The following is a 72,089-nucleotide window of genomic DNA, read 5'->3' as shown; positions in this document are numbered from 1 at the left end:
TCCTTCTGGAGCTCCTAGTTAGGAAGGAAGACAAATGCAAAGTACTAAATGATATGATAAGAGGTATTTGAACAAACTGAAGGAAGGAGCTATGAGAACACAAAAGAGAATTTCTGAGGCTGGGTTTCTTAAAAGCAGAGCCTAAGAGACAAGGATTTTTGTGCAAGTGAGTTATTGAGAGAGGGTGTTCAAGTGAAACCTAAACTAAAGTGACGGAAGCAAGAAGCCAGGCAAAGACCTAAGTGCAGTAGAAGCTCAGCTTCGGCCTCATTCTTCAAGAAGCTCTGGGTCATGAACGGCACCATGAAGCTGTCCTACCTTGAGGTAGAGGTCCAGACCTTGAATCAATAAGTCACAGTCTCCAGGCTGGCCCTGGGGACAGGGCATAAGGTCACAGGCATTTCAAAACCAGGAGGCTTCTTTTGGCCAGGGACAACTCTCAGGAAAATTGCTGTAGGCTGTTAGCTGTCATCACTCGCAGCAGCTGGGGGATGGGTGCACTAGCCCAGTAAATAGGATCTGTGTCTACTGCATTCCACCATTTACCCTTCTCAGACCCACTTGCTTCTCACATTAAGTTCGCATCATCATGGCACAACTTCTCCAGGATTCGGATGGTCAGAATTTCTGGAAAAACTTATATGAGGAGGGTTATTGAGACAAACGACAGTCCCCACTGCACTAGTACTTATCATCTCCCTTCTCTGCCTGCCCATTCTAGATTCCTCTCTACCTTGGCTAGCACTTTTGTTGATCCAGGTGGCTTGCCTGGTAAGGTGGCCAGACCTTCATCCCTGACAGATCTGAAGCCCCGGTTATGTTGACTGTACTAGGTCGTGGTTGCTGTATTTACCCATTTACCAATTCACTCATTTACTATTAAAATGGAGCAAGGGAATGCCCAGAGATAGCTCATGGGGTCACTCACGTGCCCAAAATCTTCCTCCCTACCCCAAGATGCAACATCTTCCTTCCTCGTGTTATCAGAGATCAATTACCCCGCCAGTAGGGTACTTTCCTTTTTTGTCCTGCTGGTCTATCAGCCCAAAGTGACCAATGGCAGCTGTAGCTTTAATTTCAGTGAAAACCTTAAGGAGCATTCCTCCTCTTTGAGACCACTAGTCTAAATATGTGGGGTTGGGAAGCACGAATTCTGCAAGTGGGTCACTGTCAGTTATGGGAGTGAGGTGACCCCCACTTGCACTCCTTGATTACCGGATCCATGTATTCTACCTGATGGGGACACAGTAATGTGCAATCACTAATGTCCTCACAGGGTGTCATCTTCAAGCCTTAGCTGCATCTTCAAGAGGCCATTCCAGCACTCCGTCAGGTTCTGAATGGTGTACTATGTGGTAGGAGCAATACATCTCATTTGCCGTAAAGTGGGTGTTGGTTCACAGCAATGTTAGACAGGATTTCATGCTGGCAGGTCAGACCTTTGAAGTGCAGTGCTGGCTGAGGCACTATGAATAGGAGACGCAAGCTCACACCCAGAATACAAGCGAATCACAGTCAGATTAAATGGCTTCTCTTTCCAGGGCAGAAGGGGTCCAATTTAACCAATTTGCCACCAAGTGACTGGTTAGTCTGGGGGATAGTACCATATTGGGAGTTCAGTGCTGGTCTTTGTGGCTGGCAGGTCAGTCAGCCATGGTAGTAGCCAGGTGAACTCTATTATGAGGGAGCCCATTCTACGGGGCCCATCCCTATCACGGCTCTGACGGGTATAACAGACTGCCTAGGCTATGAATTCAACCTTCTTTGAATTTCTGCCACTCTTACGTTAAATCCTGTGCCTGGTTGTCAGCTCTGTCTGCACTTCGGCAACAAGACATGTGGCTTTTTAACTGCCAAGGTTAGCATGGTTTACTTTAAACTGGAGATGGAGTCTGAGTCTGTCATTTTCTCTCTCTAAGGCATTAAAGGCACTTAGTAACAGCTACCAAATACTACAATCCTTATAGTTATTATTTACGCTGAAACTCTTAAGCATCAGGAACATCACACGAGCTACGTCCATGTGTACTCCATCCAAGATCACCGGAAGTAAAAGTCTCAGCAGGTGCATTGCTACAGCAGGTCCGGGAAGATCAATACGCTACCAACCAACGGTAATGGAGGCTTTGTTGCCATCTGGCGGGCGAGTGACCTAACTCCAGTCTCCCATTCTTAGAGACTACTTTCTAGGATCGTTCCTGGTACCAACAATCTTAGGCTGGGTTTTCTAAAAGCAGAGTCAGAGACAGGGATTCTTCTGCAAATGATTTAATGAGGGAGTTCTCTCAGGAGAAACCTCAAGTTAGTGAGGAAAGCAGAAGCGGGTGGGGAGGAATGAAGCTGGGCAGAGAGGGAGCAGAAGTCTAGCCTCAGGGATCCCGTGGCGAACTCCAAGCATGAATGACACACCGAGCTGCCCCATCTTGGCCTTCTGTCTCCCGTATCAGCCAGCTCCCAGGACAGAGAACAACATTTCAGACATTTCTGAGTGAGGAGGCTCCTGTGGGTGGGAGGTGACCCTCAGGTAAAGAGTGAGGCTGTACGTGAGCTATTAGCAGCCAACACACGTAGCAGCGGGCCTGCTGAAAGGGAGGTGGGCCAGGCACCAACAGCTCTACTATGGGAGGAATGAGAAACTCTTTGCTGAGGAATTCGAAAAGATTTTATCATGAAGATGACAGTTGGCTTGTAAGGAAGAGAAAAGAGGTCATTAGACTGAGAATGGGGTAGCCATGGTAGGGAGCAAAGAGTAATTCAGGTAACAAGTTCACTGAGTTCAACTTTGGAGGAGATTTGTGGTCAGAATCAAACATACCTGATTTCAGCATTCTTCTGAACCCAGTGGAAGCTCATCTACCAGGTGTTAATTTTTATTTAATTTCTTTTCTTTTCCCTCTTTCTTTTTTTGGATTATTTTCTTTAAGCTACTAGCCTGCCAATTCTTCCTGGCAGTGGTATTGCTCCATATAGCTAATTAATGAGGTATACTGGGGTTAGTTTACAACATTTGCACTAATTAAGGTATTTAAACATCTCACTAGAGTAATAATAGACACCTTATAGAACGGCTGTATACTTTGGCAGATGTTAAAAAAAAAATCGTGTAAGTAAGGTAGTTGTGTTATGGGCTCCAGAATTTCTGAAACAATGTAGCATAGAACGGTTTACATTTAAAGTAAAATAGGTAGGAAAATGGCCAAAATGAGTTAGAAAAAGAGGAGTCTGAATAATTTTGGATTATCCTAACTTATTATTTGCAAGATATAAGATGTGAGAAAAAATACAAAATTGACATTTGATCTATAGCATTACCTTTTGAAATCTCTATGTTTGAGACTGATCATTTGAGTAAAATTGTTCCTTTCACATCAATGTTCAGATAATCACCATCACTCAGCTGGGTCACAATCTACTAAAAAGGGGGTCAGAGAAGGAAAGACCCAAGGCTAAGGATTCCGGGGTGAGTTTGGGTGAGTGTGCATATTTGTACGTGTGTGTGTGTGACAGAGAAAGAGAGAAAGAGTTTTTGTGTGTGAGTGCCATTTCAAAACCAAATTTAAATTACATAAATTTTGAATTGTACATCGCTGTGTATCTCTGGTGTAGTGTGTAGGTAATCAAGAATTGACACCACAGTAAGGCCAGCATTTGAAGTTAGAAGAGGAGCAAAGACCTCCTTTAGAATCTCCCAACCAGGATCTAGTGTCATGCAGTCAGGAGCTTTGGGTTATTAAAATGAAATCAAAAGCACATCAGGGCGATCAGTGTCTTAAAAACCATTAGTGTTTCATTTAAAGAGAGTGTCTTGTTTCTGAAATATTCATAGCTGGAATCCACCACCACTGCTGAGATTTACATCTCCTCTCTCCCCATTATGCTCGCTGAATCTCTTTACTTGCTATTGTAGGAAAAATATTCAAAGATTTATAGGCAGCAAAGAGAAGGCAGCAAATTATGACATCCATTATTGGCATCTGCTCTTGTCTGTATCCCCAGGAAATGCAAATACAAACGACTTCCAATTTTCTACTACAACTGAGTTGCAAAGGGAACTGTTATATGCAGATGAGACCACTTCTATTTGGACAGAGATAAAATAGAAGAAATTTCAGTCTACTACACTTGGCATACCATTTGCATAACTCTGAGAAAACTGTCACAAAGAGATAATAAAAAATCATAAGTCTCTTAAAGAACCACGTACAATGCCTGTAGCTAAGGTGCTTATAAGAGAAACAGACACAGCTTTAAGCTGTATGAGCTGGTGCACGATCCAAAAACAAAAGGGTGACTAAATATAGACGCTTCTACATTCCCTGGTGAAAGTGATCCCTCTTCTTATGTTTGGCAAAAGGATTGCACTAGGTTTGAAAATAATTTATAATCCAGTGTGCGGTGAAGACAAACCTCACCTGACCAATTTAAAAAGTTTCTTCGGGCATAAGTTGTTGCTTCTCCTGGAGGAATGACTATGATAAAATTTCCCATAATATTGTAAGTTCTTTCAAAGCAGGGAACTCTTGTATCCACTGCTGTCCTGTATCCTCAGTGTCTAAAATAGAGTTTTGAATATAATACAATCCCAAAATAAAATATTCAATGGTGGGAACTGAAGGAGTCTCGGTAGTACAACAGTGGGACTGAGGAGACAAGCGTTCTGTCTAGCCTTCGTCTCTCTGTGAGAACTTGGCCAGGTTTCCCTGTCTCTCTGGGCCTCGGCTCCCACCTCCGAAAAAGGAGATAATAATACCCATCTTATTTGGCTTGAGGAAGAATTCAATGAAGTATCATGATTAGTGCCCAGTATAACATCTGGCATAGAATTGTCTCTGGAGACAGGGGTCCTTTCTTTCCTGCCTCCTACAACTCCCACGTGGCTCAGCTTCAAGATCAGGAGGGTCAGCAGTTTCTGACAGCTTAGACCCCAGGCACATGGTTCACGTTTTCTGGATATTCTCTCTGTTTGCTCTTATCTCTAAGGCTCTACCCATCTCAAAACTGCTTCCCAACATTTATTAGAGCTTTGGCCCTTTGCTCTTAATTTTCCTCTTACCCGAGTCCTGACCATGCTGGGCAACATCAATATCAAGGAGAACAACACACCCAACTGTTTTAATCACCTCATATTCACCCTGTTGGTGAGGGAGGGAGTCCCGCCCTACAGTTATGAAGACAGCCAACATGTGACACCCAAAGCTCACGTGATATTCATGATACTCACAGCCCAGGAGACGAGGACGCCACACGCCATGCAGGGCCACATCGGCTTGTGCTTGGGAACACAATGAACAACCAGGGGCAGTGGGAGGCAGTCTTTATAGTACCAAGAAGCTGGTCCCCCCTGGTTCACAGGGGAGGATGATTGGCTTGTTTGGATAATTCTGTGGGATGGCAGGAAACTGAAACCCGCTACTGGGGGATAAGCAGGAACTGTACCTAGTCCCCATGATAAGGAGGATTGATGGCTAGGGGGTCTTACCTCTGAAAGCAGAGTAGGGAGGGGAGCTTGTGATTGGGCCATTTGAGGCCCTTCCCATTTCATCAGATGTCAAGGCAGCACATCATACTCAGCCTTTATTTTAGGCCTTACATCACACAAACTCACGTCTCACCTCCCAGTTCCTTTAACTCCTAAACTCCAAGGACTTTCACCACTGTTCTCCCTTGATACGACTTACACTTCCAGTCTAATGCTCAGAATCATAATTTCCAACCTTCTACCTTTTCACCATCCTTCTAGTTCTTATTGTTTTGTCTTATCCTCCTTGAAAAAACCAACTCTGAATCTATTGTGTCTACTCTGCTGAGAACTATGAGGGAAAATCACACAGTGTATGAGATCTGTGTTGTTGCATTTTCAGAGTCTTTAATTGCAAGTGGTTTATTAATGTGGCCTAGAATCTCATGACCTTGTTCCCTCAATTTGCAGAGAAATTTCGCTGCTGTTCTCAAGGCCCCACGCAACCTTCTCCCAGTCATCCTTACCAAACCACCCGAGATAAAAATGCCATCTACACCACTAGCCTCCCTTGAGCCTCAGAGGAAGGACATTTCTCTTGCTTTCTATCACCAAATACATACCTGTGCTCTGAATCCCCTCTCTCTCATCTCCTTGACAACCTCATTTCATCAGTTTTCTCTTCTCCTCTTTATCCTCAATCCTCCCCTCTCAGTTGCTCTTTTTCCTTAGCACATAAACATGCTCAAATCTCTTCCACCTTAAAAATCACACCTTTGGACCTTTAACTACTACTACATTCCTTTCTTCCCCTCACAACCAAGCTGCTTTAAAGAGAAGATTAGAATTTAAATTTCCTCCAGCCCCATTCACTCCCAGAGTGTTGTAGCAACATATCTGCCAACACACATCAATAAACTGGCTTCCATCAAACCCAGTGTAGGCTTTTCAGTTCTCATCCTCCTTGGGCCCTCTAGGACACAGGACATTGTCAACTCCACCCCCAAGCTTCTGGGGTAGCTCTCTTCTAACTCTCTAACCACTTGTTTTTAGTCATCTCTTCCTCCACTCCCCGTCCCCTGGCTGCCCTTAATGTTAGAGTTCCTCAAAGTTCAGTTCTCAGGTATCTGCGTCCCTTGGGGCATCTTATCCATGCCCGTGACTGCCCACTCCCAAAGCAATAACTCTTACCTAGACTTACCCAATAACTCTTTCCCTGAGCTTCAGATTTGTAATTCCTACCAACTATTAATTATTGCCAGCTGCTTCTTTTGTATACACCCCAAACTCAGCGCACATTGAACTCATCACTTTCCCCATACATTCACACTCTAGTACACCCCTCAAATAGGTCTGTACTTCATTGTACACCCCCTACTTTGGTTTTTATCCCTCTAGCGCCTAATCCAAAATCTGGAGTAACAGCCAGCCCTCCCCCTATCTGCTTTGTCCCAGATATTTTTGCATTTCTGTGTTCTTCTCGCTCAGCCGGACTCTTGGAATAGTTTCCCAGCTTCCTCCAGTGAAAGATCTTTGGTTCCCCAAAGAGTTTAGGAAGTTTACAGCAGCCAATGGCTTCCAAACCTGATCTACCCAGACAGCCTGAGGAAGATTATTTAAAAATATAGATTTGGGGCTGGCCCAATGGCGCAGTGGTTAAGTTCACACATTCTTCTTTGGCGGCCCGGGGTTTGCCGGTTCAGATCCTGGGTGTGGACCTACACACTGCTTATCAAGCCATGCTGTGGCAGGCGTCCCACATATAAAGTAGAGGAAGATGAGCACGGATGTTAGCTCAGGGCCAGTCTTCCTCAGCAAAAAGAGGAGGATTGGCAGTAGTTAGCTCAGGGATAATCTTCCTCAAAAAAATAATAAAAAATAAAGTGTATTTTAAAAATATGTATATATTTTTTTCCCCCCCCCCTTCCTGCCCCCCCCCCCCCCCCCCACCTCACACATCACACTGAATCAGAAGGGGAGCAGGAATCACATTCTGCATTTTTAAATTTCCCCGGGTGGTTATCAAGTAAACCATCTTCCGATAAACACCGGGCATTGGTGAGGTATTACAGTAGTGACGTTGTATAATATTGTGCCTCACAAAGATAGCTCCAGCAGCAGGTGCAAGATGGACTGGTGGCCGATTAAATGCTGCCAATATGTTTTCTTGCATATAAAAATCTAAAAGGCACCAGTTATAGACACAACTGCATGTACAGACAGCGGTTCCTGTCAATAGTAACTCTCACTGTATTCCCATATATCTATCATTATCACCTACCAATCTCTTCGAGATATAACATAGATGATGGACACCTGTGCTGACCGCCGACAGTGACCATGAAACTCAGAAATATTGATTAACTTTCATAAAATCACACAGTAACTCAGACATAAACAAAGATCAGATTCTTAGGATCGTCTGTCTCCTTGTCCTGTATAGCTCTCCCTGAGCCAGTTCACTGTCTAGAGATGGGTTATCACTGTATCTTCTTTAAATAAATCTTGCCGGTGGCTTATGGGATTAACCAACACCTCGTTTCCTCATTATGAAAGTGTTCAGGCTATCTACTCTGGAGCCCATGCCTTCCAAATCCTCTGAAGCAGGCTCAAATCGGAGAAGTGAATACATTTTATCTAAGCAGAGCCTGTCAGAACATTTTTAATAAAGACCTGGCCCAATTTCAGAGCTTTCTTTTCATTAGGGCAGGTCTGAAAGCAAAGGCCTTGAAAGTGGTTAGAAAAACATAGTGTAATCACTATGGTACCATTATCCTGTCCCTGGGTAATCATTAAGCATCAGCTTGCCAAAGCGAAGGGCGGCAAATTACTCATTTATTGTTACCTGAGCTGTGCAGAAGATTGAAATCTGGACTACTAATGATTTTTTTTTCACCTTGTTTGGGAGATTCTGTAGAAAGTTCACATGCAGCACAGATGCTAGCTGGCTGGCAAAGGTGATATGAGAGGGAAGCAAAGCGTCACTTTCGTCCCAAAGTAAAGCTGAAAAGCACCACATCATTTCGCGAAAGCAGCTCAAAGGGAGAAACCCTACACGGCATCCAGATCTATAACTGGAGAAGAAACTAGTTAGGTAGCTTTGAGTAGATTTTTATCTGCTCTAAAAGAGATTAGACACTCAGAGTACAAGTTGGATTTAACACAAATCAAGTTTAAGGTAAATATGTACCAACAATTTGTAGGAACAAATTCTTACTTAGTGACATCGTCTAATGAATTGGATTTGTGTGTGTGTGTTGCGGGGGTGGGGGGGTTGCTTTAGCAAATTTCAAATGTTGAAAATTTCAAGTTGTTAGCACAAAAGAATGTTTGTACCTTTCCCTCCCCGGCCTGATGAATATGCAAGTGTGAGGAAATTTGGCGAAAGAGAAATGGAGCATGTAAAGACATACCCAAGAAAGGCTCCAAGTCTAGGTGTGGTGAAAGAGGACCAAACCATTCTTAATCTTGTCAAAGTTAAAGCATTTACAAGATCTAGTACACGCAGGCATGATTGGGAACGTGAAACGTCGGCATTACAACATTTGTATTTACACCTAAAATAAACATCTGAAGTGAATCTCCAAGAAGTTTCTGATACTGGGGATAACTGATGTGGACAAGGAGGAGAGTTCTAGATAGTTTTAAATAGTTTCGGGAATGCAAAATGTTACATTAAAGAGTAAAGATCGAATGCCTCTTGCTTCCATAGGAAAAGATACAGTGTCTGGAATGGGGACATGAGAATCAAAAAGCATTGATTTCTCCTGCCGGCTCAGCTGGTGCTGCTTCTGTAGTCTGAGGCAATTTTCCTAGCCTATTTGTGACTAAATCTCAGCATCTACAAAATGAGGTTAGGAATCTTTTCTGTTTGAGACCCAGCTAGTATTATTAGGGCTTTTGTTCACGTTATTAATGTTTATGATGCCTTCAAGGATTTTCAGATAAAAAATATTATGTAACCCAAAGTGTTACGAATATTATTTTTCATGTTATTTCAAAAGGGTATTGTGGAGGCTGATGAATTAACATTTGCAATATTCTTCAGAAAGATTTGGAATAAACAGTGTCATTATTGTTTAATGCACAGATTAGCCCTTAAAGAATATGTAGAAAACCTAAAAGTGATACCTTCCAGATCAACCTGCTATTTGGCTCATACCAGACTGTTAGTCACCTAAAGCACTTGCCAAAAGATCATATATATAAGTGTATATGGACATATATTTTGCCATCTAAACTCAGGATACCAGTCCATCTACACCATCTAGAAAGGCAAAATAATGTGTCATGAAGTTTATTTGTTCAAAATTTGAAAGACCTAGTAATTTGTAAATTGTAATTTTTCCTTTGTTTCACTGCTGATTTCTTAGATTGTACTTGATGCATTGTAATTCCGATTTATAACAGATGGGGTTTTAACATGATGGCATCCTTTGGGGTTTTGGATTTTTGTCAGAGGTTTGCTTAATGTTTAATGCCTTAAGGGTGCTGAACATATTTTTCCAGTGCCTGGCTTCTAATGGCTATTAAAGTGTGTATTACAGGCATAAGGCACCTTCAATTTACAGTATTTTACCTACTTATATCATTTCCGGGGCTCTCTGTTGCAACATTATCATTAAGGTTGCTGGCCCTTTGCTGTCAACAACATGATTAAATCCCATTACAATTATTCTTGTTATAAAATCTTCTCATGCTTCTTGGCACTAAAGGTGCATGGAGCCATGCAGGCGGTAACATAAAAAGGAGCAATGTACTCTGAACTGAAATGTTAGGAGAGCTCTAGCCTAGAGAAGGCAAATAGACCCCCAAAGTAAGATGTTACTTATTACTGTACTCTCTGGGGATGGGTTTTCCTTTGAAGTTGAGTTTATAAAACTACAGAGGGGTTTGCGCTTATTTTGTTTTTCTCTCTAGGGGTGTAAAGGAGGGGATGTAATCTGGAGAAATTCTTGCCAAAGAAAGGCTCAGAATAAGGCCCAGTGATGACCAGAAAAATGACAGGCTGTTCTGAGACAAAAAGGGGAGAATCTAGTCAATGAAATAATGTCTCATATTTCATTGACAATAAGGGTGCTTCTTACTCCTGGAAATGATGAAATGTGAGTTGAGATTTTTTCCTGTAGTGGTGAGGCATTCAGCAGTCCTTCTCACAAACAAATGCGGCAACTTGTAACCCAGGTGACAAAAGGACAACCTGCTCAGTTTGTGAAACCGACTTGTAGTCAAAACGATTTAACCCGACCTCATTAGTGTCTTAGTCTAAGCATGCACATTTGGAGCAAACAGCCAGGTCCCCAAGGGGTGTGTGCCTGTGCAGGACTGTAGGGGGCAGTGTAGAGCGCTGGTCAAAACCACCACTGCGTTGCCCAACTGCCTGTGTTTACTTTGTCTCTGTCACTGGTTAGCGCGCTTTCCAGTGAAACGCTTGTGCCTAGGTTTCAGTTTCTTCATCTGTCTCCTCATCCTCATAAGGTTGTTGGGAGGATTGAATTAGTCGATATTTGCAAAACACTTAGCGTAGTGTGTGGCCCACAGAAATGCCTTATATTAGCAACAGTGGTGTACTGTACCAAGGTACCCCGCGGAGTTAGCATGCATGTAGATGCCCAAGTGTGAGTCTGATGGCGCGGAGGAACGTTTGTACCTTTCCCTCCTCCGCCTGATGAATATGCAACCGTCAGGAAATTTGGCAAAAGAGAAATGGAGCGTATAAAAACAACCAATTCACTGCAATAAAAGGGTATTTCATGTAACAATAGCTAATGATTATTGGACAGGGACTTATGCTAGATGAAGCCCTTGTGCATCGTTTCAGTGAATTCTCCAGGAACTCTATGAGGCAGGCACTGCTAGTATCCTCAGTTTGCTGCTGAGGAAAATGAGGCACCGAGAGGTGACAATGACACAACATATATGAGGAGCTAGGACTAGTTTATCCAACTCCTATCTTTCTACTTATCTCCCTCCTTCCCCCTCTCAAGTCTATATGGGGATAAGAATTGTTAACTGTGGACTAAACCATGTAAGTCTGTGTGGTTACAGATATAAGATATGTATTTGTCCTTACACTACATATTTTCTCAGAAGCAAACCAGAAGGTTACAATTAAAAAAGAATTCAACTATAGGCATACGGCTCTAGATCCTATATCAATATAACTATCTTTTCTTTCTTATTGGCACCCGAGCTAACAACTGTTGCCAATCTTCTTTTAGTTTTTTCCTTCTTCTTCTCCCCAAAGCCCCCAGTATATAGTTGTATATTCTAGTTGTAGGTCCTTCTGGTTGTGCTACGTGGGACGCCACCTCAGTATGCCTGATGCGCGGTGCCATGTCCTCGCCCAGGATCCAAACTGGTGAAACGTTGGGCTGCCAAAGCGGAGCACGCAAACTTAACCACTCGGCCACAGGGCTGGCCCCTAACTATCTTTCTGTGTCTGCATATGTATTCATTTGTATAGAGGTGTATAAAGTGTCTACTTTCTTGGGGTCAATATGCTTGTCCTGTCTATTCTCCTAAATGCCAGTGGCAGAGCAAAGCTAGGGTGGAACAGAGCCATGGTCTGCCCCGAGGGTCGGTTGTAAGGAATCACACTGACTATAGAGAATTGAAAAACAATAATAAAGCCAACTAAAACTCTGCCAACTTTTTCCTAGCACTATGCCATTCTAAGTCATGCTGGTGACAAAGACTGCTCCTCAGCAGGGCAGGCCTTCCCCGCCCGGCTGCCCTTTGGTCTGTCAGTGTGTATCTGCCTTAGGGTAGGAAATTAAAGTGTGATACAAAGGAAAGCATATATTCTCAATAAGAAAGACAGCTGTTAACTATTAGTTAGGTATCTTTAGCATGTAGATATTTTTAATGACTTCTGTTAGGATACTTTCACAGCACAGAGAAAAACAAAACTTTTATGGAAACAAATGCACACACCCAGAAACAAAGGCAAAAACTGCCCCAAAATCAGCTTTCCTCAACCCAGCCCTCCATACCCAGAGAGGCGCAGGGACACAGATCCGCTTCACTTTGTTGCTGTTGTGTGGGAGGGAGGGAGGGTGTGGGTTCTTGGGTGATGAGAGGAGAATAGAAGTAGTTACGGATAAACTCTTTCCTATTTAACTGTTCCATTATTTTCTTCTCCCCGAGGTGATGGATGATGTATGGAAAGGAATAAGAATTCAGAACAGTGTGACTAAATCACACTTGTTAAAGTTAGAAAAGCCCTGAATAGGTCAATTTTACTGACTTCATAGAGGGAAAAAAGTGCAAGAACCTTTTCATGAGGGGTGAGAGGTATTGTGACCCCCTACCTGAGCTTACAATCACTGTTTACTCACCTGCCTACTGCCATTATTGTCATCATACTTTATTGATAAGGTCATCCCAGCAAAACTACAAAATATGAGATTTTCTTTGGCTTGCCCTTCTTTTGGAAGACTCCCACAGCTTTTTAGGGCTTCCAGCTCATCACGTCCTGCTGCACCCAGGCCACCACTGCCACCACCATCACCACCATCTTCCACACGTCCATCACCAGACATAAGATTGTGACTCGTGTTCCCAATCTTTCCCATTCACTTTCTCCCATCAACGTTTTCCCCTCCTGTGTCCCCGTTCCTCAGAACCTGCTATGAGAAAAGGGCTGGTGATAAATCGATCAGATAGGCCAATTCCTGAAGATGGCTTGGCTGGTTATCTTTTTATAAGTAAATTGGTTAGTGCCTCTAGGCTGAGAACTAAGAATGTGGACCGAGAATCTTTAATATAGATACTCCGAGAATAAGGTCAGGATTAAAAGATAACAAGCAACACACATAGTTATCCAACTGCCTGCTAGGAGTGGTGTTACAGAAAACAAAGTAGCCTTAACTGTCAGTTTTAGAAAATAAAGCGAGGCCCATCCATGAGATTGATGTGAGGTAAGTCCAGAATGTAAAACTGGGCCTACTGATTTAAGCAGCAAATAAATATTTGAAGCCAAAAGAGCAAAGGGGTGAGGATGCTTCGAAGGATTCTAATAAAGGGTCTCTTCTCTGATTCATCTTCTATACTCCATAGAAAATGGTGGAAAGGATCACAGTCAATGGAGAGGCAAATATAACCCTCCTCTGACCATGTCACCCAAATGTCAGGAAAAGGACTAATTATGTCCCTCAGATCCTACTGTATATCAGGAATTCAGGAGTCTATTTAATTATGTCACATTTTCCCCAACTAAACCTATTCAAACCCCAAATCTATCGCTGATATCTTCTCAAGTGATATAATCTTTTAACTGGTCTGAGATGCACTTCTTAAATACAGGTTAGGGCAGTAGTGGAGATGTTTTTTTGGGGGGAGGTCTCTAATTCACAGGATTCAAGGTTCTATTTACTCTGGTTGGTGTGTTTGACTTAACTCTCATAATAATAGGTTACAAAGGATGGAGTACCCAAGACAAGCGACACCTTGTCACTTCATCTTCTCGTCAACTCTGTATTTCTTTCTGGGTCTTCCTGGTTTTTGTGGTGGTGGTGATTGGTTTGTTTTTGTCTATTTCAATCTTCTTTATGTCTTTGCCTCCCTTTGCCTTTCTTGTCTGTTTTTCATCTCTATCTTTGGCAATAATTTTCTCAGTTAAAATGTTCCGCTGTGAATAGACTAGCTTGTAAGTATTTTGGAAATGAGTGAAAAACATGGTTAAATTCAGATCACAGAGAGCCTGTCTGATAGACTAAAAAAGTTCTACGGGAAACCATGGAAAGCTTTCAAACCGGGGAAAGAACTGCTGAAAACTATTGCTGTGTGTTGATGTAAGAATGAGCTATTTTTAAGTGGAAACTACCACAGACGGCTACGGAAAAAATCCCCACTCACCTTGATTTCTAGGGAACTACCTCAAACTCAATCAGCCGTGTACCGATGATACTGTCTCAGTCCCAGAGGTGTGAGAAGCGGACTTAGATTCACACTGTTGCCAAAGATTTAGAGGTGAAACCTCAACCATCTTCGAGGTTTTTTTATCATCCTTACCAAATCATAGGTGAAAAAGAATGTAATTGTAATTCCAATTGCCTCTACACATGTTGAGCAACAAGCGAAGCTCTCTCTGAAATATTTTCCAAAACAAAATGTGTAAAATACTGCATGTATAATACATATAAAACTATTATATACATATTAAATACATATATACATAAAAACTATTTGTATGTTTTCCTGTCTTCTGAGTGTTGTTTTCTCTCAGTTAACGGGTGCTTTTAAGCACACTACAAACTGCAATGAAGACTCCCAGGCGATGAGGTTCCATTGTATTCTTTTAAACTGAGTGTGTTTGGCATCATTTGTTCTTGTTTTATATATAATCTTATGTTTTTTAAAGACAGTAACTGAAGAAAAAAGAAAAAATATTTTATGATCTTCTATATTTACCCACATCTATTGTCTCTGATGATAAATCTGTTATTAATCATACTGTTTCCCCTACATATAATAAATTATTTTCCTCTGGCTTCTTTCAAAAAATTTCTGTTTATTTGCCTTTTCTGTTGATCTATCCTCATGTTCTCTGGTTATTTCTTCTGTCATGTGAAATCTGCTGTGGAATTCCTCTAGTGAATTTTTTGTTTTGTTTGTTTTACTTTTCATCGCTAGAGTTTCTCCTTGCTTCTTTTTAGTAGTTTCTGTTTCTTTGCTGAGATCCCTGATTTATCACTGTCACCATATTTTCTTTTAACCATTTATATTTACCTTACGTGTACATGGTTTCCTTCAATCTTTGAACATATTCATAATAGCTAATTTGAAGTCTTTGTCTGGTAAGTTGGAAATATAAGCCCACTCAAAGTCAGTTTCTATTTTCTCTTTTTCTCCCCTAAATATGCATCACATTTACCTGGGGTTTTCTTTGCATGTATTGCACGTTTTTTTTGTTAAACATTGGGTGTTTTAGATAGTATATTGTAGCAACTCTGGATTCTGATTTTTCTGATTTTCTTCATTGAGTTCTTTTTTTTTTCTTTCTCTCTCCCTCCCTTCTTCAGTCTCTCTCCCTCACTTTCTCACTCCCTCCTTCTGTCCTTCCTTCTCTCTCTCCCCTCCTCCCTCCCTTCCTTTCTTTCTACTTTAATAACTTGATTGGATTTATCCTTTAGAAGCTGTCTCCTCTGCAATGTGCCACCACCAATGTCTCTGCTGAGATTTTTTTAATTCTTCCTTTTATTTGTTAGTCTGGCTTCCTAGCAATCACCTTGCATAGCTTAGTGGTCAGTCAATGACCTGTCAGAGATTGTGCTCAAACACCTTGAGCCCATAACACTTACCTTCTGCCAATGGATTTGTGTGTGATTTGAAGAGGACACTCAAAGTTCAGACAGTTTTCCTGTCTGTCTCAGAATTTATTTTCCTCTGAGCCCTCTAGGGTCTCTCCATGTGTGCACACAGTCCCCGGTCAGTCGGGGAGTGTGGAGAACATATATAGGCCCACTGTGGCTCTCTCCCTTGCAGGATCCCCCTGTTACATTTCTGGCTGGTCTGTAAGCCTGCCCCTTCATCACAACCAGGGGTGGAAGAGAGATGGAAACAGCCCCAGGCAAGAAGCCCACTGCCTCCCGCTGTTTTCACCTGAAATTTGAACAGCTTTTCATAAATAAATGGTTACCTCTTTGTTGTTTGCTTTGGTTGATTTCTAGAGCCTTGAAAAGGTTGGCGGATTTGCTTTGACAATTTTGTACAGTTTTATAGTTGGCTTTTGAGACTACGATTTGCTGACCTCTTCCTTCCTCCCTGGTCAAAAGTCCTACCTTCAATCATGCATTCTTTATTCCACAGTCAGCCCTTTTTCCATCATTTGGTTTCTGTTCTAGGGAATAATTTTGACACACAATGCTTGACTAAAGTTACACAATATATAGAGTTGAGCTTGTCCCAAATAAACAAAGAAAATCAGGATAGATTTGAAAATGCAAATTTTACAGTTGTTTAAGTCCCCTTACTAGGGGTCTAGGATTACTAAATGATCCGTAAAGGAAGGTAAAGATTAGAAAGCAGTCAGCAAATTACTAAATGGGATTCACAATATCTTTGTTACGTGAAAGGTACCATAATATTATGGGAACCTAGTATCATAGCGACCTCGCGGCACTGACCAATAATTGTGTGAAACAGTGGCTAAAAGAAATAATGCACATAAAAATATCATGATTTTCAAGAGTTTTAAGAGAAAGGAAGGATTATTTATTGCTGTTGTTCGAGGTTGGGAATGCATCTTCATCACACAATAGTCTTCATTCAGTCCCACGTCTATTTCCAGAAACATATCTCCTTCATAAAATACGGGATGCCAGCCTATTGTCTGCAAGAATGTGTCTTTGATTTGAAGGTGGATCAGTAGAGGAGTTTGGTTTAAGAATTAATAGACAATTTCATGAGAATTTAAGAATGGGAAACAATAACACCAGGATTCACGAAACGGGTTTTGAAAGCCAGGGCAAGGCTCTCCACTCTGGCTTTAATGGAGGCTCATGCCAGTGGGTCTCTGCCTCTTGCAGCTCATTTGTTCTCCTACTTTCCTCTAGAAACCAGCATTCTTTGTTTGCCTATAGTCTCTCTGCTCCCACAAAATGCCACATGGCCTTGGCTGGGCATGAACTGACTTTTACCTGTCTTTACGGACATTACAGCTCTTCTTCCACAACTGACTTAGTGATTTAGTGCTCACCTTAAGAGTCTTAAATGAAAGAATCATCTATTTTGGTTCAATCATCTCTGGCCAGTGGGTTGGGCTTACTGGAGTAGTTATGATTTTCTATGGCCATTCTTTCCGCAAGAGCCATGCACAGAGATTTCCTTAGGAAGGGGCATAGAAAGAATGAGGGCAATGACTGACATCTATAATACAATTGGTTTATTCCTAAGCAAGTTTCTCTATTCCTCAAGTGCTAAAAACTTTGTTGTATTTTCTCGGAGGCAGATACATTCAGAATTTGCTTGGGGTGAGCTCTTGAAATTATTTTGATGACAAATACTATAGATTCTTTTATTCTTTTTATTTTATTTATTTCAACTTGCCGTAGCCTACTTTTCCTTCTCTGCTTTGTTATGGATCTCAATTTTTGGTGAAAGATCATTTGACATAAATGCTTTCAATATATAATTTTAATTAATGTGTGTAAATACATATGAAGAATTGAATCAAGGAAAGGAAAAGGCATTTCATGTGAGGGAAAGAGCGTAGCAAAATTATGGAGGTGGGAATGATCATGATTGTGTGCTTTCCTATGGCTAATGTAGCAAATTACTATAAATTGAGTGCCTTAAAACAAGAGAAATTTATTCTCTCATAGTTCTCTAGGCTAGAAGTCTGAAAACAAGATGTCACCAGGGCCACGCTCCCTCATGTTCAATCATTCCTTGCCTCTACCTAGCTTCAGGTAGTTGGTAGTTCTTGGTGTTCCTTGATTTACAGCTACCTCACTCCAATTTCTGCCTCTGTCTTCAAACGGCTGTGGGTCTGTCTGTCCAAATCTCTTTCTCCTTGTAAGGATATCAGTCATTGGATTTAAGGTCCTAACCCAGTATGACCTCATACATACATTTGCAAAGACTCTATTTCCAAACAAAGTCATATTTGCAGATATCAAGGGTTAGGATGTCAACAAATCTTCCTGGGGGACATAATTCAACCAAGAACAGTCTAGTTGGGAAACTAGCCCAAGTGGAATGGAGGACATGTACTATGAAAAAATGAGCATAATCATGAAAATGGAATTCATGAGAGCTGGGTCATAAATATTCATGGTGCAGATGCAACACCATATTAATCAATTTCAAAGATATCTTTCCCAAAATAGCCTACATAAATTCAAAGTATTAGAAGTATCTCTTCTAGAACTCTTAAATAATGTTGTTTTGTTTGCTTATTCTTTTATGCTTTTGTTCCTTCTTCCTACTTTGCTGAGAATTTCCAGAGATTTTCCTGCATCTTCTCCCACATTTTCTGATTCCTGACTGTTACCATAGATATATTATCCATGCACTTATCTAAAGCCTATCCATAACTTCGTACCCTAGATCCTATTGCCTCTTGACTAGTTAATGCACTACTTCAGCAAATCCCCTCCCCCACTTTCCTATTTTCACTCCCAACCAGATGGTTCCCATCAACGTATATATAGATACTGTTATTTGGCACATCTCAAAAGAACTTTTTTCTTGAGTTCACTTTATCTGCTAGATGCTGAAAAAATGATTTGTTCCCTTTGCAGCAAAACTCTTTGACTTATCTACGTTCCCTTCCCCAAGTCCTCTCCTACAATCCAGCTTCCACCTCACTATGACTCCACTCAAAATGTTCTTGTCATGGTTACCAATAGCCTCCACATTGTTAAATCCAATGGGTAATTGTCAATCCACATCTTTCTTGACCTATCAATTGCATTTGGCACAATTGGCTACTCTTGTCTCCTAGATACATTTGCCTTCCAGGACACTACGTTAGTCTCAATTTCCTTTCACTTCACCAGTTGCCTCTTCTAGTCTTCTTTGCTGGTAATTCTTCTTTAACTTCCTAATATTCGAGCATCCTAGAGCATCCTTGGGCCTCTTTTCCTTTGATATCTCATTGAATCTCTTGGCTTTAAATACCACCTATATACTAGTGACTCCCAAATTTATATCACCAGTGCAGACCTCTCTCCTGTACTTCAGACTCACATGTCTAACTGCCAATTCAATAAACTTGGGTGTATAACAGATTTTCAACCTCATCATGTCCAAAGCTGAAGTCATGCTGCCACCAAACTTGCCCTACTTTTAGCCATCTCCATCTCTGATGATGGCAACCCCATTCTTTGTCACTTGTGCCAAAAATCTTAGTCTTTCTTGACTTCTCCCTTCTTCTCACAGCCATACCTGATCCACAAAGAAGGTTTTTTGTTCAAAACATAAAGAAGGTTCAAAACATAAGCAGAATCTAACCACTTTCTCCATCTCCACTGACATATCCTCATAAATCCACTATCATCTTGCACCTTAATTATTAATGTTCTTCTAACTGGTCCGTTTTCTTCTCTTGTCCTCCTACAGTTTATTCACAACATAGCAGTCAGAGTAAAGCTGTTAAAACTTAAGTACTTAAGTCCTATAACATTCTTTCATGCTCAAAACCTTCCAGTGCCTCCCCACCTCATGCAGGGTAAAAGCCAATGTCCTTCCAGTGGCCCATAAGGCTCTACATGAACTGGCTCCTTGAAATCTTGGATCTCCTCTCATCCTATTTTCCGTCACTCACTTCACACTTGCCATACTGTCCTCTTAACGTTCATCAAACATGTCAGCTTCGTCCTTGCCTTAGGGCTCTTGCAGTCACTTTTCCTTCTGCTTAAAATGCTTCTTCTCTGGGTACTTGCATTCTAGTTCCTCACGCCCTCAAGTCTGAATAATTATTACCTTCTCAACGAGGCTTATCCTAACCACCACTACCATTCTCTCTAAGTATTCATTGTGTTGTACTTACTATCTTATTTATACCATAGGACGTACTTATTTCTTACGTTTATTGTTTACTCTCTCCCTCGTCTAGAATATAAGGTTCATGGGGACAGGGATTTTTGTCTGCTTGTTTACTGCTGCATTTCAAGCACCAAGAGCAATGCCTGACACTGAATAGTTCTCAATGAATACTTGTTGAGAGAATGAATGCTTTGTTTAGCTCTTAAGATGAGGCCAAGAGCTTCTGAAGGAAAATTTTTTTTTCTTTTTCCTCTAGTGATCCTACCAATTAAAGTATAATTCTGACTAGTATAACACGAGGAATTGCCTTCAAAAAATCAGTGCCTTATCACTGATACTAGTGGAGAAGAGCTGTACAGTATGCTAGGGGACATGATAATTTAGTGGTCTTGGATAGGTTACTTTTAAGTGGGTATTAGATGCAAGGATTAATGGCCCTTCACCTAATTGCACAATGCAACATGGCAGGGACTGACACTATGTCTTCTTTAGTGTAATGCTGGAATACACTTCTCAGCCCCGTGCATCTTAGGTAGGGTCATGAGAGTAGTTCTGGACAATAGAATAGGGTGGAAATTCAATAGAATAGGGTTGCACTTCCCAGGCTGTGTCCTTAAATTTCCCTTGTGATTTCATCCTCTTCCCTTGTCCCCCAGTCAGAAGGTGAAGATACGGTGATAGATTCAGAGGCCCTAGAAGACGATGGAGTCATCGGATGGAAGGAGGCTGAGTCTCTGAATCACAAAGTAGAAGACCACTCACCAAACTCTATTGAACAAGGACGTGAATGAGGGCAAAAATCTTTAAAGTTTTGATTCACTGATAATTGGGGTTGATTTTCATAATAACTAGTCTACCATGACCAACAGAGTCAGTTCCTAATGTTGTTTCAGAAAGGTAGGATGCAACTGGATTATGCAAAGCTATGAAAATGGCATATATTAGTATCAAGGAAACTTGAAATCTTTGGCAAAGCAGGATTGCCATTTCTGTAAAATACTCTAATATATTAGCATTTCTTCTTGGAATAAATAGGCTGGTGCTTTTTGGACCTGAGATGTGAATCTCTGGTCTAAGTTTGGATTCCTCTTTCAATTCAATGGCAGTGTCAATAGGAGAGCAAGTTGGCTGTTGGTGCTTGGCACCACCTGGCTGCAGTTACATCGCTCTGCACTCAACACGCTGGCTGTGTCAGAGTTGAGTACTGTCATTCTGATGAAGTGGGGAGTGTGTTACCCTGGTAGGAAGGCTTTTAAATTGAATGACAAGGTTTTTCTTATTTGTTACATCCCCAGGCCATTGTCAAATCATATAATGCCAGCCCAGGAAAGTAATTACAGAACTGTTGTGAGGCTGTTAGCAGCTGCTTTTCATTTTTCCCCATTGTGACTGGGATGTGGTGGAGAAAAATTGGGATGACTAAGAACAACATAAACGCCACCCAATCTGCTGGCCAGTCACATGTGGCACTTACTTTCAACCAAGGGGAAAAGAGCAGCTTCCTGAAATGTTATTAAATGTAGGTTACAAATATAATGAAGAATCTACAGCCAACTATCGGTGGCCGGACCATGAGGACAGATGGATTCCATTTACTAAATCATTACCCAAAGCCTAATTTCTAAAAACAAAATTCTGTGTTGATCCCACAGTGCAACCCCTTTTCTTCCTTGCTGTTTCTTCTCTTTCTAGTCCTTTCTTTAGTATTTATGAAGAATTACAGTGAACCTTCAGCTAATAATATGTCACCCAAAATTTCCAACAATAAATGCAGATTCTCATAAAAAAGCAACTACAAGGATTTATGAAGGGGGAATAGACAATATTAAATGTGTTTTCAACTCACCACCTTATCTTAGTTTGGTCCTTTCTAACAAGAAGCTTATAAGCTGGCCAGGGCTTATTTTCAAGGTTAGTTTATTTCTTAAACCCTACTGTGTGAATAATGGTACTGCATTTGATAGGCTACTGATTTAAAGTAAAATATGTATTGTTTTAAAGTTATAAGTGCTTAAAGTTTAACGGAAACTTCTTAAGATTCTTAACACAACTGAATGTTGTGTTTCCAATCAGGTGACAATCTAATCAGGATGAACCTTAAGTGATTATTCATTATTTCTTTCCTTTGAATGAAATTGTTAAACTAACATGTGGCTGTGCCAGCAAGTTATGTTCACAGATAACCCTTTCTTGTTCTGAAAGTCATTGCTTCCCTCTCCTTCCTGGTTACTGAGATACAACAAATACATTTGCATGTCTTCTGGAGGTTCTCAAGGCAGCTTCTTCCCTATACTCTGGGCAAAGTTCCTCCCACTAAGAATCTGTAACTACCTTTCACGAAATAATTTGTTTTCAAATGATGAAAGTGGTCAGAGGCTTAGGATCCAAGAACATCCCAAATGAAAATAATTAGAATTTGTGGTAAAGATAAGAGTGAGGTTTGAAACCTGTCGGTACATATCACTAAGTAGAAATAAATTATGGCTTGTCAAAAATGACAGATTTCAACAAGGTGCTTCCTTTTCACTTTCAGTAAGACCTTTTTCCACCCAGCAATTAACTTTATTCCCATTAATATTCAGTAGCATTCACAAGGCTGACAGAGTAAAGCTGGGTTTTATAAAACCAAAGACAGATTGATAGAGACTCATTACTTTGTCTAATAATTTCATCGTTCTGTGTTAGATCTTAATAAATAAAGAACAAAACTGTTGACTGGAGCATTGATTTGTTGTGCCAGGTAAAGGACGCAAATTTTCCGTGTATATTTTCTTTTTGTGATCTATAAATTTATTTTTGAAAATAAACAGTAATTTTGCCTAAAGCGTTGCAGAGGTGACACAATAATACATTTATACCATACCATAATATGCTTAGCACTAGCATAGTTTTCTTTAGATATTTCTTCACAACCTGTAAATAATAATTATGCTACACAGTTAAATAAAATGAGTAACTGTGCTTAAACGACCCTTTGATTATGGATTGAGAAAGCCTAAGAGTGAGTATTTTGCTTGTAGTGTGGTAAAAAAAAGAGCAGGGGATTAACTAACAACTCAAGGGAACAAAAACTGAACATTTTTCTCTTCCTTCCTTTATGATAGGAAAAGTTAGAAATAAAATTGAGCAGGTTTCACAAAACTTCAATACGTGTCAGCTGTTGCTTAGAGACATAACATCTGTTCTGTTTTGTATTTGTCATATTTCCTAAAAAATTGAACATGAAACATTGTGCTTTTCCAAGCTTATGGACACAGAATTTTTTTTTCATACAGGACACTTTGGCTGAGTTGACTTTTGTTTTCTCTTCTAGAACTGTGAGAAAAAATTCTCACTCTTAGTGAGAAAGATGTGATATATGCCTAACAAAATCACCTTGCCTTTTTCTTTTCTAGAAATTTCTAAGTTGTTCTTTCCTCTGCCATGACAGGTGATTTCTCACAGGTGAAAGTCTGTCATTTTACCTAGAGTTCTTTTTTCCTTTAACATTATATAGCTCAGCAAATTTTTTGCCAGGGGCAATATTAGTGAGTTCTGGATGTATTACTGACATGGAATTTTGCCACTTGTATTTATTTTCTGTGCTATGACAACCTACTGTTCTGTGGTAGAAATGACACAATTTTAGTCCTCATGAAATTTGTAGTTTCTGCAAAAGGCTAATTTTTCATCAGTGAAAATTCATGTAGTGAAAATGGAATCATTTCACACAGTTCTTACTTCAGCCCTAAACACATGCACTGAACAGCTCTACTCTTCATTCTCCTGCTTTTGTCAGTATCAAAGTCTGCCGAAGGGTAAGTCACACCTGAATGCTCTGAGTAGGGAGTTTGTAATTAGGCTGTAATAACAAAAAGTTTGGATTTGATTTCCCTATTCCTTGAGTTTCCCTCTTTGGGTCCCTCTCTGATGTTCCACATCCCCTTAGATCTTTATCTCCCGTTAGCTCTTATTTCTTCTCTTGATAGCAGCCTACTTCTCTGATTGCAGCTTTATTCAGCTCCCCTGCTCCCTCTCAAATTCCCCTTCAAATTACCAATGCTAATGTCTCCCTTCAGTTATTGTCTTGTTTTCCTCTTGATTATTGTATTTCCTAATCCATTTATGAACTTGCTCCTGCTCTTCATCAATGGAGACTTCTTAGAGAGGATAGCAGTTATTTGAAGAGCTGAATTCATTAATCACGTATTTACTCAGAACTTACTAAGTGCAACACATTGTGGAAGAACTCAAAGATGCTTTATCGACCATCATTGCCCGCAATAAGAGCTAATGCTCATGTAGCACCAACTGTTTGTCAGAGATTAATCTATGCATTTGACAAATACTAATTCACTCAGCCCTCCCAACATCCCCTATATTTTAATATGTAGGATTTATTAGTGTTCAGCTATGGGGAGGCCAACGATCAGGAGATGACTGCCATTGAAAAGATGGTTTGTTACCCATAATTGCCAAGAGGAGGGGACATGCCATGCTATGCAGGGCCACACAAGGAAGAACCAGGGTCAATCAGGAGACAAAGGAAGTGGAAGGGACATGTGGGCAAGAGTCTGTACTGTGGTTTCCATTGGAAGGAACAAGCAAGATAGGCTAAGCAGGCTTAAGATTGGCTAGTTTAAATGATTTAAGAGGGCTGTGGGGTGTAGGTGCTGTCCCAAGTTTCTTGGTGCCTGGCCCTGGGGTGACTGAGACAGGGCAATATTGGCCTGCAATCTAAGAGGCTGATAGAGGAGGTAGGGGAGAGTGTAGGCTTTGGATTGGTTAGTTTGCATATGCAAGACATGCTCACAGGCTAGTCATTTACTATCTCTAAGAACTGGCTAGCCCCAGGACGGGCAGGTAAGTCTCGAGGGTCAGCAAATTCCCAGATGTCAAAGCATCAGGATAAAAAGACATGCTTAGTATACCATAGAGACAGGGTACTATTATTATCAAAGCCACATAGCTAGTAAGTGCTTGAGTCCAGATTTGGACCCAGTAGGTCTGGCTTCAGAGATCACGTTCTTAATTCTATGCCATGTTTCTTCATGAAGGAACTTGGATTTCTGTACAGGAAATAGAAAATATGCAATATATATGTGATGTCATCTAAGTGCTCTCAGAAGTAGAAAGGGGCTTCAGATTTCAGAGGAGGGAGATGTCACTCAGATTGGAGCTCAAGCAAAAGTTCAAGAAAGAAGCAACAATTGAACGTGCATTTGAAGGATATCAAAGATGCCCACAGAAATGAAGGGGTCATTCCAGGAAAATGGAATTTCTTAAACAAAAGTGTGAAGGTTTGAAATCAATGAGTGTGTTTAGGGAGTTGCAAACCACCTGTGTGTTATAAGCAAAGCCTGTGTCTAAGGGATTGAAGGAAATGATATGGGGAAAATTGTCTGAGATCAGTGTTAAGAAAGCCATGAGTAAAATAATAAGGAATTTGGACTTAATTCAAGGAAGCTGTAAGAAACAGTAAGAGGTGTAAAATATATATATTTGTATATAATATGCATTATATTTTATATGTAGTACATACATTTTATATACATATATATATAAATTTAAGGTCTGAGTAAGAGAGTTACAGGATCACACCTGTGTTTCAGCGGTTAACCTGGTTTCTGTGGAAGTAGAATTGGAAGAAGAAGAAAACAGAAGGTAAAAACATTAATTAGGATATTATTGAAATAACTCAACTGAAACTTAAGGAAAAATCAGAGAGTATTAGGGGATTGATTCTGAAACCATTGCAGAGATCGAATTGAAAACATCTCATTATTGATATTTCAACAGTTGAAACTATGTCACATGAGAAGTGGCTAAAGGAATGGGGAATCTCACCATGCAGAAGAGAAAATCCAGGGGACAGTCTCTCTTGGTTGCTCTGTTAGGCCAGACCTCAGAGGCTGCTCTGGGCTGCAACGTGGGAGAGAATGGAGATGTAGACAGAGCTCAGAAATGCTTGTATTTCAATTCAGTTCAGAAACTGATAATAAGTACCGCAAAGGAGACTCGGCTCCACTATGGCTGAGCCTGGCATTGTTAACAGAATAAAAAAGGGTAATTTATAATAAAAGACTATGTGTTTCAATATGTGGAAGCTCAAGCAAGGCTTGACCATGCAGAAGACTTGATGTTGCAGACCGATGCCTGCACCTGTTGAGAATGAATACGTTGGGATTTCAGAAAATTGAGATCAGAAATCCTTGAATACAAGAAATTCAGGAAGATGAAAGAATGGACATATAGATGGTCACCAAAATAAAAATAAGTCCTAACAGACCAGACTTATTTGTCTACAAGAAAAAGAGGGAAATAATTTTAATTGAAATATGGATAACACGCCAAGACAAATTACAGACTTGGAAACAGAGAAAATGATGAAGTATAATATTAGCACAAACGAGCTGGGCCTTATTTATAAGTGCAATGTCAAAATAATTCCCAATGTTATGACGGGATGGTGACAAAGTATCTCTGAAAACATATCTCCTGCTTTGAATTCCTCCACATGTTGAGGCTCACAATAAGTCTCTGATACTCAGAAAGGCCCAGGAGATCACATCCTTTGATAAGCTATGGGGGATGGAGGGTGTACCACAAAAAGAAGCAGTAATACAAGAAACCACAGAAAAACTATGACAGGGACAGAATCTATGTACGCTGGCAAAAACAGGCAACCCCCAAAATAAACAATTTCAATATGTAACTTTTATAATCTAGATTTCTTATCATTGTTATTCACAAAAATTTTTAAAGAGATGTGATGGCAATAATATGCAATACAAAGCCATCTTTATTAATAAAATTCAATGAGATCCCTACATCTTGTGTATCTTCACTAATTTAATAATATTTAATTCTAAGTCTGTTAAAAAGAGTCTCAGTTCTCCTTTGTTATATATTTGCATGTGGCAGCTCTGTGTGCTGGCTCACACTGGTATGTTATCTTGGCAACTCAATTATAATGAGTGGCATTGTTTTGCTGATGTGATTTTGTGAAATGGTGAACAATGCTCAGAAAACATAGTGCAATATTCCCTTGATTTAACCCGTAGTGCATTCCTAGAAATTTTAGTTTATAACTATGAAGAAAGAAACTTTGTTGTGATATGTAAAATTATTTTCTAGATTCTCAAAGAATTGTAAATCATTTCTTCCTCTACACAAATGCTGATGGGGTATTTGAAAGTCATCTGCCACAATTCTCTATTGTACAGAACTGACATATGCACGGTGGGACATCTAGCATCTCTGCCCACCCACACCCTCTAAATAACAGCATCATCCCCCAACTGTTATGAAAAATAAAAATAATCACATAATTTAAAAATTCTTCCTGTAAAGAACTGCTGGTTTAAGTAATGAAGCTCAATGTAAGGGAGATCCTTTGCTGTAAGACATACTCAAGCATGCTAAAACCTCTTCACAGGGAAATGGTAGGCAGAATTCAGGATCGGGTGAGTGGTTGGACTAAATCAAGGTTGAAAAATCAAACGCTTACAGACACAAGACAGGTATGAGAAATGTGTAAACCAGGCAAAGAGAAAGATAATAGAGGTGGTCTTTGTGACCAGTTATCCAACACTATTTGTTGAAAGAACATTCTGTCTCCATTAAATTGTCTTGGGACCTTGTCAAAAATCAATTGACCATAAATATGAGGGTTTATTTCTGAACTGCTAATTCTATTCCATTGATCAATATGTCTATCCTTGTGCCAGTACCACACAGTTTTGATTACTGTAGCTTTGTAGTAAGTTTTGAAGTCAGTAAATAATTCTCCAACTTTGTTCTCCTTTATCAAGATTTTTTGCTTATTCTAGATCCCTTGCATTTCCATAAGAATTTTAGAATCAGCTTGTCAATTTCTTCAAAGATGCCAGCTGGATTTTGATAGGGATCGCACTGAGTTTGCAGATCAATTTCAAGAGTATTGTCATTTTAACAATATTGTCTTCTGATCCATGAATGTGGGGTATCATTCCATTTATTTAGGCCTTCTTAAGCTTCTTTCAACAATATTTTACAGTTTTCAGAGTGTAACTTTTTTACTTCTTTTGTTAAGATTATTCCTAAGTATTTTGTTCTTTTCAATCTGGATGACTTTTATGTCATTTTCTTACCTAATTGCCCTGGCTAGATCTGTTTAGTTTTTAAAACTTATCTATCTTACATCCCATTTATCTTTTACTCTTTATTTATTAACTTGGTTTGATCAAACCAATCACCTCACTCTCTCTTTCAGCACTTTGTGCCTTCTGTTTTCTTTTGGATCTTTATTAATTTAATTGTTCGAAGGAAACATCCCTGATTAACAACATCCCACGACTCTAGAGATTATTTCTTTAATCCCCCCCACTCGAACATGTCCGTGGTCATTAGTCTGAACTGCTATTTATCCTGTTACTATTTATGATCTGGGACAATTTATTTATTAAAATAAATTGTAAGCTCCATTGAGTAAGGTCAATATTTTCAACTTTAAGTTCTCAAAAATCTCCTAACAGAGTCATATTCACAAAGAAATGGTTAAAAAAATGTTTTCCATTTTCTCTTCTTTCATAGAGAAGTAATTTAGTGAAATGAAAAGAGTATTACCTTGTCTCGCATCCTGGCTTTGCCACTTAAAGTCTGTATAATATTGAGTGATTAATTGACATCTGAGTCTCAGTTTTTCCATCTGTAAAATGAGAATAAAGATGTCTAAGTGGATGAATTATAATAAAGATTAGAAATAGGCAAGCAAAACATTTAGCCCGTGGCCGACATTTGGTCCATGGCATGTAGTTTCATTATTGATAAAAGCAGTGTGACAATTAACAAACTGAGTTTACAGTTTTTGTTTTAGAAATAAAGGAAAAAGGGGAATGGAAATTTTAAACAGTTATAAAAGTTATTTCAGATTCAAATTACTTTATTACACTGTCCTTGCTAAGGCTTCCTGATCAGTGCCTCCTTCTCCTTGGAACTCTCACTATTTGTTTCAGGGGGAATATACAGCAAGAAACAGAAAGTGTGACACATACACACACACTCCCATTGTTCTTGCTTATTTTATATTTCTGGCATCTCACACTGAAAAACAGACAGATGAAAAACATCAAGATGCAATGCACTGAAAGTCAATATTTAATATCACGTACAACAAAGTTGAAAGGGCTCTACTCGAAGTCATTGCTTCAGTTTGAAGCTAAGTGAGAACCCTTGGAAACTAGTTTTATTATCATTAGTTCCATATTTTGTATCAGTTAACCAGAGAAAAATAATGCAAAATGTTATATGTTGCTTCGTGTTTCCTCTTCCACAAACTACTGAAATAATTCTCTTTGTAAAAGTTTATTTTTAAAAATTCTAACAATCAGGAAAGTTTAACCAGAGAAATGGTATAATTAGGTCAACAGCAATATTTCAACTTCTTGATCTTCATTAAAACAGAGATTCCTTTACTACAACCATCTTTGATGGGGAAATATTTATTTTAAATAAATATATTATATTCTAAATAGAGCAAGTCAGCAGATGTATCCGAGGGAATTAAAAATTTGCACATTCTTGGGCTTCCCCTTTGGCAGTTATATTTTTGGCTTTGCCTTCTGTGGGTGACGGAAAAATTTCCAGTCTTTACAGAGATTAAGAAAAACAAAAGTCTGAAAGGTTATTTCATATGTAGTGAGGAAATTATGTGTATCATGAGAGTCTAGCCAGGGAACAGAAACCACCTGAGGAGTAAAAGAGACTTTAATGAAGAAAATTGATTCCGTGGGTGATGAAAGAGCTGAGCCACCAAACAGGGGACATTGGGGCAATCCAAAGATTGACAACAGCAGGAAGCCCCCCTCCCCCACGACTGAAGGGATAAAGGACAAAGGCAGTGTTCCCAGCACTAGTGGAAGCTGGAACCATAGCTGACCTGCCTGCCAAGAGCTGGATTCATAAAGCTGCTGGCAGGGAAGGAAGAATACACATACCCTGGCTTATTCCTCCCCACCACCCCCTCCACAATCCAGTCTGAAGTCAGCTAAGTATGGGAACCACAGCTACAGAAATTAGTGCCACTTGATACAGAGCGGAGCAGGAGCGGGGCAAGGAAGGAATGCGAGGGCTAACAGATCCAGGACGCACACGTCATGTAATTGTCTACTGAGAGGAGGGGTTGGTGGTGAAGAATGGAACACGGAATGAGTCTGGCCGTTTACATTTTGTTAGAGGACATGAAATGGGCACTTAAGGTTTATTTATTCTTTTACAGAAAAATAATCAACATGTTTGGGACTGAGATGAGCTATTCTGCCTCTTGATTTTACACTACATACTAGACTTATCAGTGCCACGATAGTCTTTCTTTTAGGTGGAAACCTAGGGGCCGGGCCACAATCTCACCCTGCCTCCCACAAACGTCAGGTATCCCAGTATGATATCACAATGGTCTAGTGGTTTGCATACACACACGCATTTTAACGACAGAAGTAAGACAGAAGATAAAATGTGATGGCTATAGGAATCAGCTATGTAAATTGTGAAACATAAGTTGAGATCCCAAAGTTCTGTGAAAGTGTAAAATTCAAATCTATTCATAAGACATTTTTAACATAATGAAAAATTTTATGGCTTTATGGAAGACCTATTACAATGAGTTCAGATTTTGCTTCCCAAGCTATTCGGTCAAGAGGTCACACCTTAGCTACTGACAGATAGGCTGATGCCAACAGAAGCAAGTCAGACAGCGGAGAGGAGAGGAGACAGTGTGACTGCAGCTGACCATGGGCAGGAGCAGAGAAGTGACCATTAGGGCTTCCGGTAAATGCTAGCTGGTTCCTAGTCACTGAAGTTAGGGACTGATTCCTGTCTGGTGGGCAAAACCATTAAGGGTATATTATTACCCTTCATCTGATCTTGACAAGAGAATTTTTGGTGATTAATAAAAAAAAGACAAAACTGATTAAGCTGCATCTGGGTTAACTTTCCTAAATAGCAAATTGGCAGACAGCCCGGAAACAATGTAAATTCTGCTTCATTAAAATTACAATCACAGATGATTTTTTTTCTACCTAGTTGGCTACTGAGAGGGAAAATTTCGATGGTTATATGGGTCATGTGAAAAGGCAATATAGTAAACTTGCACAGAAATTTCCATAGACGGGGCTGGAGGTGACCAGGAAGATGGGTGGCTGGAAGAAACAGTCACAGCAAGGGCTGGCCCTCTCCAGAGCGCCCACGTACTCACAAAATGCTGTTCCATGAAGAGGTCAAGAAAAGAGGCTTGCCAAGAACACTTCCTTTTGGAAAGGTAAATAAGGGAGTTTATTTGTATATTAAGTAATCAAAGAAACATTTTACAGTATAGCTTTCATTGACTAGAAAGTGGTACATGACAGTTTATTGTTATAAACACTTTTTTCTCTAACTATGAACTCAGAACTTAGGGAACATTTTGTAAAAGAAAAAAAATAACAATGAAATATTATCTCTATCAACTTTGAAAAAAAGGCAAAAGAACAATATCATGGTGTGTTTGGCGTCAAATGTGTTTTGATTAACCTTCTTTAGAAAAGGTGTAAAGGTAAAAAACCAAAAAAAGTCCAAATTGACTGTAAGTGTTTCAAGTCTGTATGTCCAGCAGTAGTTTGGGGCCACGTGAGACAGCAAAGTTGGGAAGGAGGCTCATAAGAGAAAGGTAAGATGCGTTCCTTTTTTATATGCAAGTAAAGATGCCCAGTACACACTTAGACATATAAGATTGGCTCTGTCTGTCTCACAGCCTCTCAGGAAAAGCAGCTGCTTCAGGATGAAGATGCAGATCTTCCCAGTCACTAACTGCCAGAGACTCACTGAAATGGGTGATGAACAAAAACTTCCCACCTTTGTCAGGAAGCTCATGGCCACAGAAGTTGCTGCTGATGCTCTGAGCGAAGGATGGAAGGGTTATGTGGTGAGAATGACAAACAAGGTTTCCCTCTGACCCAGTGTGTCTGGACCCTTGGCCATGTTCATCTGCTACTGAGCAGGGGCCTTTCCTGTGATAGACCGAGGAGAATTGGAGGAGGAAGGTGCAAGTCTGTTCTATCCGGCGTTGCATTGTGGGTGTGAATTTGAGAGTTCTTCACTTGGTTATTGTAAAACCAGAGAGAAGGATATTCCTGGAATGACTGATGCTGTTATGCCCCATCGCCTAGGCCTGAAAGAGCTCGCAGAATCTGCACAGTTTTCAATCTCTCTAGAGAGACGATGTCCACCAATATGCTGTGAGGCAGTCCCTGTTCAAAGACGGTAAGAAACCCGGAATCTGAGAGCTCAAGATTCAGTGTCCTGTTATTAACACTAGTATATTGCTCTGAAGAAACAGCTTAGTAAGGAAAATAAGGAAGAAGCTGCAGAATATGTTAAACTTTTGGCCAAGAGAATGGGAGACCAAAGAGAAATGCCAGGAACATTTCCAAGAGACAGACGCTGTCCTCTCTGAGAGCTGCTTTCTTTGGTCTGAGCCCAGTCGAAAATAAGATTTTCAAATGTTCAACATCGCTAATTGTTAGGGAAATGCAAATCAAAACTACAATGAGGGGCTGGCCCCGTGTCCAAGTGGTTGGGTTTGCGTGCTCTGCTGCAGGCGGCCCAGTGTTTCGTTGGTTCGAGTCCTGGGCACGGACGTGGCACTGCTCATCAGGCCATGCTGGGGTGGCATCCCAAGCGCCACAGCTAGAAGGATCCACAACGAAGAATATACAACTATGTACCGGGGGGCTTTGGGGAGAAAAAGGAAAAAAATAAAAATCTAAAAAAAACCACAAAAAACAAAAAAAACTACAATGAGATATCACCTCACACCCATCAGAATCACTATAATTAACAGGACAAGAAATAACAAATGTTGGAGCGGGTGTGGAGAAAAGGGAACTCTCATACACTGCTAGTGGGAATGCAAACTGGAGCAGCCACTATGGAAAACAGTAAGGAGATTTCTCAAAAAACTAAAAATAGAAATACCATGTGATCTGGCTATTCTGCTGCTGGGTATTTATCCAAAGAATATGAAATCAATCATTCAAAAAGATTTATGCACCTCGATGTTCATAGCAGCATTATTCACAATAGCCAAGACATGGAAGCAACTCAAGTACCCATCAATGGATGAATGGATAAAGATGTGGTATATATATGCAGTGTGATACCACTCAGCCATAAAAAAAGGACAAAATCGTGCCATTTGCAACAACATGGATGGACCTTCAGAGTTATGTTAAGCAAGATAAGTCAGACAGAGAAAGACAAATACTGTATGATTTCACTCGTATGCGGAAGATAAGCAAACACATAGAGAAGGAGAACAGATTAGTGGTTACCAGAGGAAAAGGGGGTGGGGGAGAGTGAAAGAGGTAAAGAGGCACACATGTGTGGTGACAGATAAAAACTAGACTATTGGTGGTGAACACAATGCAATCTGTACATGATCAGAAAAGCTGTAGTATTACCCTGACCTGAATGAAGGGTGTGGCTTGGACATTTCAGTACTAATCAGTAAAGACAAACAACCAGTATCCGCAGGCTCTCCAGAATACCTTCAAACTTGTTTATAATATTGGATCCCTGGTGCAACCTTGGGGAGGAAGAGCTTCAAGAAAGACACATGAGGGCTGACCCAGCGGCGCAGTGGTTAAGTTTGCACATTCTGCTTCTTGGTGGCCCGGGGTTCCCCGTTTGGATCCTGGGTGCGGACGTGGCACCACTTGGCAAAAGCTATGCTGTGGTAGGCGTCCCACATATAAAATAGAGGAGGATGGGCATGGATGTTAGCTCAGGGCCAGTCTTCCTCAGCAAAAAGAGGAAGATTGGCAGTAGTTAGCTCAGGGCTAATCTTCCTCAAAAAAAAAAAAAAAGACAGATGAGTTGCCCACCAGCCCAATGGGAAGGGGAACAGTTGGAAGTTGAATTGATTTAAAGAAATAAAGAATTGCTATATTTCTTGCCAAATATATAATTTACAAATTTAAGTTCCAGGCAAATTTTATTTTACTTTATCTTTTTAACATCTTGTATCATATTCTGGGGGAACAAATAGGATTTTAAAAATTCTGTGATTTGCTAATGTTTCATAGTGGTTGTGAACATTCAGAATTAAACCAACCAAGTTTCAAATTACTTTGTGCTAAGTGGCTGAGGTATGATTTTTAATCTTTTTATTTTTCTTTTTGCTTGAGGAAGATCAGCCCTGAGCTAACATCTGTGCCAGTCTTCCTCTATTTTGCATGTGGGCTGCCACCGCCACAGCATGGCTTGATGAGCCCTGTGTAGGTCCGTGCCTGGGACTGGAACAAGTAATCCTTGGCTCGCTGAAGCAGAGCGCACGAACTTAACCACTACGCCACTGGCCCAATACGATTTTTAATCTTTTTAAGCCATGGTTTCTACAAGTATAAAACAGGGATTGTTACTAATCATTAAGATTAATGAGACAATGTTTATAAAGCGCTTAGCACAGTGGTCTCAACTATTGGTACCTTAAGGATAATATTCACGTTACAGGAATATGCGAAAATAGAGGGAAAAGGAAAAGATGGCCCACAAGCCGATCACTCTAGCACAAGTGCTATTATTTTAGATACTTTTCCTTCGAGGTAGATTTTTAGCTTTGAGGATTGTTTTCTTGTGTTGTGCCAGCTTCACGAGCACACAGAGTATGCACCTCAGCACCTAACATAGTCAATGACAAAAAATTATTGAATTAATGAATCAGTCAAGAAGTTGGAGTTAATTTGTGTTCTCCACATTTTTGTCTGGTAGTAAAATGCAAGAAGCTCTCCAATAGGCAGGAATGTTCTTTTAAAAACAATTTTGATACAGTTTTTCAACAAACAATGAAGATTTTCATTTTCAAGTTGCCTATGTTATTTCAAAATATTTCAAAAGTATGATTAGGCAGCTTAAATATGTGAAGAATATTCGTCAACTCGTTTTTTAAGTACCCCATCTTGAAGCATTTCATTATTGCTCCTAATACATGTAAATAAAGGTAAGTTTTTTCAAGTGGCATTGTGGTATACTAAGAATCTAATTGCCTCATATATTTGAAAAGTCAGTTCTTCTTTGTTTTGACTCTTTAAAAATAAGATGGCAACATGCATGTGGAATTGTTAGCTTACTTAAGATTCTTGAAACCTTTGTTTTTACTCCAAGGATTTCCTCATATTCTCTCAGATCCCAATGAAGTTCTTGCTTCAGCAAAAGGCCAATCATTGCTTGCCATTATGCTCATTTTGTCCTTCCCCAGTAGCCTTCATTTCCTTCCTGTCATTAGTAAGAGAATGACTCAAAAGCAGCTCGGGCAGCGGATCCTCCAGCCCAGCACTCATTTACAATTTCTGTAATGTGGACAAGAGAAAACGGACTAATTTAAAAACACACACACTGCATCTGGGGGAATTAGCACAATGTCCAGAGGACATGCTGGGCCTCAGAGGAGAATACGGGCTGGCCTGCGACCCATCTCTTGCCACTCCTCCCCCGTCCTCCCACCCACACCCTGATGGAATCGTTCAGCAGGGACTAGTCGGGCCTCTTCCTTCTTCCTCTGGCTTAATAGCTTTGCACCCCAGCGAGATTCACTTTCCCCCATGTGCTTAAAGTAAGTCTCAGTAATATCATAGACAAAACAGACATACGCAGTCATCCTTGATCCATGAATTAGTCCCTTTCTTCCCTGATTTGTTAATGTATTTGGCCATCTTGCCTGTAATTAGCAAGCTTAACGACAGAGCCTTGGGGGAAAGAAAATACAAATTAAATCTTGGTTTTGGAATTCATCATTGAATCCTGATGGAACAGAAATCCAAAATTTTATGTATTTAGAGAAAACACTATTAGAATTTCATTTTTCAGAATATATCCAAGTGATGTCTGAAATAAGTGTATATAAACTGGCTCATTTCAGAAATACTGGAAAAACAAAAAGTATATAAAGAAAAAAAATTAAATCAGTAAGTAGACGCTTTTTTTGTGTGTGTGTGAGTAAGATTTGCCCTGAGCTAACATTGGTTGCCAATCCTCCTCTTGTTTTTTCACATGAGGAAGATTCGCCCTGAGCTAACATCTTTGCCAATCTTCCTATACTTTGTATGTGGGACGCCTACCCTCCACAACATGACTGATGAGTGGAGTATGTTCACACCCGGGATCCGAACCTGCGAACCCCAGGCCACCAAGCAGAGCATGTGGAACTTTATCTTTTGACTCCCTTTTTTTTTTTTTAAAGATTTTATTTTATTTTTTCTTTTGTCTCCCCAAAGCCCCCCAGTACATAGTTGTATATTCTTCGTTGTGGGTCCTTCTATTTGTGGCATATGGGACGCTACCTCAGCGTGGTTTGACGAGCAGTGCCATGTCCGTGCCCAGGATTCGAACCAACGAAACACTGGGCCACCTGCAGCGGAGCGCGCGAACTTAACCACTTGGCCACGGGGCCAGCCCCTCTTTTGACTCCTTTTTCATTTGAGATAAAGAATATGGCAAACTTCTACTTCTTTCTACCCTCCCCCTCATTGCCCTTCATCATCTTTATTAACATAATCTGAATGTTTAGTTTCACCTACTTGATACTAAAATATAGTATCATTTGGTGCTTTCTTTTAAAAATCATTTTGACATTCATGTTGTGCATTATAATTATAATAATTTTTTGGACCACTGTTTAACTGAAATGAAATGTTTAACTGAAAACAATGCTCATCATTAGTGCTGTTACCCTATGACTACTTTATCCTTCAGTTCTTAATTCTGATTCCTTTCTCAGTTTTCATGTATTTCCTTTTCAAGTATTTTTTTTTCAGTAAGATGATTTGAATTCACAGACTTTCTTTCACGTATCTCTAGTAGGCTTCTTAATCACGTGCATGGTAGTATGGTACCCACAGTCAGTGGTTGTATAGCACACAGGTATTTCCCTATAAAGAAAAGCCCTTGGAAGGTACCAGTGATACATAATTATGTGCATTACAGGAAAAGGCAAAGGTAAGTACTCTTATACTCGATTAACTTGGCAGATATTTAAAAGCCTATTTTGTCTTGGAATTTCTAGGCTTTTCAGAGATACTTAATAGCTGAATGAATAAATAAGTGCATAACAAATGTATGCCAAATGAATTAGAAAAGAGAAAGATTAGAAGAAAGAGAATCAGTTAGGTGACAGTCCCTAAATGATTAGGCAGAAAATGGAAGTGTGGAACTTGCTCCATTTCTAATAAGTCTTTCTAGAATCTTTGATTTAAGACATAATTCATTCTATCAGAAACTTATGAGAAATCCAGAATATACTGAAAACTGATGAGAGGAAATAGATTCCCCAGCCTCACATGACCGTTGACGACACATATGGAGAAACTGTTTGTGTAGATTTTCTAAGTAATGTGAGTTGATATGACTCCTAGTCAGGAACATTTTATTATTTTAGACAACCGCACCAAGGATAAAACTTCCTTATAATTAGATTTTTCTGCTGCACTGGATCTCCTGGGAAATAAATATTGACTGTGCCATCTTTCTAATTAAAACGTGCAGGAAGCCTTATCTAGTAATCCCAGTGACGCTGCAGAATCTGACAGTTCAGTCAGATATTTTAGGCCCCAGAGTGGATTCCAGATGACCCAATTATTCTGTCAGTATATCTGTACTAAACAAATTAATTAATTGCCATTTTCTCCTTTGCAAATAGAATCGTGGACAAAAGACATAGAAAAATTAAGCTTTTAAATATAGATGAAGAAACAGAATGGCTGGGAAGTTGAGTAAATCACTTGAGTAAATTTCTGGGAAGACATAAGCATAATTATGATGACGTCTTGAATTTATAAATCGTTTTTTATGAAGAATCCAAAGATAATTAATAGTGCAGGCAACATTAGACTGAAATAAAATCACCTCACGTGAGATGCTGTAATAGTAAATTTTGGTTAAAATTGGAAGTTCTAATCTTTTGGACAACAATGCTAAAGTTTTGCTTTCATGCAACCCAAATAATTACTCTGTCTTAAAACATTTTATCACTTTATCCATCCCCTTAGAACTCAAGTGAAAGATGAATTATGCTCTTTCATAAGAAGAAGGAGGAGGCAAAGATAAAAAGAGGTGAAGAATATGTCAAAGTCTATCTAAAAAGAGGGCCTGAGGAGGTAATATTTTCTTAGCATGGTGCCAATGCTGCAGTGAAGCTGGTATTTTGGAGCCAACCAAGAAAACAGCCAGCAAATGTAGTCTGAATACCTTCTTTCTTTCCTAGAGGTGTAAAAGGATGCCATGTGGGCGCCTCCAGCTTTGGAGGAACTCCAGAGAAATATCTCACCAAGGTTTCATGGCAGATAGGGGGCCAAAAGCATCCTAGATAATATTCTTGTGATGTGTGAAGAAGGTGTTAAAGAGCCACAGAAAAGTCATTTTCAGGTTTCTCTGAGCCAGATTTAAAATTAAAAAAAAAAAAAAACCCACAAAAGATAAAAAGTCAAACCTGACGAGAGATCCCAGAGGAGTTTAGTATTTTGGTATATCCAACCTGTACCCACATCATTACATTTCCGAACGGAGATGAGGCTGTGTTATGCTGGCCTCTCATGACCTGTGGATGTAACACGTCAGAAATAGAATTGAGCGGGAGGCTGGAAATGCATCTGAGAAAAAAAGGGAAGGGGCTCAACTTGGGGAGCAAAGCTGTTTGGCATAGATGGGGCTTCTGACACCCACGATGGTGTCCTGGAACTTGCAGCATTTTAAATATGTGTACGATAAAGATTCTTAGAAAATTCCCCACTGAGAAAACGGAGGGTACACACCAGAAGTTTATTGGCACTGACCACCAATACACTCTTCTACTGCAGCCCCTAGACAGCTGTTTAAAATGAGGGAGGAAGAAAAATGAGGGGAGAAAAAGGAGCAAATCCTTTGGAAAGCACGAACGCCTCCAAACAGTTCCAATCTTAGAGTGTTATGATGTTAAAATATGAGGCACATTATCAGGAGATGAAAGTTCAAAGAGGCCTCAGCTTTGTGTTGGATAAACAGGAACATATGCCCAGCCTCGGAAATATTTCAAATGTGTTGTGAAACTTCACTCCGTTAGGAGAGAAATGTTAGAGTTCAACTGTGAAAAATTCAACTGCATATTTGAAAAAAGCAGGTGCCGGGAGAGACCACAAACTTTCTAAGCGTGTCAGCACCATACACCACAATAACAAACAGACGTGAAAACATTAAGGATTAGAAAGGTTTTCTGAGCAATACTTCAAATGAGCCCAAGTAGCATTGACATATCATTGTGAATATGCATTCCTCTGAGGGAAAAATAAAAGTCAAAAGGAGGAAATTGAGACTCTGGAAATATTTCATAGTTGGCCTTTGTGGGAAATTTATAAAATCAAGGGAAATTCGGGCAGAAGTCACTACATACCAGAAGTGAGAGTTCTCTTTTGAGGAAGGTTAATTGAAAGGGAGGAAAAAAGAACTTAACCCACAAAATCTAAGCCTAACGTTAGCTCACCAGAGAAGTCCTATTCCAAAGGAATTTTAATTGTTGATTTACGAGTTGTGATGGCAGAAAGAGTACGTATAGATGATCAAAAGTCTTTTCTGAAAGTTGTTACTAAAGAGATTTGTAACGTGGTTACTCCATTCCTCTTCTAAGTGGTTTCTATTTCTATTTCTTTTGTATCCACTCCACTGAGTACAGTATTCCATGATAGTGAGGGAGGCAATAAATGTTGATTAATTAGCTGAGCAACAAACTCTTACCAGTCCTGAAATCAAAGGGAGAGTCAGGCAGTTCCAGGAACCCTGTGGGAGGTCAGATGTTGGGGAGCAAGACTGGCTGGTTCACACGCAAGGACAGTGCCCAATTCTTCAAGTTGCAGTGCTCTCTCCCTCTATCCCAGCCACACAAGGTCACCCTCTACTGGGGCCACTCCACACACCCCAGATGCCTTGCCCTGCCCCACCTCCAACCCCAACATCCTAAACTCTGGGCTTTTACTTTTTTTTTTTTTTTTTTTAAATGTTGGCACCTGAGCTAACAACTGTTGCCAATCTTTTTTTTTTTTTCTTTTGCTCCCGAAATCTCCCCAGTACCTAGTTGCATGTTTTAGTTGTGGGTCCTTCTAGTTGTGGCATGTGGGATGCCGCCTCAGCATGGCCTGATGAACGGTGCCATGTCCGCGCCCAGGATCCGAACCGGAGAAACCCTGGGCCACCAAAGTGGAGTGCACGAAATTAACCACTCAACCACGGGGCCAGCCCCTGGGCTTTTATTTTGAAATCTTACAATTTATGGTTTGTCTTGAACAGTATCCACAGGGAAGTTGATGAGGATTATCACAACTTGAGCACTGCTGATTAAAATTGCTCGTCTTCCCCTGCCTCTTTCCTTAAAGCCATGCAGTGCTTTCTGCTAATCTGGAAAATTGATCCATGTTACTATGCCACTGGGTCAAGGGGTTAACCGCCCGAACGAACACTTGCCTTTGGTGGTGAAAGAATTTAGAGAGAAGAGAAGGTATTCTGATAAAGCAGCGGGGTTGAGGAAGCATTCTAGAGCCAGTCACTCTCCTTCGGAAATCCACACTGTTCATTCAACAGCACCATCTCCCCATTTCAGCGACCTCCTGGAAACTCTGGCTTCCCACTTAATATTTTGGAGGGAACATTTTTAAAATACAGTAAAAATGCAAACACAAACACATGCACCATCATCATCCATATACTGTTCGCTTTCCAGAACCAACAAATGTCACTTTGTTTCAGATTTTTTAAAAATAGAGCATTTCAGATAAATTTGAAACAGTATTTGTTACGCTTCCCCACTCCATCCCCCTCCCTCCTCCACCCGCCAGAGGCTATCATTATTTGATTTGTCTACTTCTAGGTCTTGTATACACTTCTAGGTCAGTTTATATATTCATCTATGTATAAATAATAAATGATATTGCTTCGAATGTTCTTTTAATTATTCATAAATACATTCATGCTGTACATATTCTTAAACTCGCTTTTTATCACTCAACATTGTGTTTTAAGTGTCCATATAAATACATATATAACTAGTTTGTTCACTTGAACTGTATGTAGCATTTCATTATATAACTGACTACACCATAATTTATTTCCCCATTCCCCTATTAGATACTTCCGGTTTTTCACTATTATACACAATACTGTATGAACATCCTTATACATATCTCTTGACACATGCAAGAACTCTCTATGGGTGCAATTGCTTCTCCACTTGGAACTCTCCAAGTGGAATTGCTGGGTTGTAGGATATGAGTACTTTCATCTTTACTACATGGTACCAATTGGTTCTCTAAAGGGATTATACGAATTTACATTCGCACCAGCAATGTTTGATACTTCCTCTTTCTCTGAGTGCCAGCCAACACCTTATATTGCCAGGTTGTTTGCCAATCTGATGGGTATAAAGTAAAATCTCCCTACTTCAATTTAAATGTCCTTAATGATTATCTAGCTAGAACATCTTTCCATATTTATTAGCCATTTGAGTTTCCTACTTTGTAAGTTGTCTTTTCATATATTTTACCCAATTTTCTTTTGAGATGTTTGTCTTTTTGTCATATTTATTTGTAGGAGTTCTTTATATATTCTGAATATTACTTTTGTCTCATATATTTTTGTAAATATATTCTATCTATATGGTGTCTGTCTTATAACTTTGTCGTGAGTTTGTAACCATAACCCTGCTCAGAATAAGCCTAATGTGTTGTCTTCAGCTTGCAGGAAACTGCAAAGAAAGGAAAGAGAAGACGGCTGAACAAAACCAGTAAAAACCAGTTGAAGGCAACATGAAAGTCTGACTGGACCTGACATAGACCCTGCAACACATCATATGCTCATTGTAATACATCGCATATTATGGAACCTACCCACCGATGCCATGACAGTTTACAACTGCCATGGCAATGGCAGGATACAACCATATAAGGAAAGAAAAGAGGTGGCATCCTTGTTCCCCTGAAAAGCCTGCCTAGTTCCCCTAATACCTGTGAATATTCCTCCCCTTCATTACTTTGACCTCTTATAACAGCTCAATCGCCTCAAGAGCTGAGAAGTTGATTGGTGAACTTTGCTCCCACTTCTCCATTCTTTGTCCATTGAATAAAGCTTGTGCTATTGCATACTCAGCTTCAGTCTTGTTTCGAAGTTGCAACACCAAACAGAGGCAGAACCCCAAGAGGAAGGTCAAGAGCCCCTTCCTCAGGTCTCAGGTCTCTCCCTGGTTGGGGAGAGAGTTCAACTGGTAAGAAGTTGTCAGACATTTTTAATACTGATATATCAGTTTTTTCTTAATGAATTCTGGTTTTTGTGTTTTGTCCAAAACATACTATGCTGCAATTATATATATAAACATACATATGTAAATATACAAAAATATGTTAATTTATATACACACACAAATATCACTCACATATTCATCACTTTCTCTAAAAGTCTGCAGAAGTTAAAGTCATCAAACCCATTGAATGATTTCACTCAAAGGCTGTGCTGTTTACCTGGGTTGACTCTTTGCTTAGCAACTGTTTTTCATCTCAAGTTGAGTCCCAATGATATTAGAAGGCGGTATAGGATTTGGCATCAGAGGCCTAATAACAAGTCACAACTCTGCCACTTACTGAGTATATGACCCTAACCTCTCCGTGCCTCAGTAACTGTCACACAGATTCCTCTATCTCTCTTGATCTTCTCATGTGTACAAAGGTGAAAATAAAAGCCATTTCCAATTAACTCATTTGATCCTTACAAAATACAATGAAGGAGGCACTATTGTTATCTCCATTTTAGAGATGTCGAAACTGAGGGACCAAGCAGGTAACCAACTTTATCAAGGCCACATAGTTAACAAATAGCAGAGCCAGGATCTAAACCTCCAGAATCCATGCATTTCACTGTACTGCCTCCCAATAATTGCTTCCTTATAGTTAGGTGAAAGAATGAATGTAAAACACTTAGCCTACTGCTCAGTCTACAGACGTGCTCTAAAAATGTTATTTATTTTTATTTTCCATAAAGGCTATTCCAAATTTTTCACTTTACTCCAAACTTGAATATGTTCCCACAGACGACCTTGATTAGCACGCCCCAGTATCTTCTGTAGAGCTCTAGAGCCGTGGAATCTATGGGCTGCCTATTGAAATTCTCATGTGATGGGAGTCTCATTACCTTCAGCTTCCGGCTTTGTCTTTGCTTTTACATTCTCTTTCTCCGCTTCCTCCTCCTCCTTCAGAGCATCTTTGAGAAACCCCGCTGCCTTAACTTCAACTTTCAAAGTTAGGATCCTTAAATAGCTGCACTTTCAATTCTTTTCTTCTGACCTCCATATAAAGTACCTAGTATAATGCCTGGAACACAGCATGTGTTCAATAAATGCCAGCTTTTATTATTGGGGTTCATTGGTGTCAACGTCCAACAGAATCGTCACTTCCTCTTGATAGACTGAGTTGGATTTCTGCAGCCGCATGAGTGGGAGGTGGGTATAAGGAACAGTGGGGTATTATAGGAAGAAAGTTCACCTTCTCTTTTCCTTCCAACAGAGGAAGAATTTCACCTTCTTTCCCAAGGTAACTCTTTTACTTACGTCAATGATCTTACCCAGTTTCGCCTCTTCTAGTATCTTAACCCCTCTTTCAAGTCTTCAATCTCTTGTCTTCTTTAATTCTCTATAACTCTGTTTTATTGACTCTAAGATACCATCACTTGTAAAGAAGAAAAAATGCTGCCATTAAAGTAGGATAGAACACTTTATCACTCACATATATAGATTTTCATCGTACATCAGTCTTGAACCTACATGAAAAGAAAAATATAAGCAAATAAATTGGATAAGGTATTCCTCAAACTTTGCATTCACAATTCGATTCCTCACATATTCAGGATTGTTGATGTTGCTTTCCCACACAACATTGTCCTCTGTGTCATCACAAGCACTGGTGATAGACCGTTTCCTAAGAGAGCTCCTCTGCTGTCTCCAAGATGTTCTTCCACGTGCTTCATCCATCCTCTAAGCTTTGACAGGCATGTGCTGACAGTGACTAACAGTCATGACTGCTGCCTAGCTAACAGCAACTATAAAATGCATCCCAATTTCAGAAATGAAAATGTGCGCCAAGAAAAAGTATGCCGTAGAAACAAAGAAATATAGTAGATCCTTCTTGTCAGTTTATAAACGTGATGAAGTCACCTCATAAAGTTAATGAGAAAACTGAACATTGGATGTAGGAAAATAGTGAAGAAAAGCAGATGGGTCCAAAATCCTCTCACTCCCTCTCTCTTCAAACCAACAATATGTTTGTTAATTTAGTAACATTTATTTAGATTCATTTATCAAAAATCCTGATCCAACAAGTTTACTTTGTTCTTTGTGTTCAATATGATTTTTCTGTACATCTTACACTTTTTGAAAATTTAACTAGACAAGGGAACTTTTTTTTTAACAGAGTAATGATTTTTATGGTCATATCAAGATTATAATATTTATCATATATTATATAATAATATATTTCAATACACTTTATAATATTTAAATATACTTTAATTCAGATGACCTTTCACAAATCACCAGAAATGCTGAATCCATCCATCCACTCAATCCATTTTTTAAAATTCTAGTCGTATTGTTTGGGATAAAAATTAATAATGATTTACATATATTATTGAAGAAAGTATCTGCAGAATTTGCTCTTCAAAATTGGTAGCATTTTACTTGCTTTTGGTAAAGAAATCCTGGCAAAGCTTCTGAGATTATGAAATAGCTGCTTCAAAACTTTGAGAAATTGAATTTGCTTTTTTTATATAAGTAGGTGAATTATTTAATGCGTAGCTTTAAAAGATATTTTTATCACAATAATTTATATGGAAATTACTTACTTTTTCTCATTTTATACAAATTGTTGTATGGGTCTACTTCTGAAATCCTGAATTGTCCTGGTATTTCCCCTAGAACGATGCAATATTTTAACTCATAGGTCAAAGAATCAAATATGAATTAAAACATTGAAGTTCCCTTTTACCCCCAGCTCCATCTTGCTGACAAGAGTGCAAGATGGATAATATTGTTGATGAAGGTATGAATAATTGAGGACATCCATTACTGCTATGACAACGTAAATGTGGACATCCATTCTGGAGGATATTTTTAACATTATGCATAAAAATCTTAAATTGTGTAAATGCTTTGACCTAGCAATTCAAATTATAGAAATTTATCCTAAGGAAACAATTAGAAAAGTATTCAAAGATGTAAATGGAAAGATGTTTGCCACAGAGTCATTTAGAGTAGTGAAAGATCAAAACAATCTAATTGTTCAGCTATAGTTGATTGAACAAATTATGGTGTATCCACTTAAAGAAATCTTTAGCCACCAAAAATCATGAGTTAGATCCATATTTATTGAAATGACGTGGCAGAGACAGTAATGCCTACTAAATGTTTCACTGATGCCTCTTATTTTCTGTCACACCCCTGCAGTTAGGTAGAGCCATGTAACTCATTCTGCCCAAGGCAATGTGGAAGTCAGATGTGTCACTTCCAGCATAAGGCAATGAAAAGCTCTTGTAAGATTTTCCAATCTCTTCCTTCTCTTTCTTGGAAAACTGAGGAGGCAGGGCATTGCAAACTTTGCAGTTACGAGATGCTGGTGCTTCCATCAGCCTGGGTCCCTAAGTGAATGTGTGGTGCAGAGGCCTCCACTGACCCATTTGGGATACATAACATGAGCAAGAAATAAACTTTTATAGTATTAAAACACTGAGATTTAGGGGTTTTTTGTTACCTCAGCATAAACTGGCCAATACGAACTAATACACATTCTAAAAGATTCGTGACATATTAAACGAAACAAATGTCAAGGATATAATGAATTAAAAGGAAACACAGTCTGTTTTTGTATAATGGAATGACAGTATTTTACAAATTTTTAATTCTAATTGTTTATTCTGATTTTTAAAAATGAGCACTTTTTTGATACATAAGTTTTTGTTTTCACTTTGCAAAAATCTTTAGAACAGAACTAATTATATACAATGCTTAATAAAAAAAATAGCACTATGAATGAACATAAAAAACACAAAAACATATCTAAATTTTACCAGCTGTTTTACAAGCTAATAGTTTTGGGAATATGGGATATAGAGATGTACAGACAGACAAGGTTGCTTGGTCCATTTTGTGTGTGTCAGGGGGAGGGTAAGTGGGTGCTTGTATGTTGCAACCCTGAGGCAAGTGAAAGAAGATTTTTGGTGGCAGTAGGAAAGTTATGGTACCTTACAATGTGGGATGGAACTTTAAGAACAAATGTCATCTCTATGGAAAATGCCTTGGAGGTAAGTAACGTGGCTGGAGATGAAGAGCAGGATCCTGAATTATCCAAAAGGCAGCAAAGGTAGCTGCCTGAGCAGAGAATGGCATTTACATAAAGGTTTTGTGGCCCTCATGAGATTCTGGAAGTTGGCGTTCTTCAGTCTGCCCACACACTGACCCCTCTGGCTCTCCTCAGCCTCTCGTTCTTTCCTACATGTCTCTGGCCCTCTGTTGCCTTCTCTCTTCCCTTCCATTTTCTGCTTATTTTATTCTCAGGAACCATCATGGCCTCAGGATATTTTCCATTACTCAGAAATTTTTCCATTACTATAAAAGCAGTCAGGATAGCAAACAGAATATGCACGGCCTTTCAGATGAAAGCAAAGTCAGAAGAGTTTCTTCCCACTCCCTCATAATGAAGAGTGAAGGTTGTAGAGAAGGATTGAAAACATGAACGTTCGGCGAAGGTTATTGCCCCAGAGGCAGAAGATTGTTTTCCCTGATATTGGTTAGCCCAGTGGGTAGGTGTCAGGCTGGGAGCTTTCCTTTCTTGCTGCACAAGCGTTGACTAATCCGTTTACTTGCTTTCCACTCAATAGGGCAAATCCGTAAGCAGGGAGCTCCCTGGTTCTCTGACACGGCATTGATGTAAAGCTTACAAGATCCTTTCCTAAAAGCGGAGAGAACTGAATGGGGGTTTGATTCTGTGCCATGGTGATAATGAGGATCAGCTAAGGAGGTCTGTTACTGGCAGAACTGGTGTGTGCTTTAAGACACACAGTGGTGCCAAGAAACAATACCAAGTGTGAGAACAAGCAGACTGAGTCACGATCCATTTCAGAGTCTAAATCGTACACTTCTGTCTCTATATATAGCATGTCAAAATTGTCATTTCTGCTGTCACGAGAACTTCTTAGATTGTCACCACCATAAGTGCAGCAACAACAGTAACATTTCTTTATATTATCTACATCTGAATCCCACGGCACGATGTAGTTTCCCCTGGCACGTCTGACTTAGGGAAGAGGAGGCTGGGAGCATCTCGGGGGGAAGGGGCGCTGCTCCCGGTTCCATGTAAAGAAAAGTCGTTCTGGTTGACATACACTACGAAGTGTTGTACTTTTTTGGATCTGGCTGTCAGAAATCTCCAAGTACGGCGTGAAAGATGTATAATATTCTTTCAGCCAGGCTATTTTATTAACTGGTATTATGTGCGTTTGGAAACAGAATGGGAGCGCCCTCGTTAATAAGCCTTCTGCATCCTGGCTGTGCAGCTGAGGCGCTGGAGGCGAGTGGCTGTCACGTTTTCAAATGTAGGGGGAAAGAAAAACACTTTAAAGGGTCCTCTATATTTCTCTTCTTTATTTCTGCCTTTCGAAAAAAACACCTTTGGTTCATTTGGGGGAAAAACTCTTACTTATGCAGAGACGTTATAAAATGAAGTCTTCCTTTGTTACATAAGACAAAAAAATTTCTGAGAAATGCCTGAGGATGCTTTAATGAATGATCTCTTTTATTTATTTCTCTTCCTATGTGTATTTAAAAAAAATCCCCAGTAAAAATAAATCTGGTTGGTCTCAAGAACATACAAGTGTTCTGACCGAAGAAATCTTACTAAGATCTGATGTAGAGAAAATTCGCTTTAAACAAGCATTAAACACAGAAACATTCACGTGAATGGAACTAGGATGAAAAAGAAGCCAGGGTCCTTATCCTCGATGAGCTACAAGGATGATTTTTATTTTTTTAAAGCTCCCAGTGCTGGTTCTTTCTTTTTTACATTAAAAAAATTACATACAATAAAATTCACTGTTTGTGGTGTAGTCTGTAAATTTTGACAAATAAATACGGTTGTGCAACTACCATCATAATAAAGATATAGAACAGTTCCTTCACCCCAAAACCTTTCCCCAAGTCTCTCTGGAGCCAAACCCTGCCCCCACTCCCAAACCCTGTCAACCACTTATTTGTTTTCTGTCTCCATAGTTTTGCCTTTTCCAGAATGTCTTATAAGCTGAATCATACACTATGTAGTCTTTTGGGTCTGGCTTCTTTCATTTAGCAAAACACATTTAAGGGGCCAGGCCAGTGGCATAGTGGGTAAGTGCACGAGCTCAGCTTCTTTGGCCTGGGTGCGCAGGTTTGGAACCCTGGGCGCCGACCTACACACTGCTCATCAAGCCACTCTGTGGCAGTGTCCCACATACAAAATAGAGGAAAATGGGCACAGATGTTAGTTCAGAGACAATCTTCCTCAAGCAAAAAGAGGAAGATTGGCAACGGACTTTAGCTCAGGGCCAACCTTCCTCACCAAAAAGCAAAAACAAAAACACACACATTTAAGATTCATTCATATTCTTAAGTGAATTTCTAGTGCATTCCTCTCTTTTGCTGAATAGAATTCCATTGTATGGATGTACCACAGTTTGTTTTTCCATGCACCACTTGAAGGACATCTGGGTTGTCTCCAGTTTTTGGTGATTACAAATAAAGTTGCTATGAAATTTGTGCATAGGTTTTTGTGTAAACAGAAGCTTTTGTTTCTTTTGGCTAAGTATCTGGTAGGGGACTCTTAGGTCACATGGTAAGTATATGTTTAACTTTAAAAGAAACTGGCAAACTTCCACAGTGACTATACCATATCGTAATCCCAACAGCAATGTACAAGAATTTCATTTGCTCAGAAGGCTTGTTCACACTTGGTATTGTCAGGTTTTTAAAAAAGCTTTATCCATTCTAATAGTTTATAGTGATATTTCATTATAGTTTAATTTGCATTTCCCTAATGACTAATGATGTTGAGCATCATTCCACCTGCTTATTTGTGATCCATGCGTCTTCTTTGGTGATGTATTTGTACAAATCTTTTGCCCACTTTGAAAATTGGATTCTTTCTTTTCTTACTGAGTTTTCGGAGTTCTTTACATATTCTAGATAAAACCTTTTCATTAGATATGTGTTTTGCACATATTTTCATGAAGTCCGTGGCTTATCTTTTCATTCTTTTAGCAGTCTCTTTTGCAAAGCAGGTATTCATTTTGGTGAAATCCAGTTTATCAGTTTTTCTTTTGGTGCTTTTGGTGTCATATCTAAGAAATTTTTGCCTGGTCCAAAGTCAAAAAGATATTCTCTTCTAGAAATTTGGTAGTATTAGATTTCACATTTAAGTCTATGATCTGTTTTGAGTTGCTTCTTGTATAAAGTATAAGGTATGGGTTAAGGTTCATTTTTTAGCTTTGTCCAATTGCTTTAACGTCATTTGATGAAAATACTATACTTTCTCCATTAAACTGCCTTTGCACCTCTGCTAAAAATCAATTGATCAGATATGTGTGGGTCTGCTTCTGACTCTCAATTCTATCCTGTTCATCTATGTGTCTATGTTTTCACCAATATCATCAGCTGAAATTTAGAATCAGTTTGGTGATTTCCAAAAAAAAAAAAAAATACCGCTGGGATTTAGATTGGGATTGTGTTGAATCTATGTACTTTTTAGAAGATAAACTTGTGCAAAACACAACTAAAAATCCTAACAGGCATCCTTTAATCAACCGACTTGGGTCAACATTCCCGTTTGTGAATTTGGCATTTGACAGTTACACAACACTTCTCTTTTAGAATAGAACCCATTGGATAAAGCGCTGGAAAAAAAAAAAATTGAGATTACAAAATCCAATTCTTGGCCCAACACCTTCTGCCGGCAGGTCTAAGCGTAAACAACAACTTGGTTTTCAGGTATGAAAATCAGCAGAATAGGCCTTAGAAGTCAACACACTTAGGTATAAAAAGATAGCTCATCTTCACAGCATACTCTGCTCACTTGTGTCAAAACAGCAAACTTCAAACTGGAAACAATCTTCCTCTGCCCAGGAAGATCGAGTGGTGTCACACAGAGAACCACTGTTTCCTGCAGAGTCCCTGTCTTGTTTGTCCTATTTGGAGAATGACAACACAGCTGCTTAGGGACACAGGCTCCAAGTTAGATTACGAGGAGGAGGGATGTAAAGAGGTATTCACTTCATATTGGAATAATTCCTGGTTCAAAGAGGGCTTATGAAAAGAAGCCTGAAATTCATGTTCACGGGGCCCTAAGATCATTACTATGTTAATATCACAGAAAAGAATCGTATTCTTTTCAGTGGTTCATCTACACCCTGTTTGTTTCTTCCCTTCAATTAGATTGTTTGATGAGTTGCCAGTTCTCTTCGTTTCCTGCAGATTTTCAGTGGAGAAGTTGTAAAAATCTTTTAATTGCACCAAACCAAGTACCTTCCTTTGTTGACATGAGGTTGGCTTATGTGTGGAGAAATTTTCAAACAAATCTGTGGATGAAAGTATACAGCATGTTTTGCACATTGAAGGGAAAAAAAATTCAAGGACAATTGGGGTTTTTTTCTTGTTGTCACATGCTTTCTGGCATGATTTTAAATTTATTTATAATACTGCTGTCATTGATATTATGCTCACTTGGTTGAAATTATTTTGTTTCTCCCCTTTGGAAATAGAGCTGCTCAAAACTGATAAATAATAACACATTATATAAGCACTGTGGATTATTTAACATTCTGATTAATAAGATATTTTCTACCCAAAAATGACAATCTTCAGAGCTTTGCAGATGTAAGCTTGTCAATCTCAGAGCATGAATAGTGTTTACATTTGAAAGATGAATCTGATACATTGGTAAAATGGTTAATTTTGCCCTCAAATCTTTTTTGTGAAATCACTGGTGGAACAGTCAGGATGAAAAAGTTCTCATCAAAAACTGACCTTGTCTGTATGGCAGTGAGCCAGACCAGACAACACAGGCTTATGCAAGCTCAAAGGTTTTTTCAGAATAGAGATTCGGATTCTGCTAAGGTTGTTTTTCACTTTCGGTTATTATCAAACCAGCAAATAAGCCTGGCAAAAACTATAAAGGAGACGGGGTTCAAGCGAGTGGACTGTAAAGGAGATGGGGTACAAGTGAGTGGACTGTAAAGGAGACAGGGTTCAAGGGAGTGGACTATAAAGGAGATGAGGTACAAGTGAGTGGACTGTAAAGGAGATGAGGTACAAGTGAGTGGACTGTAAAGGAGACGGGGTACAAGTGAGTGGACTATAAAGGAGATGGAGGTATGACAGCTCACGTCGCTGCAGCCTCTCCTGCTCTGACGTTCCATGAGGAACTATCCAGTAGTAGGAGCTGTAATCTCAGGCTCTCTCCACTTAACACTTTAGGCTAGAGAAGAGTAGAGGCCTCAGCTCTACTCCATTAGCATGAGAGGAAATTCTCACTGTGCCCAGTTACCTCTTCCCACATCATGAGCCTTTCTTGTCAGGGCCCTAGGCTGGGCGGCGACCCAGCACGGGTGCTCCTTCTCCAAACGTGCTACATTTAGAATCATATCCACTTGCTCCTCCTTAGGCTACCTGCTTCTCTTTGTCAAGCACACTTCCACTGGCTGAGGTTTTGTCATTGCTTTAAGAGAAAGACATGTGCACAACAAACATATTTAAACATTCAGATTCCTCAGCCTTTCTGGCTAATTTTTAACTAATCTAAGAGGCTAAGGAAGGTCTTAGGAGGCTAGCCAGGATGCAGACACAAGAAGGGCAACTGGGCAATCACAGAATAAATAAAGGCCTGATTGCTTTGGATTATTTTTTTTAATTTGTTTTTTTAAAAATATTTCTCTCACTCCAGAAAATTATTTCATGTTCCTTATGCTTCCAATCCTCCGACTTGTACACCTCTCTGAGCAACTGCTAATCTAATTTCTAACTCTATAAATTATTTCTATCCATTCTAAAACTAAGTATAGAATATAGTCTGTTGTGTCTCGCTTCTTTTACTCAACATAATGGATTTGAGATTTATCTATTTTGTTGCTTATAATAGTTTATTCTTTTTCGTTGCTATGTGGTATTCCATTGGATAAATATACCACAGTTGAACCACTGCCCTGTTGATGAGTATTTGGGTTGTTTCCTATTATTAGCTTTTGTGAATAAAGGTACTAAGAATAAGCATGGACAAGTCTTCTTGTGGACACGTTTTCATTTCTCTTGGGTAAATACCTACAAGTGAAATTGCTTGGTCATATGTTAGGTGTAAATTTAACTTGAAAAGACTTTCCAAACTGATTATAAAAGTGACTGTATCAATTTGCACTACAACCAGCATTGTATGAAAGTTCCAGTTGCCCCACATCCTGGACAAAACTCAATATTGCCAGGGTTTTGTGTTTTTTTTTAAATTTCAGAAATTCTAGAGGGTAGAATTTCATTTTGATTTTGTATTTCCTTGACAGCTCATGATGCCAAGGACATTTTAATGTGCTTTTTGGCCATTCTGTTTTGAGTGTCTTCAAATCTTTTGCCTACTTTTTGTTGGATTATTTCTTGTCCTATTATGGAATTATAAGATTTTTACTATAGTCTAAAGATCAATCTTTTGTCAGATATATGTATTATGTATATTATCTCCCAGTTTATAGTTTTCCTAATAATTTAATTTTGTTAAAGACTCACCACTTTTTTCTTCTGTGGCTTGTGCTTTCCTGTGTTCTTTAAAACATATTTTCCTACCACAAGGTCATGAGCTCTTACTTCTCTGTTTTCTCCTACAGATTTCACGTTACAGCTCTTGCCTTTTCTTGTTTGTTGGTTTATGAGTCCTTATGAATTGACGTTTGTGTAAGGTGTGAAGTTAGGGTTAAAGTTCATTTTATTCCCCATGGAGATATCCAGTTATTCCAGGACCATTTATGCAAAGACCTTTCTGGATTATTTTTTGTAGGAAGAAGGTTTTGTATTTATTCATTTTTAAAAAAGCTTCATGCAACCCTCAAATCATCAGACATACATGATTCTTAAAAGCATCAAAAGAAAATGAGACTGACTGAAATATTGGTTTTTAAAAAATGGCTCCAACTACTTTTCCAGGTTCTAAAGATTTCCATGTTCCTGGATTCTCTTTCCTTCAGTCATTTCAGAGTTATAAAAGAAGTAGAAGAAATTTCCTGACAGCATGGTTTATTCTTAGAACAGATTAATGTCAGGTTACATCCATGTGAAGAAGTACTCTTTGTAGTATCAGGAGTTCGCCTGTTTTCTCAATGAGGGAGAAGGATCCCTCCTTACTATGAGGGAAGTGCCTTCTAATCTCATGCTTGATGCAGTCAGACATCCTGATGATTACATTCTCTCAAGAGTAATGTAACAATGCAATATTAACCCTGAGCATCTACAACAGGAGATGAAGGCTGAGGGCAGAAGAAATGTGCCACTGCTGTTAGGAAGGGATTCAGAGAATGCATGAAGGAAGAGGAAGGCTCAGCGTGGGAATGCCACGGTTCCCTATGAACCCTCATTGGAGGTTCAAAACCAGAAGGAGAGACAGGGGAAAAGGAGGTAAGAAGGAAAAGACTTGAGCAACCAGACTCTCAGTGGGCTCTCAGCGGTGCGTATAACTGGAGATGGTACTTCATGGAACCCAAAAATAGGGTTTTTAAGAGAAAAAAGAAAAACCATGAGTATAGACATTAACTCATCTCCACTCCTAATTGCCATGGAAATGACTGTGGAGTATAAAACTAACACACCAGTACCAGTCCTGGAAATGAGGAAAAAATGCCACTCACATGCCAGACACTTGGGAACTTCTATGTACTGAAGGTGACATGGAAAGCCAATGTGTGACTTTCCATACTGAGAATTACCTAGAATATAGGTACAGGAGACTCCGAAAGAACCCCACTAATACCCTATAGCTAAGAGGAGTGAGGATAGGATACGGGGCAGGCAGCCACAGCAAACAAAATACGTGTGGCTGAGCTTCCGTGTAGAGCAGATGGCCCCAACAAACCAAAAGTTGGCAGAGTAGGGCTTCCTCCGAAAGATATGGAAAAGATACTGTAAGTCAAAGGGAGACCATCTGGAGGAAGCAGAGGAAGCGCCTTCTCTAAAATAGATTTACTGCGAGATGAAAAGCTCGTTCTATAAAATGTTTAATTTGGGTTCTCAAAAATATATGTCAAATATCAAAAGGAAGAAACTAACGAAAGTCAAATTTCGTGAAGGTAAAAAATTGTTCAGTCTAAACCTGAGGCGGGGTAATGAACAGCAGACTGAATATTGCAGAAACTTCACTTTAGTGAAACAGAAGACAAGTTTCAGAATTTATCCAGAGGTGAAGGCAAAAAAGATGAAAATAATTTTTAAAAAGATGAGTTCTATGGAAGAAAAATTCTAATCATACAATCTGTGTATAATAGATACTAGAATGATAGAAACCAAGAATAAGGAAGAGAGAGAAACAGACAGGGTAGAAGCAAATAATAAAACAAATTTTAAAAAATTAATAAAGTCTGAATCTACAGAGCAGAAAACTTCCCTGAAAATCACCAACTCAAGAATAGAAAAAAAAATTTTTAATTTCTTAAATGCTACTTATATTCATCTAAAACATTAGTAGCCTCAAATTCATAAATTTAATAACTTTCTAAGGTGAGACATTACTTTTAATCTTTTCTTTTGAGGTTTTACATTCTAGCAGCATTAACAATTTACAGCCATTTCAAATGGCTTTTTAAGCATTACCCTTCTAAATAACTCCAAAGAAGATTCACATTTAGTCTTAAGTGTCAAATAAAATCTACCTGAGACCTAAGAATTTTAGGACCGTGAAACTCAATTAAAATCCAACCTAATTAAGAAAACTAAAAATATTAGACTAACTTAGCACGCACAAACCAGAGGTCCTAACTCCCTGCTTAGATGGAATTTCTCAATAACTGAGTTCAGTTATCTCAGACAAGGCAGTTACAATGTAAGGGAAGAAAAGTTTCAGCAATTGATTTGATTTATAGTGGATGTTGGTGTTCCTAGTGTCCATTGTACCATAGGGAAGCATATACTGTGAATTTCAGCGTCAGGGTTATTATACACTACAAGCCTCCTGCACCTATTGGCATCTTATTTCTGGAATTAACATATGATACCTCCCACCACTGGGCTGCTCTGGCTCCTCCTCCTTTCCCTAAACCCTCTCCTCCCTGGCTTGTCTCGTTCATCTGTATTAACAATCTGCTTGAAACAAGTGTTTCGGCTTTGACCTGGACATCAATTCCAGGTCACATATTTCCCATTTTTCCACGGCCCTGTGAATCTCTATTGCAGATAACAGACACTATGACTCCTAAGTCTTGCCCCAAGCTCTGTAGGAATTCTCTCCCACCATCAGAGGAGGAAAATCACTCCTATAGCTGAACTTCCATGAAGTCAGTGGAAAGCACAATTTTGAAAGGCATTTACAGATTGATAAATGTTAATCATGATTTAGATTTCTCCAGTGGAAGTGAATGGAGGAGAAACCCCAATGAGATTGAAATGTAAACCAACTGCTAACATTGATATGGAACTTACAGAGCTGAGGGAGAATTACAAAAAATAGAGTTTTCTTGAAATTTGGAAATGAATGTATGTCTCAGAATTGTCCTTTAATTTGTGGCTATGTAGCAAAAATATGGCTTGTATTTGATTTTACTTGACTCTGTGAAAGTGTGTCCTTTCAGGAAACCACAAATTCAGAAGTGAGAGTGACCACTAGTGATGCAAATCTGGAATAGGAATTGATGTATGTCTTGTCTAAAAAATATCCCACAGGTTTTGAAATGAACTCAATCTACTAAGTAGTAGTATTTTCATTATTTGCTAAAAAATGATCCATGACTAGCAATATGCCTTTAATAGTAAGCTTTTCATGTAAATAAATTGATTAAAATTACTTTTATATGACTTTCAAACTAAATATTTTAATATACAATAGGCTATAATTTAAATTTTTATAAATTAAAAAGTCCTTATAATCTGAGTACATGTAATGTCTGATTGAATGGTCCATTACTGAAAAATGTGAATGATCGGGCCTAGATGATACACTATCTATATGAGGAAAGACATGGGAAAGAAGAAGAATGACTATGAAAAATTAGATTGTAACCACTTGCTCACGTGGTCACATGATGTGATCACTCCCCCTCGATAAATATAGATCAACACAGAACCTATAGACTCGTTACCTGCACCTCACAAATGTCCTTGATCATAGACTCATTATAAAAATATGAAATGAGAAATATGTTCTTACTCAAGCCTCTAATTAAATGATCTATGGAGAGTATAAAAACATACACTATCTTGCAATAAATCTTTTGCATCTGAATACATTTCATGAAAAGCATTTGTTTTTCTCTCTCATCCCTTAAACATCTTTGGACCTGGTGAATCACGTTTCAGGAACAAGAGAGCACTGTGTTCTACTACTTTTCTACCTGTCTTCTACAAACGACCAGGCTGGAAAAAATTGGCATGAATGGTGAAGAACAGTAAGAGATTAGAAAAAGAACGTGTACAATTTGAGTTAGTTCTTGAACTGGAATTGTTAACAACGCTGGGGAAATCCAAAATACGTAAGACTGTGAGAAAAATTAGCATTTTTCTTGTATTTGAAAGCATGAGGTAGGGAGAGACGGCTGAAAGGAACTTAAACTTTGTGATTTTTTCAAATATTTAAGATTTAAGGTCGCCATTGCCTTTGTGATTCATCTACGTGCCGCCACGCCTTTGAGTCATTCACCAAAACTACAGGTGGAAAGAAAAAGCAAACAGACAAACAGACAAAGGAGTTTCAATTAAATAAGGGAAATGCAGCCTTCGTGAGAATGTAAGTGTGTGTGGGTCGGGGAGCTGCGAGGATGGAGGGGGGCGTGAATGTTCGGGCTCCACAGGGTCACAGGCCCCGGGGCTATAGCGTTATGACGTCCTTCTCAGAGGTAAGGAAAATGTCGTACCTATCAGAAACTCAACTGAACACTAACATGTTAGCGGATGATATTAGCTACGTACTCTATAAAACATGCCTTATGTCTATTCTGTTCTGCAGTATCAGAAGAGGCCAAGTTTGTAAGGAAATAAACTAAACATGAGGAAAATATGAGTCTTGTCTAAATGAGAAGCTGACCCCTGTCAGGCCCCGCCGTTCACCGTATTGGAAGTGCCAACTGTGAATCCTTCAATGCTAACAGCCTACCTATCTTCTTTAGCATGCTTTTTGGATATGTTTGTCTTACTTTTCGGTTTGAGTGGACCATGATCAGCTATCTTTCTCCAAGGCCTGTTAATTCTAACGACCTGTTAGAGAAAAAAAAATTCTTTCTTCTCCTGTTTTCCTGAGCCAGGTTTTCCACAGCAGTCTGGCCTCAGAGAAAGGTAGTACTTGAGAAGATGCCTTTTTTTTTTTTTTTTTTGTGAGGAAGATTAGCCCTGAGCTAACATCTGCTGCCAATCCTCTTTTTGCTGGGGAAGACTGGTCCTGAGCTAACATCCCTCCTCATCTTCCTCTACTTTATATGTGGGACACTTACCACAGCATGGCTTGACAAGCGGTGCCATGTCCGCACCCACGATCTAAACCAGCAAACCCCAGGCCGCCAAAGGGAACATGGGCACTTAACCGCTGCCCCACCAGGCCAGCCCTGAGAAGATGCCCTTTTGTCTTCTTCCCCAGGCTGCCCAACAAGCCAGATTTCCGGGTGGGTTTATGCTCCATTCGTGGTATCGTGTGCCTCTTTCCATAGGCTTCAGGCGCTCCATTCTCCTGGCTTTGCCCTTCACCTCAGACACACCATCATAGTTAAATAGATTTTTCTGGATATTCTCAATTTTGGATTTTGTACAATAGGTAGCAAAATAAATAATTTGTAAGTTGTTTGAGTTTGGGTATTTCTGTGGTTGGATCGTTGGAAATGTAAGAATGGTGTTTGAATAATATTTTGAAATTGAAACCAGAAAAGGACTTCAAAGCACCAAGCTAAGTTTTTCTAACTTTCTGAGAAAGCGGCTCACAGTTTAAGCTTCACTTGTTGGTGTGGACGAGAATTGCTAGCTTACCTGAACTAGCTGCTACCACCTCATGTTACGTTGATAATAATGAAGGGAGAATTTTGGAATGTGAAAACTGTTTCTTTAAAACCTAAAAGAGGCTGGAAGCATCTGTCAACAGCGTATTCAGGCCCAAACGCAATGGTTTACAAGCCAGATGAAGAGTGTGTACATGTTATGAATTGCTGCTGTGTGTTGCTTTCCTAAGTTTTGTACACAAAGCGGTGGAAGTTTTCATTCTGCTGATATGACTCCTCAATACAACAGATGAGATGGTTGGTAGAAACACTGCTGTCATCTCTAATGAATTCATGAGCTATTGTTCAACTCCCTTTTATGCGACAGGCCCAGCTGAGAGCCCAGGACTTTGTGTTTAATCAGACACTGTCCACATCTATCTTTCACAGAACATTAGGATAATGACCCCTCTAATATTTTTGAACCTAACTCCTTAAGTCTGTTAAGTCTGATTTAAGGAGACTCAGTTTAAACTCCTCGGAAGAGCTCATTGTCATATAAACTTTCTGCACTTTCGTTTTTTTTCCTTTTTTTTTTTTTTTTTTTTGGTGAGTATTGTCACTAAGCTAACATCCATACCAATCTTCCTCTATTTTGTATGTGGGATGCCACCATAGCATGGCTTGAGGAGCAGTGTGTAGCTCTGCACCTGGGATCTGAACCGGCGAACCCTGGGCTGCCAAAGCGGAGCTCACGAACTTAACCACTTGGCCATGGGGCCAGCCCCACTTTCTGCACTTTTGATTCATCATTCAGTATATTTTGACTCCCGCTTTGAGTCTAAAAGATGGCTATAATACATTCCCAAAGCTGCTAATGCACAAGAAGCTACGGTTGATAGCAGGAGTGAAAGCAGAAAGTTTTGGTCTAGAAGAAAAGCACAAATGGTGTTTGAATTGAACTTTGAGACTGACAGAGAAAGAACGTGGAGGAGAAATGCCAGTATCCATAACTGCCAGCGAAGATAGCTTTAATTTACGTATCGTTACCAGTCAGGGATGAGAAGTGCTAGATGGTCTGCAATGACTGGTACAATCGTATTTTATGCCAGGAATGCCCATTATCATCCTAACACAAAAACTTAGGTTTTCCTCCTAATTGTCTGCAAGTGCAGTCGAGTCTCTTTAGGATTTTCTTTCTTTCCCCCGCCACCGCCCCGCGTAAGAATTCTCTTCTCATTAGGGTCTAACAGGAACCCTTGTTTTTCAGTGTCAAGCCACTCAACCAATTGTGCTCACATTCTTGGCTCAGTTAGCTGCAGATACCCAGAGATTGCAGTTAGTAGCAAATTCAGCTCAGCTTCTGCAATATCATGGAAAGAGAAGTGCCTCTTATTTTGGTTGCTTTCCTTGGGAAAAAATGACTTCATTATCTAGGATGAGGAAATAATCTTGGAAATGGATCTGATTTGGTGATTTAATATTCACCAAGATTATGAGGAATCTTGTTTAAAAATATGGTCCAACATCAGCAATTTGAGAGCACATTCAATTTCCATCCTTTTTTAAAAAACTTTCTGTTGACTTATTTCTCTATTGAAAAAATATGACAAAGGGGAATTTTAGAATGAATGAATATATACATATACAAAAAGTATCTTACATGTGTTATTTCCTTTAGCTAGCTCCTATTTAACGCTTCATGATTCTTAGTTTAAAAGAATTCATATTCTTATAGACTTGATTAAAAACGCAACAGATATAAACATACATTACAGTGGTGATAAATCTTGATAAATGAAACTGTTGCAGAATGAGACAGCCTAGTATATTGAAATTTCTTATATCCAGAAATGTTTTTTATAGTAACACTTGATAAACTATCTATACTTAGTGGTTTTCGGAAGCAATACATTAACCTAAGTCTAAGTTGAATCTGTCTCCGAATTTCCCAGTGAAGTTCTATATGTCTATAGGCAAATGCTACTGTCTATATTAGCACCAGTGCCTATAGCCTAGTGCTAAAAATGTGTATCTCTTCCACCACAGATAATTATAGAGGGGTCCTTCCAATAGGTTAAAGCTGAATGGATGGGAACTCACTCCTACCTCCCAGAGCACTGCTGCCCCCTTCCATCTAGCACACTTGGTGAGAGGTCTACCTACAACCTTGGTCCTCTCTAGTGCACCCACAAGAAAGCCATCTGGTATCCCCACAACCCATGCTTTAGGCAAGCAGTTTCCTTGGAGGAGAATCCCAACCACCTTATTATCTTACAGCATAAGACACTATGTAAAACAGTGGGGATGCAGTGATTATTAAGACAGACATAGCCCATGTCCTCACAGAACTAATGAGGATGACTTCTAACCAGTCATTTATAAATATGAAGAGATATTTTAAAAATCTCCAAACATAAAGAAAGTTGGCTACTTGAAAGATGTGTTCTGTAAGTTAGGACACTGCATTGTGAGAAGAATCCAATTTGAATTAGCTTAAGCAAAAACAAAGATAAAAAAGAGGAGAGGGGTATGGAATGTAGAGGCTTACACAAACAGAAAGGGTGTAACTGGCCTCAGAGATAATAACTCAATGAGGGATTTGGAACAGCAACCAGAATCTCTCCATGGGTTTTCTCTGCTTATAAAAATGTCTTGGCTCATTCTCTCCTGCTGCATATGGGCTCTACCCTCATGGCAGGGAGCATAGTTGCTGGTTACTCTGGACTCAAACACTTTCAGTTTTATAACCCAAAAGGCCAGGAACCTTCCTGATAGCTTGTAAAAGTCCTAAGGAAGAATTATAATTGGTCCAACTTGGGACTCCGTGCCTAGGCCAGTCGCTGTGGCCAAAATGATGGAGTACTATGCAAAGCTCAGCCTGTGCTATGCGGGTATCCTCTATCTTGGAGGCCCCACCAGAAAGGCATGCTTAGCATGAGTGGGAAACACTGGGATCAGAAGAAAGTGAAGAGCCATGGGGGACTACAACAACAACAGCCGTTGATGTTAGGGGTAAGGGTCATGCAGAGCATTCAGAGCAAATGAACTTAACTGAAAACAGAGTCATTGAATGAAACAAGGGACAACTTAAAAATGTAATTGCTGTGTCCATAAGAATTGAGTATAATACATTGTTAAAAAGAGAAATTTGTCATGAAACTAGAGGAAAATTTTAACATATTTATGGTATAGGTTCATGTGTTGAGACATCTTCAAATGATAAGTTATTGTTAAAGATCAGGCTCCTGTATCATAATTAGAACGTTAATACCCTGAAATTAAAATTAATTTTCCAGAATTCAAGATACAGAATAAGTTGAAACCTCATACACAAATCTCCTAGGCACAATCAGGCCAAAATTCCTATATGGCACCAAATGATAATCAGGGTTGACAGTAATAATTGAGATCCGTGATAACTGCCAGAATTGAGCTTACCCATGGCTAAAGCAATAAAGACCATGGGTCAGAAGGAGGATCTCATGTGGAAAGAATGACAATCATGAGCCCCACAGGAATAGTCTTCCAAAGATATAAATAAGTTGGCTATGTTTGAATTGCATTCTTAAATATCTTGAACATATTCAAATGTCTCTGCTTGGGTTAATGTATACTACCCGTGCCCTGCATACAAAGAAGGGGCTTACAGAGTGGCTGAGGAAGGCAGGAGGGCTGGTTTTCAGGCTCTCTCAGCTTGAAGTTGCCCGCCTCTGCTTCCCCACTGCATCTCTGTGGAACTGGGGAAGCTAGGGAGCTGTGCCAGGAACACCCTTCTCCATGCTCTCGTTTATTTTATTTTTGTCTCTTTTATTTTTTGGTAGTAATTTTATTGAAGTAAATTTTATACATGGTAAAATATACAGCTCTCAAAAATATAGACTGATAAGTTTTGACAAATGTATACATCTATGTAACAACCACCCAATTTGGTAACCCAAATTACCAAAATCAAGAAAAAGATCCATGACCTCTTAATGTTCAGACCTGAGATAAATCAACTGTGAAAGTGTGACGTGTGGGAGCTTCATCATTCCAGGTTATTTGGAAATCAAATCTAATGATATCTTTACATGTACAAAGCAATGAGATGTAGCCTATAGCCTGAAATATTTCCTTTACTGTAAGAAAATAACTACTGAACAATTTAATAAAGCACTCAATTCAAGCTAGAAAAATTACAATCAAATAAACAGAAAGTAGAGGGATAAATTCATAAAGCAAGAAGCAGTAAATAAGTTATAAAGCAGGGACCAAGAAGAATTAACCAAAAAAGTCAAGAGCTGGTTTTTTGAAAAGTAAGATAACATGTGCCAACTTTGAGGAAATTGGTAAAGAGAAAAAACAAGTGCATAAATTTAAGAAAGGGGGTGTAACCCCACTTGTGGAAGAGAGATTTAAAATGACAAGAAACAGGGCATAAGTGTATGCTAAAAAATCTAAAAACAGTACTGTAAAATGTACTATGGATTCAAAAAGGAAAATTCTATAAGTACCACAAGTTAATATGGGAGAAAGCTTTTACATCTTGGCTGGTGAATTTCTTTGTGAACATCACTCCAAATTCAGAAGCAATAAAAGAAAAGATCTACATTAAAATACTTGTAAAAAGTAAAAGCTTCTACATGGAAAAAGCCAAGAAGAAACAACAAACTGGTGGGCTGTTTTTGTAACACACATAAGGATCAAAACGTTAATCTCTTTAGTACTTACAGGGTCTTCTTAATCAATAAGAAAAAAATTTACAATTCAGTATAACAATGGGCAAATTACATAAACAGACAACTCACAGAAGAATAAATGACCAATAAACAGGTGGAAAGATGCTCCAGATTGTTAAATATCAAAGAATAGAAAAACCTAAAAAAGTATGAGGAACCAGTGTTTTACCAAGAAAGTTGAGAAAGAATTAAAAGAAAAATAAGGGGCCCAGCCTGGTGGCATAGTAGTTAAGTTCATGCGTTTTGCTTTGGCAGTCCAGGGTTCTCAGGTTTGGATCCCAGGCGCAGACCTACACACTGCTCATCAAGCCTTGCTGTGGCAGCATCCCACATACAAAATAGAGGAAGATTGCCACAGATGTTAGCTCAGCAACAATCTTCCTCAAGCAAAAAGAGGAAGATTAGCAACAGATGTTAGCTCAGGGCAAATCTTCCTCACAAAAAAAAAAAAAGAAAAAGAAGACCCAGCATTGGGGAGGATATGGGAAAACAAGCACTCTTATATCCAGTACACATCAGTGTAAATTGGTCTGGCTCTTCTGGTGAGCAATTTTGTAATGACTCAAATATTTAAATCTACATACGCTTTGACAAAACAGTTCAAATTCTAAGAATTCATTATAAAGAAATAATTAACAAGTTAAAAAATATGTACACAATGATATTCATTGCAGCAGTTTACAAAAGTAAAAATTGGAAACAACCGAAATATCCCTCATAAAATTTGGTTATGTATATACATAATAATTTATAAGAGGTGAATTTCGATTATATATACAGATTAGGATAAAGGACCAAATCTGGCCACTGCCTACTCTTGTAAATAAAGTTTAATTGGATCACAGCCACATCCATTCATTTATTCATTGGCTGACTGTTTTTGAGCTCAAAGATAGAAGCTGTAACAGAGATAGTATGGTCACAAATCCCAAAGTATATAATATCTGGCCCTTTATGGAAAGTTTGCCAATCCCTGCTCTACTGACATAGAATAACGTGAATAGTAAATAAAATAAAACAAAAACTATTATTTATACAAATGTACAGATGGATAAATAGATATAAATACATAGATTATATATAGATATTCTAGAATACTTTTGTTAAAACATTATAAGTGAACTTACTTGAATCTGTCTTGGATGGTTAAATACACTGAAATACCTTTGGATCATTGATCTGAACATAAACTTTCAACATACAGATCACCATAAAGGTGCAAAGATGAACTCCAGTGCAGAGATGTGGATGATATAGATGATAGAGCTGAGTCTAAACTCAGTCATTAAGTGAGCAATGTTCTATTTTATTGCATTTCCTCTATAGGTAGGTTTCTTGTGATTTGCATCTTTCTCTTAAGAAGTTAAATTGAACAAAACCAAAATTTTTTGGATTAATATATTGAGGACATGTTACATATACATGCCAGAATGTACAATGGAATATCTATTCTGAAAGCAGACATATTCTTCTACTTAATTTTCTATTTGAGTTGTTCTATTTAAACGATTATTCTTTTTATAATATAGTGATGCCTTGAAGTGGAATTCATAGAAATGTAGATGTGTGTGACTGAATTATCACCAAATTGAGTGCAATAACTTTTGATTATTGCTCATATAGTTGCAGGTAGTGCAATTTACTATAATACATTTTTATTATAATCCTTTCTATTATAGCCAAAACAGTTTGGAGTAGTTGAGTTCAGAAACGGAAAAAAAAATTAATGCAAGTTGGTCTTTTAAATCATTCAAGAGCATTTTATTTACTCATATATAGTCCCCTCTCATCTGTTTCCCCACTTCCAGTTTTTAGAAGGAAATATTTGACATTTCTCTCCGCAAAGTTTCTTTCCCGTTGGGCTATTACTAATGTCAACAAAAGCAGCAGGAGATCCTCTGAAGATCTGGAAAAAGCAGTTGAACAGGCACAAATGACCCTTGTTTGCTTAGAGTAAAATGAAGTGTTTACCTCTATAGTCAACAGATTTAGAGAACTTCCGGCAGGAAAATGATGCTTTGCATCGGTCCTCTTCAAATTCTGTCCCTTAGAACAAGAGCGTTCTTCGGTAGTGCTTCGGGAGCTGTTAAAAAATTTGTTTCCTAAAAATGTATTTTTCAACTCCTTTTAAATTGATAATTCAAAGCAAGCATATACCTATGAATTCTATATCAAATTCTGACACATTGTTGATTATAAAACCTATTTGCTTGGGTTCCTCCCTCATTTTTGTGCAGACTTTATAATAAAGCATTTTTTTCCCCAACTCTGCCTGTACTTGACTCATTGGAAATGCGCCATTCCTCTATAGAATTGTAGTTCTACACCGCTTTCTTTGTTTCCGATTCAAATTGATGCATGTTGATTTCGGTAACATTGGCAGATGAGTATGGATTGTCACAAAGACGCTAAGCATGATAGTAGTCTTCAGCATGCTCTCCTTCAATGGAAAACATTTTTCCCACATTCGTCTGGGCCTGTTGTTCATGATGACTGTTGGGAGTCGTTAAAGCAGTGACAGAGAGCTGTTCTGAGGCCTTGGGTTCCTTCCAGGTCTCCACCTCGGGGGCCACTCTATCCCTCCAGAGGACCCAAGCAGGGTGCCTCGGTCAGGGCTCTGGGAGCCGCAGCGCATCAGCCCACCACATACTCTCGAGACACAGCAGCAGTCAGCCAAGCAGAAATAAGCAAATTCATAACATACTGAATCATAATATAGGGAACTTGGCATTAATTGTGAATTCTGAGAGCTTCTAATCGTAGATTTATATTCAGAACAAGGAATGTCAATATTTTTAGTAATTTAACTTTGACTCAAAAATTCCATTCTAATCTGGTTTTAAGTTTCTGGATTAGTTTAATTGAAGATCAAACTGAGAGGACAAGGTAAGCAGCTAAAAATTAGATGTATGAAACAGGATTGTCTCAATACGGCTCAATCTTTCTAAAACCCTTCCTGACCTACTTTCCTCCCACTGACTCCTTTGACACCCTTCCCTATGCCCATTTTTCTGAATTCTGAATATACTTTCACTATAATGAAAGGCATGTGGCTTTTGGAATGCCACCAGCTTCCCATATCCTCACTACTTGGCCTTGAGGCTTTGGCTGTTTATCCTTCAGAACCCTAGTTTCCTTACCAGCAAACCAAGATGGCTGAGAGGATTAAATGAGGTTATTATGTAAGCAGCCCAGCACAACAAATGTTGGCTTGCTTTTTCTTTCTTTAAATACATGCTATTTTCAATACTTTTGAGGGGCTTTTTTTTTCAGCCCTATTAAACTGTAAGCCTGATAACAAAGAATATCCAACCGTGTACCACTTCTCGAATAGAAGGCACTCAACGTTTTTTCTTGAAACAAAACAGAGAGAATAAATGAATTACTCTAATCAGGGTCAATGTAATAGTTTAATAGATAGATTTCTTGCAACAATAAAAGTAATCATCATATTCTACATTGTATGTTTCTTCCTAAGAATTGAAAATAAAACAATTAGGACTCGTCAAAGTTCATAACACTTATGGGGAAGAGCAATAAAGAATAATGGCCCACAACTTCTGAGGAAAAAAATTCAATTCCTAAGTATCGGTAATTCTCCTTTCATAGGAAGTAGAACACATATGATTTGCCTTGAAATTACGCGACAAAGAAATAAGGAGTTAAGGGAAAACAGAAACAAAACCACACTTCTCTGAGAAACAATATTCTTTCCTTAACGGCATTTTGTCACTAAAAACAAAAGCGGTATTTTCTTATTGTCTAGAGCCAGGCAACCATCGCAGGATTTTGAGCAGAGGCCTGGCCTGATCCACTGAGGGCTCCTGATGCATTGGAGCTAGAGTGTGAATAAAAAAGAGAAGTATACTTAGTGTCTAATGCTTCTTTGGACATTGTAATATTTTTTCCTAATATTTCAAATTAAAAAATTTTAAAGGATGTAAAGAATACAGTAAAAAAGTAGCGGCTGTGGGTATGTAAATACATACAGTACTTAGCTAACTTTTAAAAAGGGAGGGTGGGAGAAACAAATTATTTTAAAGCCTCACAGGTTGTCCAGGTCAGCCATAAAATACAGATCACACACATATGAAATACTAGTTTCTTGACTGATCAAAGTTAAGTTTGAAAAGGTTCTATGCCAGGCAGACATTGGCCCGCTAGGCCACGCTGATCCCTATGCTTGTGTGAGATGTAAAATGTAATAAGAATCAAGCCATGGTGACATCAGCATCTTCTAGGAAATAGAGATGTGTTTACAGAAGTCTGCAACAAAGGAGAAAATGCATGGCATTTAAAACCTCCCGCTGCCCTCCAGGGATTTGTATGCTAAGGATAATTGCGTAAGAAGATTTCCATTAGATTATTTTATCAACAATCCTTTCATTTTCTTTTAATTAAATTGCATAATCATAATCATTTAGGGAAGCATGCAAGGGAAATAACATTAAAAATGAAAAAAAAAATGACACTGATACACAAGTTCTGAGCAGGAGTGGGTTGGCAGCAGACAGAAAACAGGACAAGAAGGTGTTGGGTTCTTGATGTTGCCAGAAATTGACGTACAGCAACTCTAAAGAGAGGGACGGAGCCCAAGGCGTCTGCTCCACTTCAAGAGTTCTCAGCATCCACCTCGTTTTTATCTAGACTACAGTTTCAAGTTCCAAACTGCTTAGGTCAGAAGGGAAATGCGGTTGGTTTTGGGCAATACAAGGTCTTTGTGGCTATGTGCTCACAATGCATTGAAAGTTGAAGTCGGAAAAAAACAAAGGAATGGTTGGTCATGAAGAATACAGGTGAAATAGTGAGTGAAATTTGGTTTTGTTTTTTTACAACTTACATCATGGCCATAATATCATCACTATTGCATTTCTACAGCTTTTGAGCACAAAATATCAACTCAAGAAAGCAGAATAGATATTTTATTTGTCAACAAAAATAATCCATAACCAATCTATAAATGAATATTTGGGTGAGTTTATTCTGAGCTTAAATCTTAGGATTATAACCCGGGAGAGTCTTTCCACAAAGGAACAGATCACTCCAAAGAAGTGGGGGTACACATGGTGGTTATATACCCTCAAAGAGGGTGTTTCACATATGATTGAAATGTCCCTCCCACAATAGTCACAAGATTGCCCTGTCAGCACAGCGCTTGATGGACACAGCAGGTAGTGGATCTGCTATCTTGGTGGGCGTAGCAGGAGGTAAGTCTATTGTCTCAAGCTGCGCGGTCACAGGTGAGCGCAGCAATCAGTTTCTAGCCTGAGGAAAGATACTTAATCCTTAAGGAGACGCCAACGTTGGGAGGGGGAGGGAAGTTGCACCTTTATCTCAAAGGCCTTTTGCTCTTGCCATAGGGAATGTCTAAAGCAGATAGACAATGCATGCTCAAAGCCCTCGGTCAGGCCCTTTTGGAAAGACAAGGTCAGGCCGAATTAGGTTTATACAAAATGGCTTCCTCATATACTCCAATATATCCTATTACTTGCCATTTTTATTTGTCATATTTTACATATGTATGCGTGTATATATGCGTGCATGTGTATGTAAAACATTCCCATCACACACACACACACACTCCTACCTACATACTGGAATCCTTCAGCCATTCTGGTTCTGTTGGCCAGGATGGATATAGATAGACAAGTGAGAGATAGAGAGAGAAAAAAAGAGAATTGAAACATACTGTAAATAAGTGGAGTCTTGTTTACAGCAATTCCTTAACATTTGTTTTCCAACAGTTGTTTCCATGTTCAGCCCACACCAGCTGTTCCCCAAACATAGAGTTTTTAAAACTAATATGCTTTGCACCAACACAATCCTCCATAAAATGTTTAACGCATTATAATCTTTGTCTTATTACTGTTCTTGTTCTAACTGCATCCAGCTCATCCTAAATTTCAGTAGAATTTTTCAGAAGTAGCCATTTGTGGAATAGAGGAAATGGTTTATATTTCAAAACTATAAGGTGGCTGATGAACAAGATTTGCTAAAAACTGTTTCCTGCACCAGGACGGTGTTTAGTCTTTAAATACCACTGTGAATGTTGAGCCAGATGCATTATTAATAAATGTCATCTTTTCAAGCAAGTTCAGTATTAATATTGATGCAAACTTTCTTCCTGCTCTTAATTTTGCATCTCAATAAAGACATGAATGTTGGCAAGCACTGCTATTGACAATTGATAAAATTATGCAAACCCAATGTTTTTGCAGCTTTTGAGTAAATACTGCATGCTAATGAATTCCAAAGTGTTTTCTTGTTCCTGTAGGAGCTGAATTTGTGTAGGTGGACCGCGCCATAGATGTGCTTTTCTAAGCCTCTTACACTTATCTCCGCAGAGCTGTTGTTTGCCTCCTAATAAGCAATTTGGTAGTTTTATCACGAGCTCTGAGGCCCTCCAAAGATCATTTATATAATGACATCTTTTGGAAGCAAGGCTCCCTAGAACTTTTTGAAGGTAATAATTATTTCATATATTTGTTCTGTAGCCACAGTGGTGTTTTCAAAAAGCTTCCTGTTAATTTTCAGTCTAAATTTGAGGCCACAGATTTATTCTTCAGTGGTAACAAAATGGTTTGGGCCATAAAGGGACATAGATTTTGAAGCAGATTTTTTAAATATCCAACTTTAAAAGGAAATATTCACCTAGCTAATGATTTATCACTGCCCTTAGATTTTCAGGAGATAATTTGGGGAATTAATAAATCAATGCACAGAAGAAAACCTAAATAAAAGGGAAGTAGGAAGAAGTAAAGAGGAGTTTACAAATACCCAAATGAGGTCTTTCTAAATCAACACATGAAACCCAGAATGGCTCCTTATCGTCAAGAAATGCATCAGTATAAATTGCTTGAATGTTTATAAAAATTAAAGAATTATGCCCTACCAGGGGACATTCCAAGGAAATGATTTAACAGAAGAGAAAGGAAACGCTGAGTAAATGTAGGGGTGCTATTAGTCCTAAAAGCAATATATTCCTTCTCTGATGAGCTTGACCAAAGCTTCAATACAAAATATAATTTGCTAAGCATAAAATTTCTTCCTAAGGATAACTAATTAAAATTAGATTTTAAAACAAAGTTAGGAGACTACCATATAAGTGGCCTCCCAATCTTTATGACTATAAGAAAAATTTATGTACCTCCCATATATATGTAATATTTATTAAATGCATACATGTAAGACCTATTCATAATATTACTTATGTTACAAAATATACACAAAGTAGGAAACTTAAAAGGCTAAGATAAAAATAAACATTATAGATATTTGGATTGTCAGTCTCTGAGGGGTACACCCTCCACTTTGGAGAATACTGTTCCATAATAACAGCAATCACTTATTGCGCCAGATCCCATTCCAAGACCTTGCTATATTAACTCATTTAATCCTCATAACAACCCTCTACAGCGGGTACTGTTATTATCTCCACTTTACAGATGAGGGATCTGAAGCGTGGAGGAGTTGAGTGATTTGCTTAAGGTCATAAGGTCACACAGCTAGGAAGTGGTAGATCTGGGATTCAAATCCAGAAGGTATGGCCCAGGGTATGGACACTCACCCTCCATGCTGTACAGAGAAAGGCAACTTATTGGTCCCACTCCGTACTTCACATACGGCCTCTCAACCCTTTGTCCATCTCATCTCACTGCCTCCCTCACCTGTCACCTTATAGTAAATTCTACTATTTTTAAGATCAACAAAATATTTCTTTAAAATCAAACACAAGTTATGAATAGAGAGGAAGGTAAAGGTGCTTTCTGTAACAGAGGAGTGTATCCTTCTGTTTACCTTCCGTCTCCCCAAATGCTCCCCAACTACACCTCCCAGTGATCTCTGTAGAGGAGCATCAGTCCTGCTACAAAAGACCTCCTGATGAGAAGGAGGGAGTATTCTGACCCAGGTAACCTTTTTCGTTCATTAATTACAGCCTCTCCATTATCAGATAGTAATAGTGTAATTATTTTCTTTGAACTGTGCTTTGGGATCTAGTATAAATTGCTGGTTTCATTACTTGAAATAAAGAAACAAGAGGTCCTTTAATCGTTTATAGGTAATATTGTAAGATGCAAGTCAAGACAAAAGTAAAACTCTGTTGAATAAGGAATCTTTTGCAATCTGACCTGGGTGTATGGAATATTTGTTTTTATTGGAAATTATTACTTCATAAACAGAGAAATACAACTTCAGTCAACTCTCGGTAGCGGTGGGATCTGCATCCACGGATTCAACGAACCGCAGACTGAAAGGCCTATGATGGTTGTGTTTGTATTGAAGAACATGTGAAGGCTTTTTAGCCTTGTCATTCTCTAAATAATAATGTGTGACAACTACATAGCATTTACACTGCATTAGGTATTATAAGTAATCTAGAGATGATTTAAAGTATACAAGAAGATATGCACAGCTTATATGTAAATACTATGCCATTTTATATAAGGGACTTGAGTGTCTGCGGATTTTGTTATCCAGGGGGTCCTGGAACCAATCCCCCGTGGATAGCGAGGGATGATTGGAATTGGTCACACTCATTTACGATAAGAGTACAAATGAGACTACTTAAAGGAATCTTAACGGAGAATATATAAAACAGGCCATAGCCAGTTAGAATAGATAATCACAAGTCACAGCCACAGAGTTAAAACACAATTGAGGAAGGCCCATTGTTGGTCCAAAATTGTGACTGGCACCTGGTAGGTGCTCAATAAATAATTAGACCTGGCACTGAGCTTACTTAGGGAGTTACATGATTCTTCCTACTCCACTCCAGGCTGGATCCTAGGATATAACTACCATTAATAACATTGCTTTTGGAGGGAAATGACTTCCCAGATTCTAATTTGGGATTCTAATCACAGGTTAACACAGGTGTTCCACGATATCACTCAAGAAAGTGCTGGCCACTCAGCAAGAAGGAATTCAACCTGCAGTCGAGATTTCCCAAAGCCTCATCCTCCAGATCAGAGCAGCTACCAGCCACCTGAAGGGAAGACGAGCTCTCCCCACACCCAAACAGCCACATCTGGAGGGAAGGTAATTTGGAAATAAGTTTGCTGGCTCGCAGGGAGGATCTCTGCTTCTGGTGCAGCTTGGCGTTGCTGTTCCCAAGCAAGGTCTTCCAGGATTCATTTGTAATGACTGCGTTATCTTCCATATTATGGATTTTTTAAATAACGTTTTCTTTAACAAGAAAGATATGTCTTTAA

The 72,089-nt window shown here is 39.0% G+C and overlaps 1 pseudogene; it reads left to right on the top strand.

Moving 5' to 3' along the window:
- The first annotated feature begins 31,724 nt into the window (after window positions 1–31,724).
- LOC124234654 (40S ribosomal protein S6-like) lies at window positions 31,725–65,564 on the top strand (annotated as a pseudogene).
- Window positions 65,565–72,089: the final 6,525 nt, after the last annotated feature.

This window comes from Equus quagga, chromosome 2, assembly GCF_021613505.1.
Source record: "Equus quagga isolate Etosha38 chromosome 2, UCLA_HA_Equagga_1.0, whole genome shotgun sequence".
NCBI classification, from domain to species: domain Eukaryota; kingdom Metazoa; phylum Chordata; class Mammalia; order Perissodactyla; family Equidae; genus Equus; species Equus quagga.
This window is presented reverse-complemented; position numbering and strand designations above follow the sequence as displayed.